Here is a 70,586-nt window from a genome sequence, read left to right as displayed (position 1 = left end):
CCCCTGAGGCTGAGGATCCATAATGGGAAGACGTCGTCCTGCCATCATGATAGTCCCAAATGGACTACCATGAAGATGCTCAATCTCCTTAAGTCTGCCCTGCGTGTCTGGTGCCAGATGATCTGCAATGACAACTCCACTGCGGGCACCTCCTCTCTCGGTGCGCTCTATGGCCTCAGCAACTGCTGCTGCTCTCGCTGTCTCTGCATCAGGGTACTTGTGCTTCTTTGATACAATCTGCTTTGTCGCCTTGCCTTTAGGTCCTACAGGCTAGTGAGGTGGGGGTCTCCGATCGTCATCTCCTAGACCACCACCAGTGTTCTTGGTGCGAGCCATCTGATCTGACTAGAACCACTGTCGCTAACAAGATCAACTGACCACTGACACTTTCGAGGCTTGGCCTCAATCCGTACTCGCGAGCTTGGCTCCGAGTTGACTGTCAACTGCCACTAACACCTCAACGACACCGACTCGCTGCACGATAGAATAGATGGATATACAAATAAATATGATATATCTAATAGATGTGAAATCCTATGAGAGCAAGCAATTGAGGTACAAAATTGAGACGACTGGCTTGCTACCTGACGAAATGGCGATCCGATGAAAAGAGAAGTGACACGCGGGGAACCACCAAATCTAGGGTTAGGGTTGGCGGTGAGCAGTAAATCGATGGCCCTGTGAAATTGGCGCAGTGATGAATAGCTAGGTCATGGGCGACTTGCAATGAGAATGCACGGGCATGAGCAAGACCTTATCAGCGCTGGACGGTAGAGGGTCGGCTATGGACCATGGCGGCGCAGGAACAGAGGCGCGCGGGTGGAGGCAACGTCGTGCACGCGAGCTGGCGACATCGTGCGCATGGGCTGGCGGCGGCGAGCGCGCTGGCTGGTGGCGGTGGGCGCGCTGGCTGGTGGCGGCGGGCACGCTAGCGACTAGAGATGGCGGCTACGGCAACTCATGGCAGCTAGGGCACGGCGGATGCGAGACTGGATAGACGGCGCACGGTTTAAATAGGTGGCCCTCATGAGTCAGAAACGTAAAACAGGAAAGAGACCTGATGCCGCACGATATCAACTGACCGGACGCTCTAATGGTAGCGACCGGACGCTACCAACCAGCGTCCGATCGATTCTAGAGAGGTCCAATTCCTCTAGAATCGTGACCGAACATGTCCGGTGGTCCATGACCAGACGTAGCCAGAGTTCGGTTAGTTGCCTTTAACGCCATGTAGATCGACCAGATGCTGGAACCCTTCCTGACCAGACGCTCAAATGCAGAGTCCGGTCACTCCTTCAGCTTCTGTTCACCTCCTATGAACTGACCGGACGCTGGACATCAGAGTCCGGTGCAGCGTCCGGTCACTCTTTTCTAGCAAATCTTCAATGTTCCTCCGCGCTGCCTGTTCCCAATCAAGTCCCAACTTGAATAAGATCCAAATAAACACCAATTGGGACTGATGTGAGTGACCTCTCTCAAACCCTCAAGTTTTTCAAAATATTTTGCCTTAGGCTATAATTCTTTTTAAGAAAATAGGCAATAAGAGGGCAAATGAAACAAAATGACAAAACAACATTCATGCATATGCAATACTTGTAAGTAAATCTAGTTGCTTGTCAAGTTTGATCCAAGGTTAAGCTTCTTCACATGCTTTTCGGCGGTTATCTTAACCATGTTAGACAAGCCCTATATGCATTACCAAAAATTAAACATGTTGTATATTACAATGAATGCAAGGGACAACACAAGCTCATCTTTTAGTGAAGTTACTAAAATCAAGTACATTGAGCTCATTTTGCAATCTACAAAATGTAGCCTCATCTAGTGGTTTAGTGAAGATATCCGCTAATTGATCTTTGGTTCTTACACCTTCTAGTGATATATCATTTTTAGCAACGTGATCTCTTAGAAAGTGATGATGGATATCTATGTGCTTGGTGCGAGAGTGTCGAACCAGATTATTTTGCAAGTTTTACCGCACTTTCATTGTCGCACAAAAGATGTACCTTTTCTAGAACTACACTATAGTCTAGCAAAGTTTGTTTCATGTATAATATTTGTGCACAATAAGCACCCGCGGTAATGTATTCCGCTTTGACGGTGGACAAAGCCACACTATTTTGCTTCTTGGAGGACCAAGACACAAGTGATCTACCAAGCAAATGGCACCCTCCGGATGTGCTTTTACTATCAACTTTGCAACCGACATAATCCGAATCGGAATAGCCAACTAATTCAAATATAGCTCCTTTGGGATACCAAAGGCCAATGCTTGGTGTGTGCTTAAGATAACTAAGGATTCTTTTTACGGCAATTAAATGTGTTTCCTTAGGATTAGCTTGAAATCTAGCACACATACACACACTAAACATGATATCGGGCCTAGATGCGGTTAAATATAACAAGCTACCAATCATGGAATGGTAGAGAGTTTGATCAACCGGGTTACCTCCCTCATCTAGGTCGAGATGTCCATTGGTAGGCATTGGTGTCTTGATTGGCTTACATTCATCCATCTTGAATCTCTTGAGAAGATCTTTTGTGTATTTCTCTTGAGAGATGAAGATGCCTTCTTTCATTTGCTTGACTTGAAAACCTAAGAAAGAATGTAAGCTCACCAATCATTGACATCTCGAACTCCTTCGACATCAATTCACCAAATTCTTTGCATGAGTCTTCATTTGATGATCCAAAGATGATATCATCAACATATACTTGACAAATGAAGATATGCCCATCAAGCTTCTTGGTGAATAGTGTGGTGTCGACCTTCCCAATGGTGAAGCCCTTCTCAATGAGGAAGTCCCGAAGGCGCTCATACCAAGCTCTTGGGGCTTGCTTAAGCCCATATAGTGCCTTGGACAACCTATAAACATGATTAGGATATCTAGGGTCTTCAAACCCGGGAGGTTGATCAACATAGACTAGTTCATTAATAAAGCCTATTTAAAAATGCACTTTTCACATCCATTTGATATAGTTTCATTTCATGATGTGATGCATATGCAAGTAGGATACAGGATGGCTTCTAATCTTGCAACCGGTGCAAAGGTCTCTCCAAAATCCAAACCTTCAACTTGGGAGAACCCCTTTGCAACTAGTCTTGCCTTGTTCCTCACAACAACACCTTGATCATCTTGCTTAGTTGCGGAACACCCACTTTGTTCCAATGACTCTTGCACCTTTTGGTCGCTCTTCAAGAGTCCAAACTTCATTGCGAGTGAAGTTGTTCAACTCTTCATGCATGGCATTGATCCAATCCGGATCTTTAAGAGCTTCTTCTACCTTGGTAGGCTCATAGCAAGAGACAAAAGAGTGATGAGCAATAAATGAAGTAAGTTTTTGAGATCGAGTCATTACACCCTTTGATGGACTCTCTATGATGAGATCTTGTGGATGATCTTGTAGGAGAGGTGTATTTCTTCTATTGACCACTTGAGGAGGTGGTTGTGGAGCATCAACATCTTGTGCTTGTACCACCATTTGCTCATGGGAGATATGAGTAGTCTTCATTTTCTACTCTCCATCTTTTTCACCATCTTGTGGCACACTTGATGAAGAAGGTTGATCAATGACTTGTACATCATCTTCATCATCTTTTGGCTTGATGTCTCCCACCGGGAATATTCTTCATAGCCTCCCTCAATGGTTCATCACCTTACATCATCAAGATTCTCATGTGCTCCTTGGGAGCCATTAGATTCATCAAATTCCACATCATATGTTTCTTCAACCAAGCCGAGTGGCATGATTAAATACTCTATATGCTTTGGACTTTGATGAGTAACCAACAAGAAAACCAATATCACAACGTCTTTGGAACTTCCCTAGGTGTTGCCGCTTCTTGTAGATGTAGCATTTGCAACCAAACACCCTAAAGAAGGAGACGTCCGGCTTCTTCCTATTGAGCAACTCATAAGGTGTCTTGTCAAGGAACTTTTGAAAGGAATAGCGGTTTGATGCATAGCATGCGGTGTTGATTGCTTCCGCCCATAGAGCTTTGGGGGTGTTGTACTCATCTAGCATTGTCCTTGCAAGAGTGATCAAAGTCCGGTTCTTCCTCTCAACTACACATTTTGTTGAGGAGTATAAGTTGCGAAGACTTCATGCTTGATCCCAACTTCATCATAATAAGCTTCAATGTTTGTATTGTCAAATTCTTTTCCATTGTCACTTCTTATCTTCTTGAGCTTCACTTCAAATTCATTTTGAGCTCTCTTGGCAAACTTCTTGAAGCAAGATGCAACTTTGGATTTGTCATGAAGGAAGAATACCCATGTATACCTTGAATAGTCATCAACAATCACAAGACAATAGATATTCCTCCCAAACTCTTATATAGTTGTTGGTCCAAATAAATCCATGTGTAGGAGTTCTAGCACTCTTGTGGTTGACATGAAAGCTTTGGTTGGATGAGTATTTGCAACTTGCTTGCCGGCTTGACATGCACTACAAAGCTTGTCCTTTTCAAACTTCACATCCTTCAACCCTCTCACCAAGTCATTCTTCATAAGCTTCTTGAGTGAGCTCATCCCAACATGAGCAAGTCTTCTATGCCATAGCCACCCAAGTGTTGTTTTGGTGAATAGGCAAGTTTTCAAATTTGCATCTTCGAGGTGAAGTCCACTAGATATAAGTTGTTGTATCTAAATCCATTGAATATCACTTGATTATCATCTACCTTGGATACAACAACCTCCTTCTCGGTGAACAAGCATTGGAAGCCAAGATCACACAATTGTCCAACGGATAGCAAGTTGAAACTCAATGAAGCAACATAAAGCACATTGGAGATGGAATGATCATTTGATATTGCCACTTTGCCCAATCCTTTAACCTTGCCTTTGAGTTATCTCCAAATGTTATTTTCTCTTGTCCATCTATCTCTTCATCTAGTGAGGTGAACATACGAGGATCACCGGTCATATGTTGAGTGCAACCACTATCAATAACCCAATGACTTCCACCGGTCTTGTAGTTCACCTACACACAAGAGATTCAAGCTTTAGGAACCCAAACTTGTTGAGGGACCCTTCACCTTCTCAGCAAGTGAGTTAGCCACCCAAATCTTCTTAGGCCTATTCTTGTTAGGGGGTCCTAAGAACATGACTTTCATCTTTCCACTAGAATCCTTTCTAAGCATGTAGTGAGCATTGAATGCAAAGGGTCTAGCATGCTTGGGCAAGGGTTGTGGCAGGTGGAGTTTGGCACTCATGAGCAAAGTGGCCTTCTTGTCCACACTCAAAACATCTCTTTGGCTTTGGCTTTGGCTTTGATTGTTGTTGTTGAACTTGAGCCTTCTTCTTCTCTACACTTGCCACATATCCAATGCCACTTCTATCCATCTTCATGACGGTGTTCATGAGTAGCTCACTTTGGAGGTGCTTGCCTCTAGCAAACTTGCTCAACCCAATCTTGAGATGCTCTTTCTCCAACTTGAGCTTCTTATTTTCTTCCTTTAGAGCATCATCTTTCTTCTCTTCCTTGAGCTTCTTGTTTTCTTCTTTGAGCTTCTCATTCTCAAGGATCAACTCTTCATGATGATCAAGAGTTTCTAGCACAATGGCGTTGTGGCTTTTGATCTCTTCAAGATCTTTCTTGAGCTTCTCATTATCACTCTTGAGCTTGACATACTCATCATAAGTCATTGCACTCAACCACTTGCTTGCCTTTGCCACTAGATCCTTGCTCAATGCTCTCATCAATTAAATCATCACATGATGTAGCTATATCAATCTTAACAACATGGTTAGTAGCATCATGTGGCTCATTTGGTAAAAATTCTTGAGCAATAACAAGAGTATCATGATTGATCTTAAGAGTAGTGTATTCATCTTTTAGCTTGTTGTGGCTAGTGATGAGCTCATTGTGCACCCACTCAAGTTTATCATGTTTATCTTTAAGCTCTTTCTTAGAAGATTTGAGCTCCTTGAGTTTGGATGATATAGTATCATTTGTTTCTTTAAGCTCAACATTAGCCTTTTCCAATGTATCACATTTAGCTAAGAGTGAATCATTTTTAGCATCAAGCTTTTCATTTTTAGCTCTACTCTTTCTAATGATCTTAGTGTATTTTCTTAGTATTTTGACAAGATCATCATATGAAGGTGAATCATCATCATCGCTATCGCTATCATCATCACTAGCTTGCTCATCATCACTACTATCATCATTATTAGTTATCCTTGCGTTCACCCTTGGCCATAAGGCATAGGTGTGTAGAGGATGATGGCGATGGTGGCGGTGAAGATGAAAGATCAATAGCAATGGCGGCCACCTTCTCATTGTCACTATCATCATCGGATGATCCACTAGATGAATCAATGTCCGTGAGCCAATCACCGACATTGTAGGCCTTTCCACTCTTCTTCTTCTTGTGGAAGTCTCTCTTCTTGCCATCTCTCTTCTTGTATGGCTTGTTCTTCTTCTTTTCATCTTCTTCTTCATTGCTTGAGTCATCTTTCTTGCCCTTGAACTTGTTCTTGAACTTGTTTTCTTGGGCTTGGTGCATTGGTGTGCTAGATGACCAAGTTCACCACAATTGAAGCAATCCATTTCGGAGATTGGCTTTCTCCTAGAGCTTGTGAAGAACTTCTTCTTGCCATCGAACTTGATGCCACTCTTGTTTAGCTTCTTTAGCATTTTGGCGGCTTTCTTCACCATGAGAGCAAGATCTTCATCTTCTTTCATCACTTGAGCTCTCATACTCAAGTCTTGCTTTGCCCTTATCTTGGCTAGCTTTGAATGCTATGTCTTCTCTTTCCTCTTGGTAGAGGATGAGCTATCTTGTGGCGTGATGTGCATGTACATCTCATAGCATTGATCTTTCCCAAGATTTGTGTTGGTGTAGCAGGTGGAAAGATCACCTTGGTGTAGCACGGTCACAATATGCCCATATTTGTCAATGGGGAGGACACTCAAGATCTTTCTCACAACGTCGGATGGTGATATTTGAGTAAGTCCAAGCCCATTGACTTCCTCTACAAGAACATTCAAACGTGAATACATCTCATTAGCACATTCTTTGGGAAGCATCTCAAATGAATTTAGCTTTTTAATCACAAGATGATAGCGTTCCTCACGCTCACTCTTGGTTCCCTCAAGGAGCGCACAAACATCCGACCATAGTGCATGGGCGTCTTTGTGGTTCCTTACGCGGTTGAACACATCTTTGCAAAGGCCTCTAAAGATGGTGTTTTGAGCCTTTGCATTCCACTTTTCATAATTTACCTCATCGCCTTGTAAGTGTGTAGCGTCCCGAGGTTTTGGGAAGCCTTGTGAGGCGGCTCTAAGAATACCAACATCTAGAGCTTCTAAGTACGTCCTCCATGCGGATTTTCCAATATGGAAAAGTCATCTCCCTCAAAGATAGGAGGAGGTCCATCTCCGTGAGACATCTTGCTCTAAGCGATTAAGCTTCAAAACATGAGCACGAGGCTCTGATACCAATTGAAAGGATCAAGATGCCCAAGAGGGGAGGTGAATTCGGCTAATTCTAAATTTTCTAGCAATAATTAAATCCTACGGTTAGCCCAATTAACCCCGTGTGCCTAGAAAAGTGTTTCTATCAATCTAACACACAAAGGACTTGCAACCTATGCTCCAAACTTACTCTAGCATGGCAATTCTATGAATGTAAAAACAAGTATTGAATTGCTCAACATAAATACTCAAAGTAATTGCTCAAAGTAAATGGAGAGAGAGGAAACGCGATGATGTTTTGCCGATGTATCGGAGAGTCGCCACTCCCCACTAGTCCTCGTTGGAGCACCCGTGCAAGGGTGTAGCTCCCCCTTGATCCGCGCAAGGATCAAGTGCTCTCTATGGGTTGATTCTTCGACACTCCGTCATGACGAATCACCCAAAACCGCTCACAACTTGAGTTGGGTCACCCACAAGCTCCGCCGGGTGATCACCAAGCTCCCAATCACCACCAAGCCGTCTAGGTGATGGCGATCACCAAGAGTAACAAGCACAAACTCTCACTTGACCACGCGAAGCCTAATGAGAATGGTGGATGCACACTTTTCTACTCTTGATTCACTAATGAGGCTACTCTCTTGGATTCTCACATCTTAATCACCTCACTAGGACCTTACTCTTCTTAGCACTCACAAACGTGTTTCTCAGCTGTTGGAATGAGCAAAAGTGACTACACACACACACGAGTGGAGCTTCTATTTATAAGGCAGCCTAAAAAACGAACCGTTATGAGCCACTGCGGGATGACCGGACGCTCCGGTCATGTTGACCAGACGCTCCGGTCAGTTCACAACCCGCACACCAGTGTTTAAGTGTTGACCGGACGCTGGCAGGGTCCGATCACCACTGACTGGACGTGTCTGGTTGCATTAAACCCTCACTAGAACCTTACTGTACTCGACCGGACGCTGAACCCCCAAGGTCCGGTCAGTATCGACCGGACACGTCTGGTCGCAAATATTCTCTTCTAGAACCTTACTGGAGTCGACCAGACGCGGGACCTCAGCGTCTGGTCACTTGACCACTCCAGTGTCCAATCGTGCCAGACGCAATCTCCTTGGTTAAATGAACTAACCGAACCCAGCGGCCAGCGTTCGGTCAGCATTTGACCCTCCATTCACTTCCAACTCTCGATCATATGTGAATGAAGTTTGCTCTATTGGATCTTAGGCATATGTAGGAGCTACCTAGTGCTAGTTTCTAACAAGTGTGCACCACACCTAACTCACTAGACTCATCTAGGTCAAGTTACCCGTCCATACCCCCCTTAATAGTACGGCCAAAGGAAAAACAAAGTCCTAAACTACTCTAAGTGTCACTCCAACTCCAATCGACACTTAGAACTAGTCATCCTTAACCTTGTCGTCCATCCTTTGAAAACCGAAATGATTTCCATCGTAGGGGCATGACCACCTCAATTGCCCAATTGATTCCCATTACCATGACCTAACTTAATTGCCTCTACAAAACACACGTTAGTCATAGTAATCTTGTATTGTCATTAATCACCGAAACCCAACTAGGGGCCTAGATGCTTTCATAGTGAACCCCACCGACCTTCCTTGGTAGTGGGTCAAGAGGCTGATCACCTCGGGCAAAAGGGTAAATCACGACTTACAGTGAAAGTGTACAACCTCTACAGAGTGTAAAACTGATATATCAGCCGTGCTCACGGTCACGAGCGGCCTTGGAACATTTACGAAATGGATGATGAACACAGATGATATTGATGATGAAGATGCTTACCAATGATATTGTTTATGCTATCATTATTCATGTTTACCTGATCATGCGTTTATATGGGCTTGTGAATAAACTTGTTGCCACCCAATTGCTAAAAGATGACTCAAAAGCTAATTGCAGTTAAACCAGTGTCAGCCTTTTGAGCCTCATGAACCCCATGTTATATTTGTTGAGTATGACATGTACTTACACTTGCTTTACTTTTTAAATCTTTGGAAAATCTCGGATGGGTACCAGATTGTTAGAGTTTGGAGGAATTAGGCTTGTGATCAACTAGTCAGTTGTCCCTATGGAATTGGAATCTTCACCCGAAGATCGGAGTTGTCTTTCCGCTGTTTGCTGTCTAAGGTTATATCATTTATACTAAGTATGTTATATATTAAGCATTTGTCTTTTGATATTACCCTTATTTATAGCTATATGTGATATTTGACTTCCTGGGCTCACATATGGTGTGTATCTGGTTTTGTTCTTAAAACCGGGTGCTACATCGACCCATTTGCACATTCAGTGTTATACCATTGTGAACATTTATTATCCACTATTCAGCAATTGTGAAACAAAATTTTAGGGTGGGAATATTTCATCCTCTCCACTAATAATCTCCTAAAAGAGACAGAGGGACTCATGATCATTGACCAACAAAATTTTGTGAAGGCCATGTGTTCTAAGTGGTGGATGTGGTTTAAATGGAAGCGCACGGCATTTGGCTTGGTTGGAAATAGTCAAATAGATGTACCCTATGACAATATCATGTACAAAGAAGGCCCCATTTGGTAGCACTTCTAGAGTCACTCCACAAGCAGTTTCATGACTGGCCACCAAACGGAGCAATGAAAACAACTTCTCCAAGGAATTCCCTAAAAATCACGTTGAGAGAGGCCCACGGGAGGTGGAGAAGCTGAAAATCTACTTCTATCGGCACTTTCGCTCGATGGACATCGATGCCCTTGGACCATGTGTCGCCCTTGTCCTCTTGCAGGCTCCACACGCTGTTGTTCTCCCACATCTTGTACTGGGCTCCACGCTGGCGTAGGCGAGGAGGTGAGGCCGCCGGTGGCACGAACCAAAAAGGGAACGCAGAGACGAGGGATGGCATAGGCAGAGAGGAGCAGTACAATACCACAGAAAGCGTGTGCGGTGGATGGTCGCCCTCGGCTTTGCGCTGGCACGGGGTGCACACTGCGTGTCATTCCCGCACGCTCCTGGCCGCGCTATAAAGCCCAGACGTCGTCGTTTGCTTTTCTTCCTTCCCTCTGTTTTCCCCGACGCCGCTGCCTCAACTCCGACAAGCTCCCCTCACCTCCTCAGCGCAAGATAGCCCCAAAAAAGTAGTGTTCCAGTTTCGCCTGCTCCTTGCGCCTCCAACCGACCTGTTGTTACCACTTGATTTCACCGGGAAACCGCCGCTAGCGACTCTTCTTCCTCGTGGCCGGTGACCTCGACTGAAACTCTGATTCAGCGTGGCCAGCATCATCCGATGAGCTGTTGCACTTGCTTGTTGTCTCCACAGCTTCGTCTCGATGCTATAGTGCTTAATCTACTCTTGCTTGGTTGTTTTTGCCCACTACAGTCGTCGGAACGCCGTCATCGATGAGGTCCGCTCTGCTGTGATCACTATCACCGTCGAAACGCGTCACCATAGCTTCTCCGGTCTCGCTCGTTGCTTCAACACATTTGAGGTGAGCCACTGATGCTTCCTGAACTCTTTGTTTCACCATTACCGGCTTTGTTTCGCCGGCGTAACGCTGTTGTGCCACCGCGTCCACCATGGCCGACGTCAGCCTTGTTCCGTGTCGTAATCAACCTCCGAAATGCCACAGATCGATGCGCCTAGTTCTTGTGAACGTTTTGGTACTTTGGCCGTCGCTGTTGGGCTCACCGTCGGCGAGTTAGCGCCGGTCAGCGCCGTCGTTGCCGCGGTCAAAGCCAGAGGTTAGGGATGACATGCGGGGACCGGCTGTCAGTGAGAGAGAGAGAGAGAATAGTGAGATTTGGTTATTTTTGAATTTTGAATAGTGCTGAAACTTTGGGAATTTATAGGAAAATAATTATAGCTCCAAAAATTCTAAAAATTTGTGTGTAGCTTCTGTACATGTTCTATTATGGTTTAAAAATATGAAACTTGAAATTTGAATAAATTTTTAATGTTCAAAAATTCAGTCAATTAATTGATAAATGCAATTTCCATGATTTTTGTAGGCCACTGTATAATCTAAAACTTCTGAAATTTATTTTGGTACACTAATTTGTCATGAGGAAGCTTACATAAAATTTTGGGGTCATTTGGAACAAGTTCATTTTTGGGCTTATTTCCAAATTAATTCAAAAATAAATAAAAGCAAACCCTAAGTGTTAGATTAGTGTTTGATCTTGTTTTGGTCATGTTTTGTGACCAGTAGGGTTTCAAGATCAGTTTGGTCAAGTCACATGTGTGTGGTCCTTGATGGTAGAATTTCAAGTTAATTTTGTTGGCTTGCAACTGTACCGTGAAGGAAAGTTGTATTCGAGGTGTTGTTATATTTCATGCACCATGAAAGCATCATGTTTACATTATCATCATGTTGAAGCATATGTTATCATTTCGTGTAGAATCCGAGAGTGAGCCGATCCTAGTTGAGCAAGTTGTTGAAGGATCCCCGGTTGCCTCGGGATTTGATATTTGTGGTACTGATCCGGAACCCGAGATCATCAACAAAGGCAAGCCTCAGTTTATGCATTAAACCCTTACCTTGTTTACTTTGAAAAGTTTATCACCTATGTTACCTATTGCATTAAGTTGATTTATTCAAATGTTACCTACTTGATGCATTGCCTACCTTATTACTTGTTTACCATCCTTGAAGTTGATTTCATTTACAAAGGCATAGAATGCTTAGCATGCTTTATGTTAGGCTTTCAAAGTAAAAGTTTCGATACAATCAAAGATGGCATACTGGCCAAAGAAAGAAAGAAGATAGAATGAACTAGAGACTAGTCGGGTGACTTATCTTGAATGTTGGGTAATGTTGTCGACTATGTCGCTTAAAGGCCACTCATTGTGGATCTTCTGAACAAGACACTTTGTAGTACTGGTCACATACTCTAGTAAGCCTACTTCGGCTAATCCAATCCTAAGACGAATGCCCACGCACTGGAGTGGAAAGATGGCGGGAGTAGCGTGTACCCTTGTGGCTGGAATGTGGCCAGATTGGAGGTGTGCTGTGCTCTCGGGTAGCGTGGAGATGGCTTAGTATAGGAGGATCCGGTAGCGAGGTTGATATATGCAAGATTAAGTTCTACATATGTCGTGTGATAAGGAATCCCCAGCTGAGACTTCAATCAATTCGAATTGCCGGTGCTCCACGGATATGGAGACTCGATTCATTATAGAAGCAATGCAGGACTGGTGAATTACTAAAACATGAGAAAAAGAATGGAATGAGAAGGATTGGAATATGGGAAATGTACATTTAGTTTGAGATAATGAACTAAAAGGACATAGGGGTAAAACTTGAAAATAGGATGAAGAATAGTAAGCTTTTGGTAAAGAACTTTTGAACCTTGCTACATCCTTACCTTGTCCCAACACCTACATCTTTAAAGTCTTTCACCCCCTGTTACGTCAGGTCAGTCTTGTTGAGTACTTTTGTACTCAGGGTTTGTTAACCCTTGTTGCAGATGAGTCCCATGCACAGGCTTGTTTTGGTCCCTGCTGCATGTCAGTGTTTGAAGTCAATGACGACGAGGAATGATGAATGGCCTTTGGACAAGGCACTAGTTTGTATGATAAATAATGTTACTGTAATATTATCCCGCTACTATGGTTGTATGACACTTATAGTATTGTAAGTTTGAAAACAACTGGTTTGTATACTATGTTATCTTAAGACTTCTGCTATCTTTTACTCTGATGTATATATTTGAATAAACTGTTGTAATCCATAATGTCTATGATTGGGATCCTATTCGAAAAAGAATCGTGGATGATTCGGGTTTCCCGAGGACACCCGACAGACCTGTTAAGTTGTTGGGAACTCATGTACGCTATCAAAGGTCTGTTGAGACAACGATAGATGCACGTGGGCCCGATTTCTCAAGAGGTTCTGCCATAGCTGGTATTAGAGAAGTTCCTATCTAAGATCATTGTAGGTTACTTTGGAAAACCTTCAAATTGATTTGGATCAAAGAAAGTAAACTTGATATTTTAAAGTTCAAATTTCTTTCTTCTTACCTTTGATCTAGCCTTAATCCTATATTCTTTGAAAGTTTGTGGCGGATAATATGATTAGGTTTGTCCTATGTATTAAAAATCTAGTACTTATGATTATATAAATCTTTTGTACCTAGATTCGTAAGATCGATTCATGCATCATGTTTGAGCACCTTGCATAATAATTCCCCTTAATAGTGGTTGGGTAAGAAATGTCAATCCCATTCTTGCTAACCTCCATTATCCTCAAGCTATTCTTATAGTCCTACCCTAAATTCTACAGGCTATGGCAAAGACTAAGGTAACCGCACGTAAGTCCACCAGACCTCATGGAGTCCCTCGTCACCAGTTGGCACCGCGAAACCATGAGCTTGGTGAAGGAAGTTCCAAGACCCTAGGAGATGAAGGATCTTCAAGCAATCCCGCCAACATCGAGAACCTTACCAAGGAGCTCAACACTCTTCGTCGAGCTCATGCCAAAGATCAAGAGGAGCTGGCGGAAATGCAAAGGGGCATCACCATGACCATGGAGCTGTGGAATGAAGAAGCCAAGAAAATTTTAGTAGTATATGAATTTATGGATGTCTTTCCCGATGATCTGCATGGTCTGCCACCAGACTGAGATGTAGAGTTTAGAATTGATCTGAAACCAGGAACAGCACCTATGTCCAGAAGAGCATATAGGATGCCACCCAAAGAACTAGCAGAATTAAAAATCCAACTACAAGAGTTGTTAGACAAGGGTTTCATTCAACCCAGTTCATCACCTTGGGGATGCCCTGCTATCTTCGTGAAGAAAAAGGACCAAACCTTAAGGTTATGTATTGACTATCGGCCGTTAAATGAAGTCACCATAAAGAACAAATATCCCTTACCCTGAATTGATTTGCTTTTTGATCAACTTGCGGGGGCTAAGGTGTTCTCAAAGATAGACTTGAGATCAGGCTATCACCAGATTAAGATCAGACGAGAAGATGTGCCAAAGATAGCGTTTACTACCCGATATGGTCTATATGAGTACCTAGTCATGTCTTTTGGGCTGACCAATGCCCCGGTTCATTTCATGTACCTAATGAACTCAGTTTTCATGCCCGAGTTGGATAAGTTTGTCGTGGTGTTCATTGATGACATTCTTATCTATTCTAAGAGCAAAGAGGAACATGCGGAACATCTCCGCATTGTTCTACAAAGATTAAGAGACCACCAATTATATGCCAAATTCAATAAATGTGCATTCTGGTTAGAGGAAGTACAATTTCTAGGTCATGTGTTGTCTGCTGAAGGTATAGCTATTGATCCGAGCAAGGTAGAAGAAGTCCTTAACTAGAAAGCACCTACCACTGTTCATCAAGTTCGTAGTTTTTTGGGGTTGGCAGGTTATTACCATCGGTTTATCCCTGACTTCTCTAGAATTGCAAAGCCAATTACTGCACTATTGAAAAATCAAACTAAGTTTGTATGGTCAACAGAATGTGAGAAGGCCTTTCAGACATTGAAGAAGTTGCTGACAACTGCACCAGTTTTAGCACAACCTGATACCGAGAGGCCATTTGATATCTATTGTGATGCATCTAGAATTGTTATTGACTGTGTTCTTATGCAAGAAGGCAGAGTCATAGCATATGCTTCCAGACAACTCAGGAAGCATGAAGAACATTATCCCACCCATGATCTTGAATTAGCCGCTGTTGTTCATGCACTCAAGGTTTGGCGACATTATTTATTGGGCAACATCTGTCATATCTATACGGATCACAAAAGTTTAAAATATATCTTCACTCAGTCAGAGTTGAATATGAGGCAAAGAAGATGGTTAGAACTTATCAAAGATTATGACTTAGAAGTGCATTATCATCCGGGCAAGGCTAATGTGGTTGCCGATGCCCTAAGTCGCAAGAGTCATTGCCATTGTCTGACTGTGAAACCTATGCAACGAACATTGTGTCAAGAGATGGAGCATTTGAATTTACAAATTATAGAACAAGGTTCCCTATCCAATATTACAGTCAAGTCTACTATCAAAGATCAAATCATTGCTGCTCAATGGAAAAGTAAGGGTATAGCCCATATCAAACATAAAGTCAGATCTGGAAAACCAACATATTTCAATATTGATGAATCTGATGTCGTATGGTTCAAAGATAGATTGGTAGTACCCAAAAGTCTAGAGCCACGAAAGCAGATTCTTGATGAAGCTCATTCTATAAGATACTCTATTTATTCAGGTAGCAACAAAATGTATCATGATCTGAGAAAGAGATATTGGTGGACCAAAATAAAAATAGAAATAGCTCAATATGTGGCCAAGTGTGATATTTGTCAGAGAGTCAAAGCGGTTCATATGAAGACTGCAGGTCCATTACATTCATTGCTAGTTCCATCTTGGAAGTGGGAAGATATCTATATGGACTTCATCGTGGGATTGCCTAGGACATTTGCAGGCTACAATTCAATATGGGTTATTGTTGATCGCCTAACCAAGATAGCTCACTTCCTACCAGTCAGAGATAAATATTGAGCGAAATAGTATGCAAAGCTTTATCTTGATAGAATCTTCAGTCTGCATGGGGCACCCAAGACCATTGTCTTTGACAGAGGGTCATTGTTCATATCCAAGTTTTGGAAAAGACTACATGAGTCTTTGGGAACTAAACTTGTCTATAGTTTTGCTTATCATCCGCAAATAGATGGACAGACTGAGAGGGTAAATCAAATTCTTGAAGATATGTTAAGAGCATGTGTCCTTTCCTATGGTGCTAAATGGGATGAATGCCTTCCCTTAGCTGAATTCTCATATAACAATAGCAATCAAGAGAGCATTAAAATAGCACCATTCGAAGCATTGTATGGCCGTAGATGCCAGACACCTTTAAATTGGTCAGAAGCTAGAAAACGTTGGTTCTTTGGGGCAGATGTGGTCAAGGAAGCTGAAGAGAAAGTTAAGCTCATACAAACTAATATGAAGGTAGCTCAATCCCGACAGAAAAGCTATGCTGATAAGAGGAGGCGACCGCTAGAATTCAAAGTGGGAGATCATGTCTACCTCAAGGTATCGTCGATGAAAGGAGTTCATCGTTTTGGGATTCGAGGAAAGTTGGCGCCCCGTTATGTCGGTCCTTTTCAAATCCAACAACGATGTGGACCAGTTGCCTATCGCGTCAAGCTACCAGATCACATGTCAGTTGTGCATGATATCTTCCATGTATCTCAGTTAAAGAAGTGTCTTCAAGTACCTGACCAAGTGATCGACTTTGGTGATGTAGAACTAGAACCTGATCTGACTTATGCTGAATACCCTATTAGAGTCTTAGATTAGAGAGATCGAGTCACTCGAAGACGTACAATCAAGTTCTACAAAATACAATGGAATCAGCACACTGAAGATGAAGCTACTTGGGAGTCCGAGGATTACTTAGAAAAAAACTTTCCTGACTTCTTCGCTTCTATCTAGTTGCAATACCTTGTCTATATTGTAACTTGTCTCGTTTGTCAATAGAATGGAAAACCCCCTCACTAGCCTTTTGAATAAAGTAATAATGTGTTAGCTTGACACATTTCCTTTTCCATTACTTAGCCTTAGGTTTTAAATCTTGGGACGAGATTTCTTTAAGGGGGAAGGGTTGTAACACCTCTGGTGTTTTTACCTAGCACTAAAACTTGACATGTCATCATGTGCATTGCAAAGCATTCATAAAGTAGAAAATTTTGAATGCATTCACTAAATAAGCTTTATTTCATGAGTTGTTATTTTATGTGATGTGATTCAAAACTTTAAATAAAGATCATGACCACAAGGGTCAAATTTCATGTGATCATGTGAGGCCATGTGTCATTTGACTTAAATAACCCTAATGGGCCATGTTACCGGTCAAAAATCAAAGTTAAAGTAAAAAGGTAAACAAATCAAATTTGAATTCAAATTCAAATCATAAAAGTCCTTTTTGCCCCTTTTGTCTAATTCAAAATCCATTTGGAATTTGGGGTTGTGACAAAAAGCAAAGTTGAAGCTTATTTTATAAGGATCAACTTTGGTATTCAAAGTTTTTCAAGTTTACATATAAAATTTGGAGTAATTTTGAAATGATTCGAATGCTCAAATGCACCCCAAATTCAAATTTCAAAATGGAGGCAGAATTTGAAAATATTCCTTGAAGCAAAGTTGTAGAGTTTGAAAAGTTGAGCAACTTTCATTTTTGGATATTTTCAACTTCTTTAGAAAAATTGTGAGTAATTTGCAAAATAAACGCAGTGGCAATTCTGTAAATATTTCAAAAATCAAGATTGGCAACAGGGCACCACCGCCCCACCGTCGGCGTCCATTCTCCGGTCTTCTAGGCCACCCGTGGCCGCCCTCAGCTTCGCGCTGGCATGGGGTGCACACTGCGTGTCGTTCCTGCGCGCTCCTGGCCACGCTATAAAGCCCAGACGTCGTCGTTTGCTTTTCTTCCTTCCCTCTGTTTTCCCGATGCCGCCGCCTCAACTCCGGTGAGCTCCCCTCGCCTCCTCAGCGCAAGATAGCCCTGGAAAAGTAGTGTTCCAGTTTCGCCTGCTCCTTGCGCCTCCAACCGACCTGTTGTTACCACTTGATTTCACCGGGAACCGCCGCTAGCGACTCTTCTTCCTTGCGGCCGGCGACCTCGACTGAAACTCCGATTCACCGTGGCCAGCATCATCCGGTGAGCTGTTGCCCTTGCTTGTTGTCTCTACAGCTTTGTCTCGATGCTGTAGTGCTTAATCTACTCTTGCTTGGTCGTTTTGCCCACTGCAGTCGCCGGAACGCCGTCATCGACGAGGTCCGCTCCGCTGTGATCACTGTCACCCGTCGAAACGCGTCACCATAGCTTCTCCGGTCTCGCTCGTTGCTTCAACACATTCGAGGTGAGCCACTGATGCTTCCTGAACTCTTTGTTTCACCATTACCGGCTTTGTTTCGCCGGCGTAACGCTGTTGTGCCACCGCGTCCACCATGGCCGACGTCAGCCTTGTTCCGTGTCGTAATCAACCTCCGAAATGCCACAGATCGATGCGCCTAGTTCTTGTGAACGTTTTGGTACTTTGGCCGTCGCTGTTGGGCTCACCGTCGGCGAGTTAGCGCCGGTCAGCGCCGTCGTTGCCGCGGTCAAAGCCAGAGGTTAGGGATGACATGCGGGGACCGGCTGTCAGTGAGAGAGAGAGAGAATAGTGAGATTTGGTTATTTTTGAATTTTGAATAGTGCTGAAACTTTGGGAATTTATAGGAAAATAATTATAGCTCCAAAAATTCTAAAAATTTGTGTGTAGCTTCTGTACATGTTCTATTATGGTTTAAAAATATGAAACTTGAAATTTGAATAAATTTTTAATGTTCAAAAATTCAGTCAATTAATTGATAAATGTAATTTCCATGATTTTTGTAGGCCACTGTATAATTCCAAAACTTATGAAATTTATTTTGGTACACTAATTTGTCATGAGGAAGCTTACATAAAATTTTGGGGTCATTTAAAACAAGTTCATTTTTGGGCTTATTTCCAAATTAATTCAAAAATAAATAAAAACAAACCCTAAGTGTTAGATTAGTGTTTGATCTTGTTTTGGTCATGTTTTGTGACCAGTAGGGTTTCAAGATCAGTTTTGTCAAGTCACATGTGTGTGGTCCTTGATGGTAGAATTTTAAGTTAATTTTGTTGGCTTGCAACTGTGCCGTGAAGGAAAGTTGTATTCGAGGTGTTGTTATATTTCTTGCACTATGAAAGCATCATGTTTACATTATCATCATGTTGAAGCATATGTTATCATTTCATGTAGAATCCGAGAGTGAGCCGATCCTAGTTGAGCAAGTTGTTGAAGGATCCCCGGTTGCCTCGGGATTTGATATTTGTGGTACTGATCCAGAACCCGAGATCGTCAACAAAGGCAAGCCCCGGTTTATGCATTAAACCCTTACCTTGTTTACTTTGAAAAGTTTATCACCTATGTTACCTATTGCATTAAGTTGATTTATTCAAATGTTACCTACTTGATGCATTGCCTACCTTGTTAATTGTTTACCATCCTTGAAGATGATTTCATTTACAAAGGCGTAGAATGCTTAGTATGATTTATGGTAGGTTTTCAAAGTAAAAGTTTCGATACAATCAAAGATGGCATACTGGCCAAAGAAAGAAAGAAGATAGAATGAACTAGAGACTAGTCGGGTGACTTATCTTGAATGTTGGGTAATGTTGCCGACTATGTCGCTTAAAGGCCACTCATTGTGGATCTTCTGAATAAGACACTTTGTAGTACTGGTCACATACTCTAGTAAGCCTACTTCGGCTAATCCGATCCTAAAACGAATGCCCACGCACTGGGAGTGGAGAGATTGCGGGAGTAGCGTGTACCCTCATGGCTGGAATGTGGCCGGATTGGAGGTGTGTTGTGCTCTCAGGTGGCGTGGAGATGGCTTAGTATAGGAGGATCCAGTAGCGAGGTTGATATATGCAAGATTAAGTTCTACATATGTCGTGTGATAAGAAATCCCTAGCTGGGACTTGAATCAATTCGAATTGCCGGTGCTCCGCGGATATGGAGACTCGATTCATTTTAGAAGCAATGTAGGACTGGTGAATTACTAAAACATGAGAAAAAGAATGGAATGAGAAGGATTGGAATATGAGAAATGTACATTTAGTTTGAGATAATGAACTAAAAAGACATAGGGGTAAAACTTGAAAATAGGATGAAGAATAATAAGCTTTTGGCAAAGAACTTTTGAATCTTTCTACATTCTTACCTTGTTCCAACACCTGCATCTTTAAAGTCTTTCACCCCCTGTTACGTCGGGTCAGTCTTGTTGAGTACTTTTGTACTCAGGGTTTGTTAACCCTTGTTGCAGGTGAGTCCCATGCGCAGGCTTGTTTTGGTCTCTGCTGCATGTTAGTGTTTGAAGTCAATGACGATGAGGAATGATGAATGGCCTTTGGACAAGGCACTAGTTTGTATAATAAATAATGTTACTGTAATATTATCCCGCTACTATGGTTGTATGACACTTATGGTATTGTAAGTTTGAAAACAACTGGTTTGTAAACTATGTTATCTTAAGACTTCTGCTATCTTTTACTCTGATGTATATATTTGAATAAACTGTTGTAATCCGCAATGTCTGTGATTGGAATCCTGTTTGAAAAAGAATCGTGGATGATTCGGGTTTCTCGAGGACACCCGACAGACCTGTTAAGTTGTTGGAAACTCGTGTACGCTATCAAAGATCTGTTGAGACAACGATAGATGCACGTGGGCCCGATTCCTCAGGAGGTTCTGCCACATATAGCCATTGCAAAATATGCAACATCTAAATAAAACACTTGAAACATACATCCGAAAACACCTAGAAACACGGCATCACCGGCGGGCACGACTCGTCGCGACAGGAAGCTCAAGTCGGTGGTGGCACGATCCCTAGTGTCTTTGGCCAATGACGACCTTCTCCTGGTGGCACTAGGGTGGTGGTGGCGCGGCGAACGCCGCCACCGCGACAGGCGAGGCGGAGTGGGGCATGGCTGTGGATGGCCGCGGCGGCATGAGCACGGAGACTTTTTGGGGAGAGATGGGGAGACGGGGAGGTGAGTAGGTATGTTGGGCCGGTCCGCTGTAGTCTTGGAAAGCCGCGTTCGGACGGACAAACGCCTACCTCTGAGCATTATCATTTTTAATAGCAAGCATAAGTTATTTTACTAAATTTTTTCAAATAAGTGAAGCTGAAATTTTTAAAACTTGTTTTATCAGAGCTGTTTTACCCCAAACTCCAGCAACTGCTCTGAAACATAATTTGGCTATATTGTAAGAGAAAAATACTATTTCATAGTAAAAAATAGTGGCGAATAAGCTCAAGCGAACATGCTAGTAATATAGTCGAAGTCAGCTGCAGCGTGCAGGAACCGTTTGCGAGCTTCTGCTCTCTGCACTTCTGCAGACCTTCATGGCCTCCGAGGCGGCAGTCGTCCACACCGGTGGTTGCCACTGCCGGCGCGTGCGGTGGCAGGTCGAGGCCCCCGCGAGCGTGGTGGCGTGGATCTGCAACTGCTCCAACTGCTCCATGCGCGGGAACACCCACTTCATCGTCCCCGCCGCCAAGTTCAAGCTGCAGGCCGGCGCCGACGAGTTCATCACCACCTACACCTTCGGCACGCACACGGCCAAGCACACCCTCTGCAAGGTCTGCGGCATCACCTCCTTCTACACCCCGCGGTCCAACCCGGACGGCGTGGCCGTCACCGTTGCCTGCGTCGACCCCGGCACCGTGAAGCACGTCGAGTACAGGAAGTTCGATGGGGGGAACTGGGAGAACTTTTTCAGGACCAGCGACATCGCCGGATTCTCCAAGGACAAGGCCGAGGCGGCGGAGTAGCGGGAAGTCTGTCCGTGTTCTTACCCTCACCAAGGTCAGTTTGGCTGGTGGGTGAATGAATAATTTCCTCTTCGTGTTTGTGAATTGCAAACTTGATTAGTGGTAGAAAGAATAAATAAGCAATTGTCAGTTGGAGCTGTGTGTGTCAGCTGTATTGCAATTGGGATCTCCAAAATGGATGGTTTCAAGTATTATAGTCCCCAATTCAACTGCTACGGCATAGGATTGAGCCTAATAGATTAGTAGCATGATGGGCGGTTGTTCAATTTGGGGAAAAATTAGAGAATAAACATGTAGAGAACCGAGATTTCAGGAATGTAGTTCACTGGTGTTTAATGCTCTAAACTAACCTCCATGAGCAGATAGTTCCTAAAAGATTATTAGATGGCGAGATTGCCAATATGGAATGGTCTCACAAGTCAGAAGTAAAGTTAACAGAGTTGCCACATCTTCTGGAATGCTTTTCGGGGTAGAGACATACTTATATCCTTTAAGTTTTCACAGCAGTATCAACGAAAAAACCAAAGTTTCAACAGACTAAAATTTGGTGTCAACAGACTAAAAAAAGTTAGCTTATCTCTAGTCAGTTGAAACTTTTGGGCTTTAAGCCCTCAACACCGTCTCTGATACAATCACACATAGGGACAAAACAATAATAGGCAATACAATGAGTCTCAAAGAAGTGATAATCTGTTCGCTATTACTTTTAATATAGAAGTTGACAGCAGTAGATGAACTCAGGACATGCTGCAGTATAACCCATAATAAATTCAAGGAGACATACAAGACTCTGCCAAAGTTTGCTAGGTTGCCCTCTGCGCTGTAGGCTTTCAGGCATGACCACCCTGCGATTGAAGATCATCCATGGCTGTGCCAGCAAGATGTGGCCACAGAATAGATTGACGGACAGCAGATGAAGAAGGCGGCCATGAGAAATGAGGCTGGCTCAGGTGGTGATACTGCAAAGATGTAATGGTCGATTAACATGGGTCTTTTTGTAGGCTCGCACTGGAAAGGGATCTACTTAGCATATTCGTTGAGCACAAACTTTGTTGGAAAGCCCTTTTATGGTTCTCTTCTTTATGCTTCACTAGCAAATGGGGATCTAGTGCAAAGCTTACTTGGTCTGTCACTTGGTGTGGAACCTGTTGGTGGTTGAGAAAAGGGAAGTGATAGACTTTTGTTTAAAAGATCTATAGCCCATCATTGATCAAAACTGGTTATAGAAAGGAAGGGAAGAGCTATAGCACTTGCTGATCTTACTGATACAAGGGGACTGTGCAGTTGTACCCTGTTGCAAAAGCATTGCATAGTTGTAGGGGGGCTATTAAGCATTTGAATGCTCATAGCAAAGTGATAATACATTAGGTTGAAGCATTTTAGTTGGTTCTTGCAATTATTAGTTTCTCACAATGGATGACCAGTGAAAAATCACCCATGACAACATAGTTTGTGAAATTGGCTATATGAATTACATAGGTTGCTGAACCTAACTATGAGAAATATGTTAAACCATAAGGCAGATATTATTTTCACTGTAACCAATCTTTGTGCACCATTGAACTAGGACATTCTTCTTTTTGCAATGCATTTCTCTTTACCCTGTGGCAATGAAGACACCATTTTCTTAAGCTGCTAGCCCCTCCCATCTTCATAATTGCACTTTCTGGGTCTCTCTGATGCCATTGCATTTCCTTGTTTATGACCAAAAAAATATGGCAAAGACCACACTATCTATCAAAAGCAAAGACATCCGCTCAATATGAAGTGGCTTTCTACAGTGCATTTCAAACTGTGAAGTATGAACACTTTTCTACAACTAATTACCCTGTTATATAAAAAAAAAACTGATTACCTGATGCGTCAAATCCTCTTGTGATAAAGCGCCGGTGACATTTGGCATCAGTGTTTCAATCGTGGGCAATAATGCAGCGGCAACTTTTCTAGAACCGGGCACTAGTGATTGGCCATGATTGATAGAATGCACACTGGTGAAGCAACAGCACTTAGCAAGTTCCTGAACCCTGCAGTTTCCAAGTTTGTGTGGCGTGTTGATCCAAACGCAGTACGGACACCAAAGCTATTAAAAGTGCCAGGTCATGCCCCTTACTGTTGACAAGGATTTTCAGGAGTGTGTAACCTAACCATACTAAACCCACTTGATGTTATAATAACAGTGAGCCATTACAGTGACGAACCTTTTACCATTTTGCAGTGACGAACCTTTTAGCAAAATATGTAGTGGAAACCAACTTGGATCAACACTGTAATGACTCAGTGGAAACCAACTTGGATTAATTGATTGATATAAAGCGACATAAATAGCATCTTTCACATGTATAAATTGTATCATTCAAATTGTAACACGATAACAAGCATTTAAAACGGGATTAAAAGCGAATATGAGAGACAAATGAGTCACAAGCCAGTCTCAGTGTAGATGAAGAGAGAGAAGATGAAAGTTTTGTGAGATGAAACTTGTTTACACTATTTTCAACATGATAAAACTGTTTAGAGCCGTTTTGTGCCAAACATGATAAAACTAAATAACTCCATCCAAGGAGCCCCTTAAAACCTGATGAGACAAAGAACTGGCCCTTGAAACCTGCCGAGACAAAGAACTAGTGGAAGGTGGAGCTAAAAATAGTAGCTTCACCTAGCTTCACCTCGCACAGAGGGTCCCAACTCGAGTTAAAGTTTGTCTTTTTTTTTTTGCCCCATCAACAGGTGTGAGGAGGGAGCAGCCATTGGGCCATGGCACGAGTGGGGCAAATAGGGCACGCCGCCGCCAAGTGCAGGCACGACCGCCATGGCGTGCACGATCACCGCCGGGTGCGCAGGCGTGGCTGCCGAGGCGTGGGCGTGGTCTGCCAGGGCGCGCAGGAGGACCGACCATGACTACGAGCACGCGGGTTCCGCCGCCGGGGCAGGCCAAGCATTGTTCGGGCGCAGCCGCCTGCGTGGAGAAGAAGCCCATGGCGATTAGGGAAGAAGAAAAAAAATAGAGAAGGAAAAATATAAAGAAAAGGACAATATAGTTATTTCATTTTTGTTCGCCACCATGATAAGCCGTTTTGTCAAACGGTATGAGAAAACATCTCTAGCTCCATCGCTTGAGTTGTTTGTGAAGCTGAAGCTAAAAAAGCTTCACCAAAATGAAGCCACATCAAACAGAGCCTTAGTTTTGGTATTATTTTGGAACCAAAGCTTTGATCGTTCCTAACATTTGCAAAGTCCTTAGTCTCCCAGAGCCTATAAAACTATGTGAGTTTGTCCATCGGCCATGTTTGAGAAGATCTTTTTTCGCTAAGTTATACTTGAATTTGACTATTTCATGCTTTAAGATGAGGTAGGGTCCGTCCTTAGTCTCCCAGAGCCTATAAAACAATCTGAGTTTGTCCATCAGGCCATGTTTGAAAAGATTTTTCTCGCTAAGTTATACATGAATTTGACTATTTTGTGCTTTAAGATGAGGTCGGGTCTTCATCGGACGATGGTAAAGTGCCATGGTCACATGGAGGTGGCTGTCACGTCCTTTGGACTAGCTTCGGCCCATGGGTTATGCTGTGTTCCCTACTTCCATCCTGCCTAGGAGTCTCGCTTTTAGTTGCTAGTTGTGTGTTTTTAGTTGCTACTTGTGTGTTTTGGTAGTCGTTTCTTTTGGTGGCGCTAAATTTGATTGGGTCACATATTGTTATTCAACTTGAGCTTTGTAGGTGACTAGCAAATATGGCCGTGCGTTGCAATGGGATGTACTGCTTATGAACTTTGCACACATAACCTATTATATGATAAGCTGGCGGTTTGAAGAAAAAGGAAGATGAAAAAAAGACACGTATAAAAATTAAAATGAACAGAAAAGCATGAACGAAAAAAACCACTGGAACATGAGAAAATTTTAAACAAATAGGAAAACAGAATTTGTTTTTGGAAAAATAAAACATTAGCTGCACTCTGCTGTTTTTATGTCATCTTCAAAAGGACACAACAACATTCTTGTGCGGGACATTCTTCACTGCGCAGCACAATGCAAATCTAATTACTTGGTGATCTTTGAGTAATTTACCCAAATCTTATGAAGTTACCTAACTAAAAATATCCCAAACATTTCATTACAACTACCAACCTGCACACACATCACACTCATCGATATATTGGGTCAAGTAGGAGCAGAAGCAAGCAAAGCATATTGAGGGGAGAAAGCGACAAACAGTCATAGTTGGGGATTGGCAAACGTTGGCGTCAACCAATTGTACATGGCAGGTGGTGCTAGGCTGGGACTGGTTGCCGAGGAAGAACCACCAGCACTGCTCATCGTCCTCATCTCACAGTCTCACCTCTTTTCCCTTGATGCACTGCTCCCTCCACCTCCTCGACTCTCATGGAAATCCCCTACATTATTAGGTGTACTGGGGCGACCGTGGTTGCCGACAGGAAGATGGATGGCAGTCGAAAGCATCCTCGTGCTTTTGAGGAATCTCTAGCCGCCTCCCTACAAAGCTCCCCTTATTCTCCAGGCACCAGGAATCCTACGAAGTCCGTCGCCTCCTTTAGCAGACGGCCATTCACCCCTTTACCACCATCAGATACCTTTGATTTCGCACCTCAGTGTCATGTATATGACCGAAACTTCCACATGTATTAGGTAGCATACTATACAATGAATCCAAGATGTAAATTAATTGACACAAAGAACAACAAAAATCATGTCCTTATGGTTTAATTAAGACTTTATTATTTACTTGATACTTTCCTTCAAAGCGTAAAATGGTTATTCCTTGAATTGATTAATACTACATCAAATGCTTTAACCATCTGAACCTCATAACACCCAGTAGTAGTTCACCACTAATTTCAGAAATTCTAGCAGTGCATCATCTGAACCACCTTGAGGAACACCACCTCCACAAGATGGGAACAAGTCTAGATAATTTGATTGTGATAAAAAAAACAAAATATTAAAATCATATAGCTAGAGGAAGCAAATCAATCACCAGGTATAACTGATCATAAAAGCGTAGTAATAAGAATCCTAGACTACAGAAACACTGTAGTCTGTAGTAGTTGGAGTAGTCTTAGTAGTCATAGTAACAATCCTAGTTTCAGGGGGACAATAGAATATTAAAAAAACATATAGTAGCTAGAGTCGCAGTAGTGGCCCGGTTCGCGTGCCCTTGAACCCGGCTTTGATCCGCTTCTTTTTTCATCCGGAACAGTGTTTTCCTCTCACAAATTCCTCCAGAATTCCTCCAAACCATCCAAATTCCTCCAGAACCATACCATCCGAACCATTGCAACGATGATTAAACAATAGATTGGCTCTCCTATCTAGCAGAAACAACCTCAATAGGGTAGGCAAACTACCAATATGACCTTGGTTTTTCTCTACCCATGCTTTTGATGGGCGATCCTTGCCTATTGTAAACACATGGAAAACTCAGTTAAAATGACTGGTATGTTTGTGCTGCACAAAGGCAGAAATTGAATAGTACAAACCTGTGGGGATTTCAATCCATAACAATTGCAGTGGGTCTGTAAATTTGCCAGTCTATGCACAGAGCTATCAGAGTGAATTAAAAATCAAATTGAATTGGAAGGAGGGAGTATGGTCTCAAACACCTTCCCAATGTCTTTCTACTAACTCTTGTGGCACTTGACATCCATCAGTGTCATAGAGTGCATAACTGAAAGGCAATAGAACAAGTTAGATCCTATCATTGCTTCCACGTCTCTCAAAGTACAAAATACCCTCATGCAAAATTTTACCTTTCCAGTTTTCAGATCATGAGCAAACAACACATAATCATCTCCACTCGTGGTGTCCAGTAGAAGTACAAGCCTTGCAATTATTGGTGGGATTTTCTTAACGGACCCATGAAACTGGATGAAAAAAAGGTGAAAAAACTTCCAATGAAATTCCTTCAAGAACTGAATACACCAAGATGATGAGTAGTCCGTGTGAACTCTAACAGGCTTGGAGGAGGCAGCTGGGTGCTCTCCCTCGCCTTGATCTCACCAAGGTGTGCCGGGCCAAGGTTGTCGCGCCCACCGTGGAGGAGCTGCAAAGGCAGCGGACTACTGCGGCGACTTGTGCCATTGTGCGGCGGCGCTGCACGGATTGAAGCGGGCAGCGTCAATAGGGCCAAGCACGACGCCGAGAGCTTTGGGGCGTGTTTGGTCGCCCGCATAAGGGCAAACCAGGCTCCTGGGATGCAGCCTGCTCATGTTTGGTTCCTTGGCCACCCTCCCGAGCTAGGCTCCGCTCGTGCAAAAGTCCTCTCCTGGCCTGGCTCACGAGGAACGCCCAAATCGGCCGTTTTTCTTCAGCCTGGCTCGCTCCGTCCTCCCGCGAGCTCGCGCGCCTGGCGATTCCGTGCGCGGGGAGATGGCGCGAAGATCCTAGGGTTACCTCCCCCGTTCCCGCCATTCACCGCCTCTATATCTTCCCTCCCGCCGCCTCCCTCTCTTCTTCTTCTTGTCGCTCCCCGTCTGCGCCGCCGGTAAGCTCCACCTCCTCTTCCTCCTCCCCCCAGTGTTCTTGATGGATTCGTGGCCTCCTAATGCCTACCCTCTCTCTCGATTTGTTGCAGGTGCCGTGGATTTGCGTCCTCTCGAAGCAAGTGAGTTTTTTCCCTTATCTTTCTCTATTTTTTCTGTGCGATTTGAAACCCTAGGTCACCATTGATTGTTGATCTCGCTGCAGGCACACCAGATCTGATTTCTTGGCTGTTATTGCGGTATGGATCCTTGTTCTTAGGTCTCATTTTTTTTCTTGTTTTTTCCAAGTAAAAATCCTATTTTCTGTATGCTAATCCTCTTTTCTTTGCTTGTGTGCTTGCAGATCTGAGCTCTCTCACCTGCTGGGTTGGGCTTTTGCTGGTGCTGCTGCTTGTTGACGTGGGTATTTTGTATTTCTACTCCCCCTCTCGCCTCTCCCCTAATCTGTACCGTGCGATAGTGAGTCCTGCGTTCTTGGATTTGGATGCATGTCCTACTTTGTGAGATTATGAGCAAGTATATGAAGTTGCCATTTTGTCTGAGCTATTGTCCAAGTCTGTGATGATTCCTTTTGTCCTGAGCTATTGCCTTAGTCTATGATGATGCCTTTTTCTGAGCTATTGCCCTAGTCTGTGATGATGAAAGTCTTATTTTTAGCATGTTCTAGTATATGATGAATCTTTTTTCTGAGCTTTTGTCCAAGTCCATGATGATGACATTGTCATTCTGAGCATTTGTCCTTAAATTCCATTCATTTTTTCTAGATGGACTTGGAAGAGAAGAGACACATTCTTTTTGCTCGTGCTGCTTGCTACACTTAGAATGCTTCAGAGTCAGCGGCCTCAGATCAGTTATGGTCCAATGAGCATTAGGGATGAGGAGCGCCAAAGGAACTTGAACTTAATTTACAACTACAATGATATAGAGTGTGTGAACATGCTTAGAATGAGAAGGGCACCCTTTTTCCTGTGATTCTTCACTTGATCTGAGACTTTGGGCAATAGCAATGATGTTTTTTTCTGTGATTCTTCACTTGATCTGAGACTTTGGGCAATAGCAATGATGTTTTTTTTCTGTGATACTACACTTGATCTGAGACTTTGGGCATGTGCAATGATGATAAATTTTCTGTGATACTACATTTATACTGAGGCTTTGGGCATGTGCAATGATGATAAATTTTCTGTGATACTACACTTATGCTGAGGCTTTGGACATGTATCCTGAGAGCCTGATTTGCCCTTATGCAATGGTGGTGGCCTATCCCTGTGTAGTGGTGGCATCTTTTGTGCATACCTAACTACAGCTGGTGGATGTGTAGTGGGTTGACCTTCTCTTTTGTGCAGTTGATCTGATCCTGCATAGCTTACTTACTAACACTAACATATAGTTAGTGTCTTAGATAACCCTGCACCTACAACCTAGATCAACCTAGTGGTGGCAATCTGACCATGAGTCCATTGCCAATGATGTGAACCTTGTGGTTCTGAACTTGATATGGGCACCAGCCTATGCCTATGATTTGCACAATTTTATTCTGAGCACTTGCCTTATTGCCTATGATGTTTGTTTTCTTATATCTGAACACATGTCCATTGCATGTGATGCTTTATGACTGAACTGAGCACTTGTCCATTGCCTGTGATGTTTTTGGATTGATCTGAGCACATGTTCATTGCCTGTGATGTTTTTTGATTGATCTGAGCACATGCCTATTGCCTGTGATGTTATTTTGATTAATCTGAGCACATATTCATTGCCTGTGATGTTTTTTTTATTGATCTGAGAACATGTTCAGCTATGGCTTGGTATGTTGTTCATATTGGGAAGGAGCCTGGGTCTATTCCAGCTGGGCCAAAGCACATGCTCAAGTAGTTGGTTTCAAGGGAAACTGCTACAAAAAATACGAAACAAGAAATGAAGCTTTGCTAGCTTTCTATGGTGATCAACCTGAAAATCCACCTCTCCTCCAACGTGTCAGTGCACCTCTACTAGAAAATGATGGAAATGACAACTTTCGCTTGTGCCACAGTTTATTTATACTTGTAATAGCAGTAGTTATTGCCTTGCTAGTAGGTTTTTTCATTTGGAAATTGATGTAATATTTGATGTCAACTAGTGGGTGGTAATGTTACCACTACATGTAAGAGGTGACTAGAACTTGTTGTATGCAGCCAACCAAACAATGATCCATGCATGGGCTTTTTAAATCTGCAAACACATGCATGCAACCAAACAATGTCTCAGCCCAGCCTGGTTCCACAGATGCATGCAACCAAACAACCCTTGTTGCATGCATCTGGCCTGGGCAAATGCAGCCTGGCTGCCTGGAGCTGGCCTGGTCGGGCTGGGAAGGGTACCAAACATGCCCTTGGTTCCTACATGGGAACGGGTCTATAGCAGTCCATCACGTGCACGCAGAGCAGCGACAGCGACGTATGGCACACGGTCTCTGGAGGCGAAGCAGATACGGAGAAGGAGCGGACTCGGGCGGTAAGACGCAAAGGACGGGGCATCCGCATCAGGGCCCTGTGCCGCTGCGCGGCCGTTGCGCCGGCCACGACAGCTTGGGACAGGGAGGGCCGGAGGGGGCCGACGGCCGAGGGAGAGGGCCGCACCCAGACCGTCGCGACGTTGCTGCCGTCGGCGGGTGCCGGCAGCTCGGGCTGGGCTGGGCGCAGCGCCGCAGCCGCGCACGCGCAGGGCCAAGGGCGACGGGGCCGTGCCGCTGTGCCCACGAGGCTCGCCGAGATGCCGAGGGAGAGGCTGTCGTGAGCCCGTGCCGCTGCGCCGCCGGCCGCCGCTTTCTCCCTTTCTTCCGCGCCACCGGCTCCTAGGCGTCGCGCGATGCGAACCGTCGGGCCTGATGCGCTCCGCTGCTGTGCGAGGAGCCGAGGAAACCGAATTCTTTTTGTTTTTTTAGACTTTTTTTAAAAAAAATCACAAATAGGTTCATGGAGTTATACTTTTAAAATCTGGACCCTTAACTCAGCGTCATCGTTGGTAGCGTCGAGTTTACACGTCTCGGCGCCATAAATTTTGACGTCTAGGTCTTGGGCTCGGCGCAGACGTGGCGGTGACTTGGCAGGCACCTTGGCGCTGTAGATCTTGACGTCGAACTCGCCGCCGTGGTTATTTGGCGTTGACAACGGTGTCAAGATCTATGGCGTCGAGGTGGTGTTTTAACCCGACACCTAACCTTTTTGTCCGAGCATTCTTCCTCTTTTTTCTCCTCACTCTTAGGGTTTTTTCTCTCTCCACTTCATCCTACCTCACAAATCGGCATATTAGACCTTGAAAACTTTGATTTGATCCGTGGATCTTCAAGAGCAAGGTATCACCGCTCCCTCCTAGTTTTTTTTTCAAATCGATTCAACCAACCAATGTTGCAAGGGATTCAACTTACAAATGCCATAAAAAACATGGATGTTGGTGAATTGGGGCCTAGGTAAGTGAATGATGATGAATATGATCAAGTGCAAGTGCTCTCTAGCACAAATGTGCAAGATGATATAAATCAAGCTAGTACAAATGACTCTCATGACAATGAACAAAATCAAGTGGCTAGTACATCATCTCAATCAAATGATCAAGCAAGTGCAAGCAATTAAGTTTCAATTCTTCAACCAACCAATGTTGCAATGGATCATCCATTGGACACTATCATTGGTGATATTTTAAGAGGTGTGCAAACTAGAACAAGATTAGCTTCACTTTGTGAGCATTTCTCATTTGTGTCATCTATTGAACCAAAGAAGATAGATGAAGCATTGAAGGATATTGATTGGGTGAATGCTATGCATGAAGAATTGAATAACTTCACAAGAAATCAAGTATGGGAATTGATAGAGAGACCAAAAGGACACAATGTGATCAAGACAAAATAGGTCTTTAGAAACAAGCAAGATCAAAATGGGATAGTAGTAAGGAATAAAGAAAGATTGATAGCACAAGGATATATACAAGTTAAAGGTCTTGACTTTGGAGAAACATATGCCACAGTTGCTAGATTGAAAGTAATTAGAATTTTATTAGCCTATGCTTGTGCCCACAACATCAAGCTCTATCAAATGGATGTCAAAAGTGCATTTTTCAATGGTTACATCAATGAAGAAGTATATGTTGAGCAACCTCCCGATTTTGAAGATGACAAAAAGTGCAACCATGTGTACAAGTTGAAGAATGCATTGTATGACTTGAAGAAAGCACCTAAAGCATGGTATGAGAGATTGAGACACTTTCTACTCTCTAAAGGGTTCATGATGGACAATGTTGATACCGCTCTTTTCACCAAAAAGATTGGCAAAGACTTATTTGTGTTGTAAATCTATGTTGATGACATCATATTTGGATCAACCAATCAATACTTTTGTGAAGAGTTTGAAAATATAATGGCTAATGAGTTTGAAATATCCATGATTAGAGAGTTAAGTTACTTTTTTGGTCTTCAAATCAAGCAATTGAAGAATGGTACATTTATGAGTCAAAGCAAGTACATCAAAGACATGCTCAAGAAGTTTGACATGAGTGATAGCAAAGTCATTAGTACACCAATGAAAACAAATGACAACTTGGATAGTGATGCAAGTGAAAATATGGTGGATCAAAAATTGTATCGATCTATGATTGGAAGCCTACTCTATGTGACTGCATCAAGACCGGATGCAATGTTTAGTGTATGCATGTGTGCAAGATTTTAAGCCTCACAAAGAGAAAGTCATTTGAACGCTACAAAGAGAATATTGAGGTACTTAAAGCATACACAAAATGTTGGTTTGTGGTATCCTAAAGGAGCAAAGTTTGAGCTAGTAGGTTACTCCGACTCGGATTATGTGGGATGCAAGGTTAAAAGGAAGAGCACCTCTGGCACATGTCAATTATTAGGAAGATCACTTGTTTTATGGTCATCCAAGAAGTAAAATAGTATTGCATTATCAACCACCGAAGCCGAATACATATCCGCTGGTAGTTGTTGTGCATAAATACTTTGGATAAAGGCCACCATGAATGACTTTGGAATTAAGTTCAAGAAAGTGTCATTGCTATGTGACAATGAGAGTGTAATCAAGTTAACCAACAATCTGGTTCAACATGCAAGATCAAAGCACATTAATGTCCGCCACCATTTTATAAGAGATCACCAACAAAAAGGAGACATTTATATTGAGAGTGTAGACACTGAAGATCAACTTACCGATATATTCACCAAGCCATTAGATGAGAAAAGGTTTTGCAAGCTAAGAAATGAGTTGAACATATTGGATTTCTCAAATATGTGTTGATGCATCTCCCCGCTTATATATACATCCCTCTCCTTCGAGCAATCCAAGATAAAAGTTGATTGGCATGGCATTCATCCTTACTAAGGACATGATTAGTGCATCTAGTTATCTTTCATATTTAATAGGCTCATTCATTTAAATCAAGTGAATTTGATGATTGTATGATACCACTATTTCTTCTATGCTTAATTTGGTCTAGCGGTAGCATATGACATGTTTGTGGCCGTGTAAACCTAGTGTTTGATCTAGACAATGAGCTCTAAGTATTTAACTCAACATGGTATAAGATAATCCTTATTTAGAGGTGTGAAGAAGCTTGTCATTAGATCAAATCGAGTTAAATCTCTTTGGCAAGTATTCTAGATTGAACCATATTTGAGAAAATGGTCCTCACCCCATTGATTGACATTGATAATCTCAATCTATCTATATTTTGAACCTTTGTGGTCATTGATGACAAAGGGGAAGAAATAGTGTACAAAGATAGTGAAAAGACAACAAGAGGAAGAGAAAAACAAAGATATAAGTGATACGGGGAGAATTTAACATAGAAAGAGAGATATGGGATCAATTAAACTTTTAAGCACACAAGTAGGGGAGCAAGCTCATAAACTTGTAAGGTGTATTTGAATGTGCATTTCATATGTTTGCTTGCATGGCATAAGTTTTAAATTTCAATATCCATACTTGTGTGGTGTATGCAAGTTGTAGGATTAATTGATGATATGAAAAACTAGCATGCATAGGTTAAGTAACTAGACTTATGCTCATTTTATGAAAACTAGACCCTTGCTTCTAATGTTGATCTCATGGGGTATTCTAGTTTTTGTGTATGTCTAGTTACTCATGGTGTTAAGAATGATATATTAGTGCACTCCGATTGGTATCACGCTTCAAAGATCCATCTCTTATATCTTAGCATCATTTGGTAGATATTGTCTCATATTTCCTATCTAAGCATATGTGCAAGCTATAATCCAAACTCTTAGCACATATGTAGGGGGAGCAATTGCTACCATTTGGGGTTCATAAAACTTGTCTATATCCTTTTACACATGATAAATATGCTTGGACAAGCAACATGGATTCAATTTAATTTCAATTCATATCTTTGTGAAAGGGTTGTCATCAATTACCAAAAAGGGGAGATTGAAAGCTCTAGTTTGGTTTTGATAAATTGATGAAACCCTAAGTGCTAACCTAGTTTATTAAAGTGATTATGAGATAGGTAGCACTACTCCAAGTGATGAAGCAATGGTGAAAATCATGATGATGGTGATGACATGGTGATGATCAAATGCTTGGACTTGGAAAAGAAGAAAGAGAAAACAAAAAGCTCAAGGCAAAGGTGAAACTTGATAGAAGCTTTTTTGTTTTGATGGTCAAGACACTTAGTGAGTGTGATCACATTTAGGATCGATAGTCATACTATTAAGAGGGGTGAAACTCATATCAAAATGTGGTTATCAAAGTGCCACTAGATGCTCTAACTCATTGCATATGCATTTAGAATCTAGTGGAGTGCTAACATCTTTAAAAACATTTATGAAAATATGCTAACACATGTGCACAAGGTGATATACTTGGTGGTTAGCATATTTGAGCAAGGGCAAAGAAGATAGAGTTAAAAAGGAGTTGATTGCGCTGGTCACAAGGTGACCGGATGCGTCGAACATGTGTACCGACACGTCCGGTACTGTCTCAGCGACAGTGTTCCTGATGTGACCGAACATGTCCGATATATATACTGGACGTGTCCGATATTCTGTCTAGGCGCGGGTAGAGTTCCCGAGGTGACCGGACTTTGGCTCACTGGAGTGACCGGATGCTGACGAGTTACTATTCAATGTTAGGTCAAAGTGATTTAGACCGAAGCTGGATTGCAGAGAGCGACCAGACGCGTCCGGTCATCATGTGAACCAGCAAGTCTTGGGTTTTAGCGCAAAATTGATCGGACACTGGGAGCGTCTGGTCTGGTGTGATCGGACGCGTCCGATCGGCCCAAAGCGACTCTAGGAGCTCTCTGGACTCGACCAGATGCTGCATCCCCTGCGTCCAGTCTAGTGTGACCGGACGCGTCTGGTCGGCCCAGAGCGGCTCTAGGAGCTCTCTAGACTCGACCGGACGCTGCGTCTCTCGTGTCTGGTCGCTTTCTAACAGCGCGTATGATCACATGGTATTAGCCGTTGGGCACGAATGGCTAAACAATTTGAAAGGGACATGTGGCGGTCAGGCTGCGATCGGATGCAGTGACCGAACGCGTCCGTTCACCACACTGGACGCGTCCGATGCACACGACCGACGCGTCCGATCGTTCCGCAGTCAGCCCAATAATTAAGCCAACGGCTCTATTGTTTGGGGTGTCTATAAATATTATTTGGCCAGCTCAAGCTCACTCTCTTAGCTATTTGTATTGACATAGCAACCTTATGAGCTTAGCCAAAGCCCTTCCACTCATCTCCATCATTGATTCATCATCTTTGTGAGATTGGGAGTGAATCCAAGTGCAATGCTTGAGTGTTTGCATCTAGAGACACTTGGTGTTCGTGTTTCACTGTAGGATTCGCTTGTTACTCTTGGTGATTGCTGCCACCTAGACGGCTTAGAGCATCGAGGATTGCCGAGCGGAGGTTGGTGATTGTCTCCGGTTCCGATCGTGGTGATTATGAGAGGTTCTTTACCTTTCCCCGGTGGAGAGCCAAAATGTACTCTAGTAAATTGCGCATGGCTTGTGTGATCCTCATTTTGTGTTGGTTGTGTAGCACTCTATTGAGAGTTTGGCGTGTGATGCCAATTAGCGCATGAACCTCCAAGTGAGTGAATCGCCACAATGAGTACTAGCTTGTCGGCAAGCAAGTGAATCTCTGTAAAAAATTATTGTGTCATTATTTGATTCTGAGGTGATTGGTCTTCATTGGTATTCATTCTTGTGATTGATTGGTTCATTCCTCGACTCGACAGTATAACCATCTTGCTCTCTCTCTTTATATTACCATAAACTAGTTGTCAAGCTCTTTAGTGTAGCTAGTCGTGAGAGCTTGTTAGTTTGGTTAGTGTGGCTCTTAGTTAGCCTTTGAGAGCACACTAACTTAGTGTAGTGACATAGCCATTGTGTGGATAGAGACTATAAAAATTAGAATTGTGGTAGATGGCTTGCATTTTTAGTAGGCTAGTGCAACACTCGCTTCGCCTCATATTTATCTAACCGGTTTGCTAAGTGTTGATGTAAAAATTTTTAATAGGATATTCACCCCCTTTAGCCATTAGGACCTTTTAGCCCCGACCTAGGCACCAAACCTTTTGGCGTCGAGACGTGTAATCTCGGCGCCACCAACGATGGCACCGAGCTTAGAGTCCAGATTTTGAAAGCATACCTCCAGGGGCATATTTGTGAAAAACTTTCAAAAAAAAAGTTAAAAAATAAAAAATTTGGCCGAGGAGAAGAAGAGGGAGCATAGGTCTGCGGGTGCGTGCGCTACAGAAGGCGAGCGGGACGCAAGCGAGGTGGATGGTTGGGCCAGACGAAAGCAAGCGATTGGGCTGGACCGTTAGGTCGGAATAGAATGGGCCAGACCAAAAACAGCCTAGATAAAAAAAAGCTAAAATTTTGTCTTTTTATTATTAGATATAGATATATAGATATATCCTTGTAAGGCTAATCTTACAAGAACCATGTTGATCTTGGTAAGTCTAGACTTATCACAACCTGGTGCAGTAACTTTCTCTCTCTACTACCAAATATTAAACAAAGAAATGATTCTTCTCTCAAAAAGAAAGAAAGAAAGAAAGGATTCTCTGTCCTTTATCACTCAGAACCGTCTGATGACGATTTGATGGATTTAATCTCTCTTGTGCCTGTATAAATTAGAGTAGTGTGTCCAAATGCCATGCAGGGCCTGATTCCAAAACAAATTGAAATGCAAAAGCATTTCCATGATCCGCCACCATCTCACATGCCCTTATGAGTTAAGTGTTTAGGCATGATTCAGAGTATAGTCCTAGAACAAACTAAAATGCATGACACGATGATTTATAAATCTCTAAACATCCGGTACGGTCGTATCCACATGAGTTAGAGTAGCATGCGTCCAAAGATAAATTGAAACGAAACGCATAACGTGTTGAAACGAAACGCATAACGTGATTGCTAATAAATCTTCAAACATAATCACGCAACAAGTTGTATAATGTATGGATATATTTAATAGTAATAAAAGTGTGCTAAGTACAAAAAAGCTACTATATTCCTTTTGGTAAAGGGTCTGTTTGAGTCGCCTGTGAGCTGCGGAAAAATTGTTGTGATCTATGATACATAAACAATATGAGCTATATGATGTAAAAAAAGTTGTAAGTTGTTTAGTTAAAACAACTATAAAACCTACTATCTTCCTTAAAACGACTAAAATATCTCCCTATTTCTACAAGTTTAAAAAAACTGAAAGTCAAAAGCAGAATTCTAAAGTGCTATTAAAATTATGCTACGTGAAATGAGCTACAAGTTCAGATTCTATTTGTTTAGTTGACTTTCTGTTTTTTTTTTTGGCAAATTGGCAGTAGAAATACTTTCTACAACAAAACTAAACACAGCCCAAGTCCATTGGCCAGAGTGTCACGACCGACGACGTGCTTGCATGTTGGCATGTTGCGAAGGGAAGAGACATTCCTTAGCCGAGGATTGAAGCCATCGCCCACCACACCGGACCGGGCGCACGACGCCTTGGACTCTACACCATAACGCGGGCCCCGCGACATCTCACCTGCCCCCTCCGGCCGCCGTCTCTCCTCCCCGGCCGGTTCCCCCTCCCTCCCCGCTCGCCTGCGCCTCGCCTTTCTCGCCCTCTTTCCGGCTTTCTCACACATGCCCGCCTTCTCCGCCCCTCTCCTCTCTCTCTCTCTCTCCGACCGCGCCCTCACCAGCGGCGGCGTCGACCGGCAGCGGCGTTCAACTGCGCCCCACGAGCAGGTGAGCCCGTGGAACGCTCTGCCTCACCACCCCGCAGGTTGAATTCTTCGTTCCAGCGATGAATTTGTAGCCTCGGATCTCATTTGTGTCGTTCGCGGCTCGGAGATTTCTCTGTCCTTTTAATCTTCCTGCTGTGTTATTTTTCGCGGTGGATCTCGCCCGCGAAGTACCCCACGTTGATGCTGAATACATTTCCATTGGGTGCCTTCATCTGGATTTTGGATCATTTGGCGTCGACCGACTATTAGCCTTGCCTGTGGCGGCGGGGATTTGAAAGCGAAATTCTGCAGCGATGCGAGTGCTAACTGACTCCTGCGATCGGGGTGTGTTTGCCGATTCGAGATTCTGACTGGTCCTGGAAGAGCCTGCTCCAAGTTTTGGTGTCACTGTCGCTCGGAATTGGAAGGAGATTGCCCCTTTCAGCTCAATGCTTTGCTTGTGACCTCTGTGCTCCCCCTGTTGTTTCCATGTATATTGCGTATTGTCAGTCGTGTACTGTTTGCTGGTTTCATATATGAATCTCGCACTTTGGTGTTAAAAATTCTGATTTACTTTTGTTAGAATTGAGAAGAGCAATGCAGCATTGCTTAAGTTATTAAGTTTGCTATCTTGAATTTTGATGCTAGTTTCATCTGTGACATAGCTCCTACAGTGACTGAGCATTTTCTGAATTTGGACCTGAACTGTGCAGGTTTCTTGTCCCCGTCGATTTCCAGTGACTTCAGTCTAGCTCTGTAAGCATCTGATCGACTTCGAGGTGCCAGACAGGGCCTATGCTGCCTTACTGGGATGAAAGGCGGCTGTCTGCATAGGCTCCTTGTCCACAAGCTATGCTTTGGCCTGGTGGTTCTCCTCACTGTGCTGATTGTTGTTCTGTTACTGGAAGGAGCCCCAGTCCTCACAATCTTCAGCACAACACCAGGGCAATTAAAAGTTATCTCTCAAGGTAGTCTGACATCTGAATGATACTTTTTTGGCTTGTTGCTTTATTTACCAATTCAAAATCTACACTCTGCTTGTTGGTTGACTTGTTGTTTGTATTCCCCTTGGCATCAGGTTTCCTACAGCAGCAGGAGCAGGAACATCTTGGAGATGATGGAGCAACCCTAGCTGGGTCTCCAGGTCCAGCTTCCATGTGCCGCTCGCACAAAAGGAAGGGCAAAGTGATGAACAGTAATTTCTTATGTATGTTGTGACATACTACTTTGTTTTTTGTTGTTTGCCCCACTTCTGCTTCATGCTTGCTGACTTACCTCTTGCCTCTGAAAGCATACTTCTCCTTGTGCTTGTTTGCAAACCAAACAATTTGTGGGTGCTCCATGTTTACACATTAAGCCCCATTTATCTGCCTTTGCATAATATAGGGTTGTTGTTACATCCTAGAATGTAACTATGCAGAGCGATGCCATTTTATTCTTGTTTATTCATCTCAACCATTGGAATTCACAACTTTTTACTGGTGATAGGTTGTTTTTGCAAATATGAAGCTTGAATCCGATATCAAATTCCTTTGCCTGATATAATGCTTCTGTTACTTCATAGATTGTAACTACGCAAAGGGGAAGTGGATAGAAGATGATAAGCGGCCATTGTACTCTGGTAACGAGTGCAAGCAATGGCTGTCAAAAATGTGGGCTTGTCGAATGATGCGGCGTGCACATTTCTCTTATGAGAATTATCGGTGGCAGCCACATGGCTGTGAGATGCCTGAGTTTACAGGGTCTAACATCTTAAAAAGGTATTTTACTTCATTTATCTGTGCACCTTATTGAGATCTGGATTATTCTAACATATTTTTGGGATTTCAGGATGAGGAACCGAACTCTTGCTTTTGTTGGTGATTCACTTGGCAGGCAACAATTTCAGTCAATAATGTGTATAGCAACTGGTGGCAAATACAGTCCTGAGGTCGAAGATGTTGGTTGGAAATATGGCCTTGTCAAAGCCCCAGGTGCTCTAAGACCTGATGGGTGGGCTTATAGATTTCCATCCACCAACACAACTATCCTTTTCTACTGGTCTGCTACTCTGTCTGAATTAGAACCTCTGAATACAGAAGACACAGTGACCAGATATGCATTGCATCTTGATCGACCAGTTACATTTTTGAAGAAGTATCTTAATTACTTTGATGTCCTAGTACTTAACACAGGCCATCACTGGAACAGAGGGAAATTCAATGGAAATCACTGGGAATTGCATGCTGATGGGAAGCCTGTAGGCAATGGTAGTAGACTTGCAGACCTAACCCGTGCAAAAAATCTTACATTGCATAGCATTGCTAGATGGATGGATTCAGAACTTGCACGGCATCCTAAGATGAAAGTATTCCTCAGGACAATTTCACCAAGGCACTTTGTAAATGGTGACTGGAACACAGGTGGGACATGTGGAAATACCATCCCCTTATCTAATGGAAGTGAGGTCTTGCAGGACCATTCAATTGATATACCCGCAGAAAATGCTGTGAAGGGAACTCGGGTTAAGCTTTTGGATATCACTGCTATCTCGAAACTACGAGATGAGGGGCATATCTCAAACTCTAGTTTCAAAAAAGCTTCCACCGGAATTAATGATTGCTTGCACTGGTGCTTACCTGGTATACCAGACATGTGGAATGAGCTTCTCTTTGTACAGATTTAGTATCACACTGTAGTTAAGCGGATCTTTTTCAGAGCCCCAAGGATCTCTTCTGTTCATATCATAGCAGTACAGTACATTTTTGGAATTTTGGATCACCCATTGGAGGTGTTCACAAGATGATACTACTGATTTCTATAGAAGTAATTTACAGTTTGGTCCAGATTCTTCCAACTTCCTTTCGGAGCAGAGTAGATGGAGCTGCTGCACAGCCCAATCTGACTACCGAGTATTCTTCAGGCACGTTGAACTTTGTTTCTACTTTTATCTTACTATAAATCCTACCACGGTAATACCATGTGCAGCATATATCCTTCAGAGAAATGTTCATACCAGTTGGCCGTAATTATATATGTTCATTCAGATAAAATTAAAAGTTCAACATTCGATTGATTTGTGTGACCTCAAAGGCTCCATTCTTGTATGTGTAACATTTTGAGTGCTAGATGACCTGATATACCATGCATCTTATGACCATAGCTGCCTGTGGATACCTTGTCATTTCGCAGCTCTGTGTTATTGCATTATAAATTTATCACGGCTACTGGAATACCCTTGTTTTTAAAGTGTTGTCTTTCACTTGGTGCTCACATATTTTGCTCTATATTTTTCTAAGAACTATAAGTACAACAGCATGAGCATATGAAAATATTTTAAATATGCATAATTTTGTCACTAGATCTGCTTCTTGTTCGATTAATTCCATGTCATCAAGGACTCAAAATTGCAAAGTTTGACTATCAATTTCGTGGACAACTTATAAAATCAACTGGAAGGGGTTTGGTATGTATGCCCTGTTGTTCTAGAAGAAATGGATACTGGTATATGCCAGAAGAATAAGCTTTTAAAATTTTTGTAATTTGTTTTCTCAAAGATCAAGTTGTTGTGGAACTGATATAAGCACTCCTAATAAAGAGCGTGCAACCTCAGATCTCCGATCTCTCTCACAAACCACTGTTACCGGCACAGTCAACTGCCGGATGCACAGTAACGGATTTTTTTATAAACAGTACAGGGTCCGCAGATAAACAGTAACGGGTTTTTAATAAACAGTAGCGGGTTTATGAACACTGCTTTACCGGATTTTATGAACAGTGACGGGTTACTATGAACAGTGTTTAGCCCATTAACGAAGACCAACAGCCTATTTCCTTTTTTTTTTACGCCTCAATACAAATCTTTTTTCTCCACTATTGCCCGCGCATAGCGCGGGGTTCCCTGCTAGTTATCAAGATAGCCGAACAATCATGAACCTGATAAGGATTAGACAAGGGTTGCGTTAAAATGCATAACCAATAATGTCCCTCTAGCACATCATCGATGTTGATGTATATTAAGCAATTATTGTCACAACAAACGCTCCCCTTCTGAAAGGCAACAACCATCTGTTCAGAAAAGAAAGGGTTAACTATCTGTGCTGGTGTCAGTTGATGAGTCAACTCGACGTAGGTACTGAACATACAGTTTTCCTCTCTTTTTCTTGGAACAGCTACCGACACATAGTTTTGGATGTTGAAGAGTTCATTTTGTTTTTTTTTTTCTGTTTCTTTTATTTTATTACTAAATCCGTTCCAAATTATAGTTCGTTTAATTTTTTTATCTCAAGTTTGACCACTCGTCTTATTCAAAAATTTGTACTAAATGTCATTTCTTTTGTTGTGGCTTACTTTATTAACAAAAGTTCTTCAAAATGACTTAAATTTAACTATGTTTGTACAAATTTTTTGAATAAGACGAGCTGTCAAACTTTAGATAAAAAAGTCAAATGAATTATAATTTGGAACTGAGAGAATCTATTTATTTATTTATTTTACCGGTGTGTGTGTGTGTGTGTATATATATATATATATATATATATATATATATATATATATATATATTTATTTATTTATACCACTCCAAAATAAGGCCTCTTCTGGAACATCGCTGATGATTACTCTAGTGAGGTGCCGTACTTCCCCAGGCAAAGTTGTGCGTAGAATAATGTTCATCTCCATCCATATCATCGAGCGGATCGGAGGCGATCGATCTCATCACCGGATAACCGCGACGCGACGCTGCCGTCCCCGGCCCTGCCCCACCAACGCGATCAGTTCCGCTGCGGGAGCCTTATCGCGACGATTATCCTGAGGACACTGCCTGGAGGCGGGACGTCGGCGCAACGACCCCGCAGCGGGCGCGGGCGACGTCGCCGCACCTCACACCTCCCCTCACCCGCGTGCGTGTTGACGCCACGGCGGACGTCATCGCCCACCCCTCGTCGGCGGCGTAGCGATGGGACGAGACAGGGAGACACCGCCAGCGCGATGCCGGACCAAGCCCTCTTTATAGTCGGCAAAACTAGCGTCTCGAACCGCAAAGGCACTAGCTCGCACTAGGAAAAAGATCACGGAGTTGTGGCCTGCACAGGCACGACACGATCACTGCCGCGTCGAGCTTCGGCTCAACGCAACCCGGGCATGTATTCAGTACAGGACGACTCGATCAAACAAATCAGATCAGCAGACACCACATCAGAGAACAGAGCACACAAGTGTCCGGATCAGGACGGCAACCGGCCACCCAAGGCCAAGACGAAACGCGCTGCTAATCCACCGAGACCACCCATCGGCGATTGAGGGCAAGAATCTCTTGTATCCTCGTTGCTAAACACGGCAGGCATGAGCGCCTTATCCCACCAAACATGATTAGGCCGGCAGAAGAACCTTTGCCCCGATAGGCAACAGGATAAGGCGGCGACTGTGCTGCTGTTGTTGGCTGTTGCTGTGCGGCGGGTCAGCAAGTGCAACCACCACCTCCACTCCTCTGCACCTGCACGGCGCTGTTGCTCGCCATCATTTGCTGCAGCGAGGATACGAGGGTGGCGACGGGAATTATTGACGCCTCCACCACCCGACCCGACCCACAGACAAAAGGAAGGAATGCAACGCGGCCCGCAACGACCTCTGGAGCTTCAGTCCAGAGCGACAGTAATCCGGCGACAAATCGACGTGACCGGCGGGCGACCTCGGCGAGTGGCTTATGTTTATGTACACGCCAGCCGAACACAGGGGCGGTGGCCACGGCGAGGAGGCAGCGCGAACAAGGGCCACAACATTCCTAGAGCATTTTGTACACCTGGGAACAGCAAGCGAGTCACGGTCTTCCCTTCCTCCAACAAAAGGTTTCATGCTGCCTGGAGCTAACTGCGGGGCGCCTGCCCGTGCCGCGGTTCACCTCGGTACGGTGTCCGTCGCTGCTGCGGCGGGGAGTGGGGGTGCGTGCGTCTGGTCGTCGTCGGAGACGTTGGCGAGGCCCTGGACGAGGCGCACGATGTCCGCGGGGTCATCCAGGTAGTACTTGGCCTTGCTGGGCTTGCGCCCCACGGTGCACGCGAACACCTCCGCCTCAGGCTGCAGGGCCACACCCCTCGCCGCTGTTGTGATCACCTCGAACATGTCCTCGTCGGACCGGTCGTCGCCCACGCACAGGACAAAGTCTGGAAGGTCGCCCCGCTCCTGCATCGTCGAAAGGATCCGCTTCGCCACCAGGCCCTTGCTTACGCCCTGCAAAATGGGAGTGTTCACGATTGGCATTTTCGTTACCATGATACAACATTGCTGACCGAGTTAACAGTAACCGTTGCTGTTGTGAGCAGGAGCAAGCAGGCTTACCTGTGGCTTCACCTCAACAAGGTTGGGTCCAGCTTTCACTGAGACCGGCTCGTTTGAAAGCACACTCTCAAGATGCTCGTGGAGCTCCTTGGCCTGGCACGATCCGAAATCTGGATCAGCATCCTCGTAGCACCAAACGATAGCAGTCTCCTTGTTCTCAATTGTTGACCCATCTGTCGTCTCAGTATAGGTCTTCATCACTGGTTCTGCGATTTGCTTCCAGCTGCAGTCTATCACCGGAACGCATGTCTCCCATTCTGTATCTCTTCTCAGCCTACAACCATTGACAGCATCAGTGATTAGTGTGCTCCAGTACGTAGTAGAAGGTCAATGGGCATTGGAATTTGCAAGATTAATTTATTATGAGGACGAACTGCATGGAAACCGCAGGAAGTAATAATACTTAAATTACCTGAGGAAGTAGCCGTGTTCAGCTGCTAGTCCAAGGCTCTCACATGGTAAGAACCACTCGTTTAAAGTCATCCGGCTCTTTGCACTCACAAGGAAGACCATGTTGTTCTTGTCACGGCAAAGGCTGTTCAACACGTCTATCGTCCTTAAGGTAGGACTCTTACCAAACGAAGTCTGAGGCATCAGCGTCCCGTCATAGTCTAAGAGAATGATGCGCTTCGTTGTCCTCCGGTAGGCTGAGACCAAGTGCTCAACTGCAAGTTTCTTGAAGTTTGGATCGAGGGCTACAACCCTGAACTTTAGCCCGAATCCTATGCCCCAGCAACGCCTCCTGTTATGGTCGAGGCAAATCCGCTCAAGATCTTGCAAGAAGCTGTTCGCCCAGTACCCAACATCATGTGTGCTCACATATCTGTGATGCTTCTCATGTCTCAACACCTTCTCCCCTGCGGGCATCTCCAATGCATAGTCCATTGCGTCAGCCACTGAATCAATGTTCCAAGGGTTCACACGGATAGCGCCGCTCAGGGAGGGCGAGCAGCCGATGAACTCTGACACAACAAGCATGCTCTTCTTCCTTGAAGCCAGACCAAGACCCAGGATACTATCTATCTTCTCATTCCCTTGTCGAGCAATTATGTACTCATATGGGATCAGATTCATGCCATCCCTCACTGCAGTAACTAAACAGCACTCCGCCACAACATAATAAGCCATCCTCTCATAGAACTGCAGAGGCTTATCAATCAGTATCACTGGCTGGTAATCTGGCTGCTCGAATGCATCGTTGATGCGCTTCACCATCGCATCACTCTCTTCCTGTACCTCCTTCACATCCTTTCCCCGCCCCCTTGCTGGATTGGCAATCTGAACAAGCACCACCCTTCCCCGCCATTCCGGATGCTGCATCAGGAGCTGCTCAAATGCCAAAAGCTTCAAGCTAATTCCTTTGAAGATATCCATATCATCAACACCAAGCAACAGCAGCCGGTTCTGATGATGGAACTGTTTCAGAAGCTCACCAACCTTGACCCCAAGCTCCGGGAGGTTGAGGACTGACTCTAACTGCTCCAAGTGAACTCCCACAGGCAAGATCTTGATAGTCACTGTCCGACCGTAGTACTCCAGAGCAATGTAGCCCCTCTGCGACTCATACTTCAACCCGAGCATCCTGCTGCAGCATGACAAGAAGTGTCTGGCATAATCAAAAGTGTGGAACCCAATCAGATCGGCATTCAGCAGCGACCGGAGCAGCTCCTCACGCACAGGTAGGGTCTTGTAGATCTCCGACGACGGGAACGGGCTATGAAGGAAGAACCCAAGCTTGACCCGGTTGAAGCGCTTGCGCAGGAACGTCGGGAGCACCATGAGATGGTAATCGTGCACCCACACGAAGTCTTCGTCGGGACTGATCACCTCTAGGATCTTGTCGGCGAAGATCTTGTTGACCGACACGTAGGCCTGCCACAGGAGTCGGTCGAATCGGCCACCTAGCTCCGGCGACAGTGGCAGCATGTAATGGAACAGTGGCCAGAGCTGCTGCTTGCAGAAGCCGTGGTAGAAGCGGGAGCGGAGGTCGGCGGGCAGGAAGGTGGGCACGCAGCCGAATCCCTCGAGGAGCTCGTGCGCGACCTCGTCGTGCTCGGCGGGGGGCACGTCGTCGCAGAGGCCGCCGACGTAGACGAACTCCATGTCCGCGCGGCCGTGGTGCGCGCGGAGGCTGTCCTTGACCTGCAGCAGGAGGCTGTCCTGGTCCCACGCGAAGTCCCAGCCGCCGCCGCCGGCGCGGCGGGAGGCGCGAACGGGGAGCTGGTTGGCGACGATGATGACGCGCTCCCGCGGCGCGTGGGAGGAGTGGTCGGACGCCGCGGAGGCGGCGTCGGCGTCGGCGTCGTCGTCGGAGACGTCGAGGTCCGGCACAATGCCGGAGGCCGTCACCACGCGCGGTATCCGGCGGCGCCCCAGCGGCGGCAGCGGGTCGCCGCCGCTGCCGCCGGCGGCGAGCTCCAGGAGGTTGGAGTAGGATCTCGACACCATCCCCGCACACCGAATCAGAGCAAGCTGATGATGAACCTCCCAACCAAGATTCGATCTTCACCACTCGCCTCGCCTCGCACACAAATCGCCACCGGAACCTGGACAATCTGTGATCCCGCCGGCGAACAGTTTGGAGGTCCGTGGAGAAAGCTGGTGAGCAAGAATGGCCGGCGGGGAAGGAAAAGGATCTATCTATCTATCCACCAGTCTCCGTCTCCGGCGGAGAAGAGATAAATCTCAGCAAGGAATCGAATCGGCGGAGCAAGTAGTAATCAGGAACCGAACGGAAAAAGGCGGCCCTCCCTTTCCGAAAAACACCAAGAGCTTTCGGCCAAAATCAATCCAGACGACCGAGGAGGAGCAACAGCGTCTCAGGTGCTCCAGCTGGGACGGCCTCTACTCCCTCCCTCCCTCGGCAAACCGGCAGGGGACAAGAGAATCCCGCGTGCTCGCCGACGACGACCGGTTCCTGGACCAGCATTTGCCCTCCCTCCACCTCGCTCTCTCTAGGCCAGCAGCACCCACCAGCTAAGCCGGCAGCTCGGCAGGGGAATGGCTGGCTGGAGAAAAGGATTTGACGGAGCAAGGAAAGCAAATCCCTTTCCAGGATGGAGGAGGAATCGAGCGAGAGGCGTGGGATGGCAACACCACTAGCACCACTCGCTGGTTGGGAGGCGGAACGGAGCGAAGCGATTCTTGGCCTCGGGTCGCGTGAAGGAGAGCGGTGGCTCTTGAGGGATCGCAAGAGCTGCGGCAGGGGGACACCGATCCGTTGTTTAATAAGTAGCACAGGAGCAGAGAGCGAGTTGGGATAAGCTTAGCAAGCTGCGGTTTTTTAAGCAGAGACGCCGAGCTGGGCAGGCAGCAGAGGCCAGAGGGGCTCGCGATGGGGGAGGGGGGGAGGGAGGGCAGGGACGACGCGCCGAATAAAATAATATAGTCCGGCGGTTTGCTGGAAACAACCCTGTGTTTTTCTTGTTTGTTGCTCAGTGACCCGGCTTGCCGTCTGTTCACCTGTCTTGTCTTGTAATCCTTATTTTTCAACTCGGTTTTTAGTTAAATAGTATTTTTTTCTCACATTTAATCAATCGAAACATTATTTTATTTTGTTTTTCGGCAAAGCAAACGGGCCCGATTATGGTATGCTGCGTCGAATTTATAGCTAGCACCGTGTGAGAGCGGAACGTTATCCCGTTTGTTGGTTTTAGATTAGATAGCGAGCACACGTTTTGGTTTGGTTTGCTCGTCAAATTGTGTGTCGAGAGTGGAATTCCGGGTGGGATCTATTCCTCCTCTATTATCAGCCAAGAAAAAAGCAGGACGGAAGCGTTCCTTGAGAAACATGGACTCTTATCTGTCCCCCGGCCGCTCCGTGTCGGATTTTCCTTTCGTTCCTGGCTGTACGCACATACAATCTTTTTGACTTCTCTTGTTTGCGAAGAAGAAAAGACTGGATAGGTAATGACGTACTCGCTTGCGTTGTTTGCTCTCCTGCCTGCAAACTCCTAAGCTCGTTCGTCGATCCCATCTGATCTGCCGCTGAACTAGTAGACAAGGAATCACCCCTAAACAAATCCCTGTGCCTGCAGGCCACAGTGTGTATTTGGTTCCGTATATACATAGCTCTGTTCGCTTGAACTACTTTAAACAGTGTTCAAAACGTTTCGGCATAAGTATCAGGATAAGCGTCTCCTCGATCAGCATGTGATTAACAGGAGCCTCAGGGACCACCTTGGAAAGAAAAAGTTTGGTTGCACCTCACACCTCACACGCAGAGAAGACGAGTCGAGACAGTGCAGTACAGAGGAGGTAGCTGGAAGCGTGAGTTGCCACGATCTTATCTGCCAAGCGCGAAAGGGACCACGCTGCCGCCCTGAGCCCTATCCACTTCCGGAGCCTCTCCAGCCGTCCGATCCCATCGGCCGGCCAGGGGAAAGCGTCCGCGTCGGGTGCGTGAGATCGGCGCTCGGCAGGGGCGGACGGGCTCCCGCGCACGTGCGACCGCCTACGTGTCGGCCGGTGAGGGTGCCGCGGCCCAGCTGTCGGGGCCCCATCGTCGGCCGCCGCCGGGAGCTTGGCCGGCCGGAGACGAGATGGGTTTCCACGCTACACAAAAAAAGAAACGACACTCCGTAGTTTTAGTTTTCTCTCTTCTGTGTTTTGAAATTTCATAGTTTTTTATTTTTATCGTACCTTATTTCTGTATTTTTTTTCTATTCCTGCGTTTTGGATTCCTTCCTTCGAAATAGGCCCTAATTTGGTGTTATCTTAGAGGGAGGCCATAATTTGACAAATCTCTTTTTTAAAACGTGAGGCAAGATTTGGTTATTCAAAGCGTTCTTAAATATAAATTTAATTTAATGTAACAATTTTGTTGCACAAAATTTTCCCAACACTAACTAAATTGTTGGTACAAAATTATTACAAATAGTCAAGCATCTTAGGACAGAGGGGTATTTTTGCACGTAAAACGTAATGCAAGTACGTTTAGCGTAAAACTACTAGCGTCTATATATATATATATATATATATATGTAAATATATGAGGTTTGAGGCGTCATCATGGTCTGTGATGTGCTAACACTGGCTAGTATTTTTGCATATAAATGTGGCAATGTTTCTTTTGTAAATTACTATATTACAAAACTACCTCTTCTTTTCATTTTAAGATACGCATGCGACCCAAGATTCAAACTGAGTACTATTCAAACTTAGTACTATTTGACTAACACTTACTCCCTTCGTTCCAAATTATAAGACGTTTGGCTTTTCTAAATATATTGCTTTTGCTTTATATCTAGACATACACTATATCTAAGTGCATAGTAAAACTATGTATATAGAAAAACCAAAATGCCTTATAATTTGGAACAGAGGAAGTATAACCTAAGAATCTGTAGATATACCATACAATTTTGATATTGTTGGATTCATATTTAAAAAAAGCTTTCGTTTCATGTGAAACCTATATTCATGGACATTACTATAGCATATGAGATATTAATTACCAAAATTTGAAGTTCGAAACTATATCGGGGTCGGGGCAAACCGTTCCTTAAGGGGAAAAAAAGAAAATGAGGTAGTATTTTGAATAACAAATCAAGTGATGCTCTTTTTATGTGAGGGAACCCATAGTTTTACTCCAATTAACGATAAAGACTTAATTATAGGGTGTTTGGTTGGTAGAACGATGCGATCCATTATCATCTCACTCTCTAGTTTTTTATTTGGTTTATACAAGAGAATGAGTTGATCCATGACCATCATATTTTTTTACTCTAATAATTAGTCCAAGCACGAGGAATGATATCATACTACTAAATTTGATTCATGAGGTACGTGCTCGCACATTGCAGGCGCGCGAATATGTCTGCCTCTGCGTTCACACACATGATTTGTCAAGCTCACGTTATTACACTCTTATATTAGCATCTCGTGTGCTCAAGTTGTGGCCTGGATCTTAGCAGACATATTCCCACAAGGGAATGGGAACGTGGAACGGGTACGAGAATGAGAATTTGAGGTGTTATTTTATAGCGTGGGAACGTAAATGTTCCCAAATCAGGACGTGGACGTTTCGAGAACGACGTTCCCGAAACATGGAACTTGGTCATATTCCACGTTTCCGACTGCTAAAGCCTGAACTGTGCATTACTTTCTCCGTAATCATAGTCAAACTAGCTTAAATTTGACTCAGTTATGTAAAATAGCATGAATATTCAGGACTTTGGATAAATATATATCCTACAAAAATGTATTCCAAAACAAATCTAATAATATATGATAAATATGGCCTTCAAAAATATATGATAAATATTGATATTTTATATAAATTTAGTTAAGCCCATGTTTAGTTGCCAGGCCAAATTCCAAAAAAAAAATGATACGGTACCTATCACATCGAATCTTGCGATACGTGCATGGAGCATTAAATGTAGGTAAAAAAAAAACTAATTGCACAATTTGATTGGAAATCGCGAGACGAACGTTTTGAGCCTAATTAGACCATGATTGAACACTAATTGCCAAATAAAAACGAAAGTGCTATAGTAACCCAAAATTCAAAATTCACCCAACTAAACACCCTTTAAATTCAAAATAGTTTAACAGAATACTCCCTCCGTTCCTTAATATAAGCCATATAGATTTCTAAAGAAAATTTCAAAATACAGGTACGTATCAGCTCCCACGTCGATTAATTTGGAAACCTTCCCACCGTACATAGCACATGCCCCAACCAATCCCTTAGATTTAGGAAGCAATCTGATTGGAAGAGAGAAGATGGCCTGATTTTTCTTTTTTCCTTCGGTCTCGCATCCTTCCCTAAGCTATGCATTAATATTGGTGCTAAAAACTATATGGCTTATATTAAGGAACGGAAGGAGTACTACTTAAATAGTATATAGTATGATAACAATCAATACTCTGCCTAGCTCGTGGGATGCCCACACTACAGTAGATAGCTAGGCTGCACGCATCGTGGGTATGCAGCAGGTGCATGCATGAGGCCTGGCCGCCTGGGACTGTGCCGTCGACTCGCCTGACAGCCGTAGCAGCCAGCGGACCCCGCTTAGATGCCATTCAAATTCTAAGTTTTTTCACTCTCTCTCCATCACATCAATTTTTAGCCGCTTATATGGAGTATTAAATGTAGATAAAAAAAATAACTAATTGCACAGTTTAGTTTGAAATCACGAGATGAATCTTTTGAGTCTAGTTGGTCCACAATTAGATAATATTTATCAAATAAGACGAAAATACTACTATTCATCAAGTTGAAATTTTTTTCACAATCTAAACGAGGCCCCAGCTTAAAATATCCAAGAGTCCATACTCCTATTCCTATCTGCTGCGCGCTGGCGCTACACAGAGTTCTACCAGATTAGAGGCGCGTTCGGTTCTGTATCACATAGAACATTAAATATAGATTAATTATAAAATCAATTATATAGATGGAAATTAATTTACGAGATATTTTTTTAAGTCTAATTAATCTATCATTAACATATATTTACTGTAGCACCACTTTATCAAATCATGAACTAATTAGACTTAAAAGATTCGTTTCGCAAATTAGTCGTAAGTTGTATAATTAATTTTATAATTAATCTATATTTAATACTCTATATTTATGCACATTCCATGATCTCCGTAGGAGGAGCAGGATGGGGGTATCGTTGGTCTTTCGGCCATCTCTCGAACATTAAATATAGATTAATTATAAAATCAATTATATAGATGGAAACTAATTTACGAGATGTTTTTTTAAACCTAATTAATCTGTCATTAACATATCTACCCTACTAATGCACCAAGTTTTCTTCGTTTGGTCCACCCAGAAAAGCGTCCCCCACTGAGATGACCATCCTAAATGCACACCAATAATTATACACACAAAACCAACCACATCCGAATCAACCGCCCAGATCTATCCTCAATATTCTCTCTCATTACTCACGCACGATCCAACGATCAGCATATTTTGTATGGTATTCCTCCTCCCCCTCCATGCGTCGCGGAAAAAGGAATATTGACGCGAGAAAAATTGACGCACGAGAAATCCGCGGCTCTTTCCACGCGGAGTCCGCCTTTGCTCGATCTCCTGCCTCCGCACCTACGAAGCCTCGCCGCAGCACGTCCGCGCCGCTGTGGCCGTTCCGGTGTTCTCAAGCCTCGCCGCAGCACGTCCGTGCCGCTGTGGCCGTTCCGGTGTTCTCAATTCCTGTAAGGCGTAAGCCGTAATCCCGTGATCGTGATCCCCAGCGGGCAGCCACAAACGTAGCGGCGTTGCGGTCTCTCTCCGTCCCTGAAGGCCTGACTCCCTGCCGCCCCGGTGGTAAGTGATTTGAGTTCATCAATATTCAGTTATAGGGCTCGGCGGTGTTTGTTTGATCTCATCTGACAACTTCAATTTTCTATTCGACCTTGCAATCCAATCCATACAGTACAGGCATCAAGCGACCGATCCATTAATTTAATTATTTAATTCATCAAGCCACATAGGAACAGGCCGTAGGCTACAGGTAATTTTTTCTAAACTCCATATTACCGTGATAGACTGATAGGGTTCTAATTTTCTATTTTTCTATTTTTCAGTACTCCTCATCAGCGGAACCAGCGACAAACCCCAACCAAGAGGACTAACCTGGCAGCTGGCGTACCTCCGCGTGCGACGCCGCTGCTACGGCTTCTGCATCCTCATCGCCAGCAACGCGCGCATCTACCACCTGTCGCTCAGCACAGTCCCCGGGCGACCCCGGCGACAAGGCTTTGTCCACCGCCGTGATGAAGAACGTGATCGAGGTCGGCAACACCACGGAGACGGACACCTCGACCGTGCCGGCGATTTGTACAGGTTATTAGTATTTCCCTCTGATCTTCGCCTTATCATTTCCTGCAGCCTAAATACCCGATTAGATTGCCATTTGCAACCTGAATGCACGATTCAGGTGAATTCCTCTAAATCTTTGTACTTGCCAATTTAAACTATGTTTGGTTCCTACCTTTATTAAATTTAATCTATGTTTAATTATGCTAATCTTTTAAATTTAAGTACATTATTTAATATATTGCTTTGATCATATTAAGATAATGTCGAAATAGTAGAGGGTGAGGCAACAATCGAAGCCTCTAGCCAAGAAAGGCAGAACAAAGAGAATGCCGAAATAATAGTTCCGCCATCCTCGCCCAAAGCTGAAAAGTTTCCGACACCAGATAACTCAGGTGAATTACTCTAAATACTTTTACTTGTAATAAATTTATAAGCTATGTTCGATTACTACTTTTAGTAAATTTATTTAAGCTATGTATGATTAATCATCATTGCAATCTCATAGATTTGGCTCCCAAATTATTATTAAATAATACTTTGCTCATCTGTAGAGATTAAAAAGTATATAGAGAGTGAGTCAAGAATTGTAGCCTCTAGCCAAGAAACGTTGGACAACAAAAACACCGAAATAATAGTTCAGCCATCCTCACCCAAAGGTCAGAAATATCCGAGCCTTTAATAATAATTTCACCCATTTCCTCGTTTATGATGAACCTCACTGATCACTCCGTACAACTCACAGATTGGCTACACAGAAATGATGCATATATTTCCATGTGTACTGGTCAAACGTACGGTCCGTATTGATGCATTTCCTACTTCTGGTGAGCCAAATTAGCACAACATCATCATGCTACTTTTCAATATGAAATAAGGCATTTATTTAGATGCTAATGTACTAAAGTGGAGCTATATTGATGTAGATGTCGATCAAGAAAGATGCGAAGACAAGAAGCAGAAGCGTGCTCATGAGGATGACGTACACAACGAACTCTTAAGCAACACAAATCTCCTCTCATATTTTGTCCGAGTGGGCCATTGCGTACAAAATGTACAAATATGGAATCTCAAACTGATATTATATATTGCATCTGCAGATCATTATTAGGAAGGAAGCGAGAGAAGTACAGGTCAACGACGATGCCGTACAAACGCCAGTACTACAAAAGGCACAACATATGATGCGTGCTGACGATGATGTGACGGCGTTGCCTCGGTATAATAAGCCAAAGAAATCAAACAATGCACAAATCATGACTCAAGGTGAGCCATCATTAATTGAAACTTACTTCTTTAATTTAAATAATTAATTACTTATTACTAATAATAATATAAAATGATACCTCTACAGATTATGTGTCTACGAAACAAGATGATGAGGTCACTGAATACATGAAAGGAAAAAGTATAGATCATAAACTCGTCAGAATCAATGATGCTTGGGGATGCAGGGATGACCTAGATTGCCTTTTTAAGTCGAATGACCAAGTCAATGGCGCGGTAAGCATGTTTAACACAGGTTCTGCATTACATAGTGTCCATACAAACTATCTGCCAATCTTTTAATGACAAATTAAAAACTTGTAGGTCATAAGTTTGTATATCGAATTGATGCGGCATGAAGAACACCTACTTCATAGAGATGGTGGAGATGTATATTTGGAAAATTCAATGGTTTCTCAAATGCTACGAATTGACGGGAAGAAAGATGAGAGGGATTTGAGCTATAATAGAGATGAAGTGGTTGAAACAAGGGCACACAATTATTTAAATGCTGATATGGTAAGCTTTACCATAATACTTGACATATGCTAATTTTTTACCCTTTCAAATCTAGAGAAATAATTTAGATAACTCTCTAATACTGCAGGTGTTCCTTCCAATCAATATTGAAAAGTTTCACTGGTACTGGGTGTTGTGAACGCTTCTTTAGGCCAGATACATGTTTTGGACTCTTTTGGAGATAATATGACAAACTTTGAAGATCTCTGGTATATGGTACGTCTAAATAATTGGTATACATATTTATTTATTCAAAATTCTTTAGTACCTGTTCTGTTTCTTAATTAGCCTTGGTGTTTTGATCATACCAGCTCTTAGGAATGGAAAGACTAATAAAATATGCAACGGGGCTTACAAAACTGGACCAAAGTAAATGGAAACACGGTACCAATATGACATCTTGGCCAATGAAACATAAGATCAAGGTCCCAATGCAAACAGATGGGTAAAATATCTTTATGTTTTGTGTATATGTCATTGCCTAACCATTATATGTATGCCTCATATTTGATTGTTTGGAATATTGCCCAGCTATAGTTGTGGTTTATGGCTTCTTAATTATATGGAGTATTGGACCGGAAGTACTTTATCTGACCATGTAACCCAGGTACTTACTTAAGAATCTACTTCTAATACATATCAGTTATTTTTTAATTGGTTAGCATATAAGCAATTACTGTTTGCAGGAAGATATAAGTAACTTCAGGTTCAAGCTACCTGCGATCTTATATAACTCGCTGTTAAATGAAATAAGAGGGTTACCGGATAAAGAGCAAAAGACTAAGACCGGCGATGACCTAGATGAACTTGTCGAAGAGCTCGATGACCTCGATATTTTGATAGTCGGGTAACACGAAGTTGACAAGGACGCTAAAGTGGACAAACAGAGAAGACCTATTGATGACAATTTGCGGGTTGTTCCACTTGATCGCCGATGATGAGACTTTAGAGTAAGTCATGCATTCTAAAGTACAACGTACTGTTCTAATATAGATATTGCCTTTGTCCATTCTAGATTGCTACAAGCAAGTAATTTGTTCCTTGTCCTTGTTTTCAGGAAAGAGTGGATACGAAGTACACGACCATATCCAATTTCTTTAAGTCTTAGACAAATTATAAATATTTTAGATGATGATAGACAGCTGGAACATGAAACCTTTAATATGGCTATTCGGATGGTCGCGTGCAACCAAGACATAGCGCAGAAGAAACAAATATTCCACTACATGGATCTCAAATTTGCTGTAAGTTGATATATATAAATCATTCTAAAAGATTGTTTATACATGTCATACTTAAATTATGTAATTGTATAATTATCAGGAAATAACTCATTTTGGACGAGATCCACGATGTTGTCCCAAGATTGACAAGGCATACCAAGATCAATTAAAAAAAGTATTTGAGTGCTGGCCGGAAAAGCAGTACGACATTAAAGAATGTAGCAATGTAAGTTGTGTTTTGTGTATTACTTTAAAACCTTTTAAATTATTTACCACTTACAGTCTATGTGTTTGTTTATAGATTCTACTACCATATTATCAAGATGGTCTATACACTTTATTCATAATCGACATGCAAAAAATAATCGTCCATATTATGGATCCACTTCAAGATCATGTATGCTTGAAGGGTTATGATCACAGAGATTCATATATACCTACATTACACACTATTGCTAGAAGGTTCAATCTTGCCATGGGATTGTTAAATTTTAAGATGAACAACAATATTTATCACTGGAAGCGAGAATACCCTATGTGTGTAACAAAGGTTACACATAATAAACACTGGTAATCACTTGTAATATATTTCAACTTTCATATCAAAGAAATAGTTATTTGATCTATGTACATCAAATAAACAATTGATCTTCTGCAGGAATTTGGGAGGCTTTCTTGTATACAGTTTCATGAAGTCATGGGATGGCATAAGATTGCCACCGATCAACAATGTAAGCATGTATAGTACATAACTAAGTTTCATAAACTACATTGAAAAATAATAACTTATTTATTGTTATCTGCCATGCACAGCTACCAACTTCGCTGAGGAGGGAGTTCTTGGCCGATATTTTGACGAGTAATGCAAAAGAATGTAGCGACAACATCCCTGATAATCTGCAATACATGATTAAGGAGTTAGGTAGAATCTAACTTTACAATGTGCACTTATATGAAAAGTGTTCCCAAATTATATATAGACTCAAATACAATTGTTGTGTAATAGTAATATTATGAAGATTAAATTGGTTATAATTATGAGCATCACAAGATTAAAACCGTAGCGTTAGCACGGGCATTATACTAGTATTTACTGTAGTACCACTTTATCAAATCATGAACTAATTAGACTTAAAAGATTCGTTTCGCAAATTAGTCACAAGTTGTGTAATTAATTTTATAATTAATCTATATTTAATACTCTATATTTATGCACATTCCATGATCTCCGTAGGAGGAGCAGGATGGGGTATCGTTGGTCTTTCGGCCATCTCTCCAGGAGCAGTAGTAGCTAGTCTTTACCTGTGTAGCGAAACTGTTCATCGTCCGGCGACGACCAGTGTGACATATGACATTTTGAACTTTAATAATTCCTTATATTTCAGAACGGACGGAGTACAATAATATGTACAGCCCATACAATATAAGTGATTAGGATATAAGAGGCTGTTCGGTTGGCTTATTGCCAGCTGGCTGGCTGGATTTCTCTCTCACGAAATCACTATTCACGTCCTGCCAGAACAGTATTTTCCTCTCACAACAATCAGCCGGAACAGTATTTTTCAGTCCTGCCGAACAGGCCCTAAACCTGTCTTATCTTCCGGTGGGTACTCCCAAGGTTAATTGCAAGCATGATAAGCATCAGTTACGAGGGTTAACGTTAATTACTGGTACATATGTACGTACGCGGAGAAACTACATGGAAAAGGACATACAACAACCTGGGTAAATTAAACAAGACCGTCAAGATAGATGCCTGTTGATTCTTATCCAACTAAGGAGGAGATTACCTCTAAACATTTACTATTATATACTTTATATCTTACAACAGAGTTATGTAGGAGCAATAATTGTATAGCCGATGCGGTAATAGTAGGACGGAGTAACCGTTATCTTCACTCTCTTTTTTAACTCGCAGGATGGATCTTGTTAATAGTAATTTTTAGTCACTAAGCGACCAATAGTCGTCTATGTCGATGCATAATAAATAAATTATATTAATAACCCACGTCCGGTCAAAGTGGATATAGCAATCATAGCTAGCAGCGTGTGGACGCAGCTCTGCAAACTGTCTCTTCTGTATCATCGTTTATAAGCTAATAACCTGTGTGTGCGTGTGAGTAAAATCGTAGTTTTTGGACTTTAGTTTCTGGAGATTAATTAATTGGGGGAACAAGAACAATCGAGCATATCATTCGTCTCAATATTGACGCCGCCGGTTCTTAGCTTCTTTCATTGCTTTGAACTCTTTATTTTAGTTAGCTAGGCTTCATTGCTTTGAACTCTTTATTTTAGTTAGCTAGGCGACACATATTGATTCTATTTTACATGGCGTCATCATCAACATTTTCCTTTTGGAATAGGTGTTGCTGTATTATCCAACTGTTACGAGTTTGTTATCTTATGCGGCGATTGATGAGGCTGGCATTGTATTTGACATGAGCTAGCTAGCAGATGGATTTGATCCCGATGCGCGGACATATCTTAATATCCGAGCTGATAGGATCGTCCAGAGCGACGATGATTACAAACTCAAAGTTGACACTACCGGGGAGACAGTTTCTTTGTCGAGTGTCTCAGGCACTTGGCAAAGATCGATATATCCTTTGTCGAGTGTTACACTCGACAAAGGACACTCGGTAAATAGTTTATCGGCAAAGACCTCTTTGTCGAGTGCACTTTATCGGGTACTCGGCAAAGGCTTTGTCGAGTGCCAATCCGACACTCGGCAAAGAAAAGTGGTCGTGACGGCGAGCGCCACTATGACGGCGGCTTTACCGAGTGCTAAGGTCAAGCACTCGGCAAAGGTCCTCGCTTTGCCGAGTGTCGTTGACTTAGACACTCGGCAAAGGTGGTCACTTTGCCGAGTGCCTGACCCGTAGCAGTCGGCAAATCTCTGATGTTCGCCGAGTACAACGGCCTTTGCACTCGGCAAAGCATGTTCCCAGATAGTTCCTAGTTTGTCACTTTACCGAGTGTCATGGCCATTGCACTCGGTAAAGTGACTGAAAATAACTTTTTTATTAGTTTTTACATCTGATCCAAACAAACAGAAGATATATATAACAAACATCACCAACATCATATATATATCATCAACAACACATATATATCACCAACACCACATATATATCACAAACGTCACATATATATCACAAACGTCTCATGTCTCACAATATATCATAAATAAGTTCACAAGTAATCCAAGTGCTCTATCATCTTCAACCACAATTGCAAATAGAAGTATCATTAACAACCACAAGTATCATCACTGATTTGGTGACGGATTCACTGAAGCATGAGGATCGTTCGATGCCGCCGATTGATTCTGCACAAAGGAGAAGAGATTGCATGTATGAGACAAGATAAATATATACCATACATGAATAAAACTTTCATACTCCACTAGGTTTGACCGTAAGCATGAACATACAAACTAAAATATGTATACTCACAGGAGTAGAATAGTGAGGAGGTGGAGATGGAGATGCCTCTTTGCCGAGTGTCAGGAGAAGGCACTTGGCAAAGGATTAACGGCGGCTGCCGGCTGTTAACGGCGGCGGCCCTTTGCCGAGTGTTATTGTTTGACACTCAGCAAACCTGGTCTTTGCCGAGTGTTCGGCACTCGGCAAACCACCTTTTTGTCGAGTGCGAGTTGTTTGCCGAGTGCTTTATATCTGACACTCGTCAAACAACATCTTTACCGAGTGCCCGATAAAAAGCACTCGGTAAAGTCTGGGACACTTGGCAAAGAAGCCGTCTCCGGTAGTGTGATACCATCTTATCTGCTTTGCACTATTAATTATAGTTAAGTAAGATAACCGTGTCATGTAATTTTTTGTCATATATCTTATACTATATCCTGAATTGTTACTAATATGATCTTGGCGATCGAAATAAATTAATAATTATGATTACAAGAACATAACTTATTAGATAGCAATTTAGCAGTATACCATTGTCAGCATAGTACAAAGGATGCTTTTTACGGGAGCAAGGACGTTGATCTTGTCGCTGAGTACTAATAACATAAATGTTCATAAACTATGCTAAAAATATATATGCATTAATAATTGAGTATTGTGTAATATAAGGCATGTTTGAGACTGCTCCACCAACTCTAATCCACAAACTCTACAGTGGAGTAGCTCAAAAAAAATCTGGATTCCTTGAGCAAAGTTGTGGAGCTGCATTTGTTTGACTGAGAAACGTGGAGCAAAACTAAAAAAACATACAACAGAGCATTCTCAAACATGCCCATAATCTTACTCCTAACTAGAGGCTTAAAGAAGCATCACGTTAACCCTCCCATGCTGTGATAAGATAAAAAAATACTATAAATTCTTAAAAAATAAAAAAAAAATCGGTAGACTCTAATCATTATGAACAATAAGAGATATTAGATTTGTTTTGTTTTCTATAAATTTATCCACTTTTGTCATTAGAGCAATAGTCTAAAGAACCCCTAAAATCTTATCTAAATTGCCTATCATACCACAAAATCGATTTTAGGAAATAAGACATTTTATTTATAGAGACGGTCACAAATTATTGGTACTACACCCAAAACAGCCAGTAAAGTTTAGACGCAGTTGGTTTATTTAAGGAGACAATTTGATAAATAATCAATCATCTAAAATTAATTAACAGAATAGACCCACCTTTGTTAAAAGGCCAAGGTCCATTCTAAAGCCCATCTCCAGACCTAGAATATAATGCATCCACACGGTCAGCCCCTATGGGGTGTACGACCCCGGATACCTACGGCAGACCACATGGGCTGCGCCCCTAGGGATGGCCCAGCCCACAAGAAGAAGCCTTGCGGGGCACGACTCTGCTCGACGCCTTCCGCAAGACATCGGGAAGATATCTAGGAGGTACTACGAGATCTGTTAGGATATGTATAATCCCAAGATTCCTGTAATCAGTTATTACTTTTCGGTTATCTCTCATATCTAACCGACTTGTAACCCTGTCTCCCGGACTATATAAGGCGGGTAGAGACCCCCTCTAAAATCACGGCATATCATACGATAGCTAATACAAACCAACAGACCACAAGAGTAGGGTATTACGTCATATTGACGGCCTAAACCTGTCTAACTCGTGTGTCTCTGTTGCCTTCTTGTTCTTGATCTCGCGCTCCTCTGCCGATCAATCTACCTTCGTGGGATACCCCTCGGAGGACTGCCGACGATATTATATCGACAATTGGCGCGCCAGGTAGGGGTGTGCGTGCTGTTTCCTTGTCGAACAAGATGGCTTTTTCGTAGGCTCTTCGTCCCTTCCGTAGACTAGCCAGATCTTCACGGTCGGATCCATCTCGTGGGTCATCAACGCTAATGGAGTCAGAGACCTCCTCGAGCCGGGGCAGATCGGTTCTGCGCCGATCATCACCACACCCGCAACTACAGATCCGATCTCGGAGCCGATTCCGAGGTCTCCCTCGGCGACGACTCGACGTCCGCTTCCTCGCTACCAGAGGAGGCCAATCAACAACGACAATCTGATCGAATCTATCGATCGGGTCGGACTAAAGCTCGCCGATTGTCTCTCCGTCATCGAATCCGCACTGGACACTCTGGTTTAGCGCTGACCACCCTCCGATCCAGATCTATCGAAGGCTGCTCGGGAAACTACAGGGGCTATGGCCCTACCCTTCGGATTCTCCAATGCCGCTGCCGCTTACCAGCACGCCCTAAGGGGCAAACTCATCGACCAGGTCGCCGTCCAGCTTCCGCCAGCCGTCAACACGCTACACTTAGGCCAGAGCCCCAGGGCGCACCTCCAGACCATCCCGGAAGAAACTCCGGGCACCGAGTCTCAGGGCTCTATGGAGACCCTCGCCGAAACCTTCTCTGATCAATTTCTCCTTCCACCCTTCTGGGGTGGTGCGATCTTCAACGTCAGCATCGACAGCCCTCCTCGGAACGGTAAAACCGAGGAGGAGCGCGTTGCTCGGGAGAACCGAAACGTCAACCGCGCGCAGCGATGAGAAAACAAGGTAGCCATCGCGAGAGCCGAGGCTGCTTAGAATAATCGGCTTGACTCTCAAGGAAGACCGCTCTCGCTCTACCGTGACCTCGACAAAGAATTTCTCCACGTCGACGGCCACGATGTCTTCAAGACTCCAAGCGCCAATTTGGCAGTAGCCGCTAACAAGCTCGCTTGTTTCCCTTAAACGCTCGAGCTTGCTAAGATCGCCGCTATGCTTAAAGCAGCTCACTGTTAGGTCAATGAGATCCACGAGGATCAGAGACCTTCGTGCTCTACGAGCACGATTCACCGATCAGCTGCGCCAAGATCCAATCGCCACCCTAGTCAAAGCCATTTTGCCGACCAGTCGCTACCTCTCTAGGGGGGACCCAGGGGCTATCACGCCGAACACCATCGCCAGCATGATCAGGAGGTCAAACAGGATGCTAGAGAACATCTTAGCAACCTCTGGGATGCACGGCGGCGTATCGAGCAACGTTGCTTTGGTCGCCATGAAGACAAAGTGTGTCACCGCCAGCATTATGAAAAGGAGTATGGCAACCCGGACTCAGCCCTCGAGCCTATCCCCAACCACAACGCCACACACGACGGTGTCGACAACCCTGAAGGGACTTCGGCTTTCACAAGGGCACTCTGAACGCTTCGATGGCCCTGTGGTTTTAAGATCACCAGGGTTGAGCCCTACGAAGGAAGAATGAACCCAACTCAGTGGCTGTAGGCTTACGCCACTGCTGTCCGTGCCATGGGAGGAGACACCAGCATCATGGCAAATTATCTCCTCATCATGCTCACGCCACCTGCCATGAGCTGGTTCACTAGCCTTGCGCCAGACTCCAACGGCTCGTGGGAAGAGTTGAAGAAAGTTTTCACCGACAACTATATGGCCACATGTACTCGACCCGGCACAAAGCATGATCTCAGCCGCATCAACCAGAAGCCATTCGAGCTCCTCCACAGCTACATCCGGTGTTTCTCCGAGATGAGGAACTCTATCCCCAACATCACGGAAGCTGAAGTCATCACCGCCTTTATCCGAGGACTCCACCATCGCGAGCTTCGCTCCAAATTCAACCATAAGCCACCGATAGGTATCAGCACAATGATAATTACCGCCAACCAGTACGCCGATGCCGAGGAAGCCGAGGTGCATTTCAATGAGGATGCAGGCACTCAGCGACTGCCTCACCGCTACGACGATATCCCCGATGACCAACGTCACAGTGACCGCTGCCCCGACGACCGTAGCTATCATCGTGATAGCGGCCGTGATCGAACAGGAGGACACAGGCCTGGCCAAAATTGCCGCCGCCGGCTAGAACACATCTTCGCCGCCGTTAGTCAACCTCACGCAAAGCGTAACTACGATGAATAGTACCAAAAGATCCTCAACGGCCCATGCCCTCTTCACAAGAACGCCAAACACAAGATGAAGGACTGCATTGGTCTAGCTAGGGAGTTCTAGGACAAGAGGCTCGATGATGACACCAACGATGAAGCCAGAGGTCGCCGACCGCCTAGGAACAACAATAATGCCTTTTAGGACCACAATAAGGTAGTCGCCACCATCTTTGGGGGCCTCGCCTCCACTGAGAGTAGTTGGGAACGGAAGCTCACCGCCCGACGAGTGCTTGCCGTCGCTTCAGAAGAAACTACCATCGACCCCAACTATCGCCCATGGTCCGAGGTCCCCATCACCTTCAGCAGGGCCAACCAGTGGGCAGACATACCCTACATAGGGTGTTTCCCCCTCGTCCTTGATGCAACTATCTAGAAGGTGCTCTTCAGAAAAGTCCTTGTTGATGGTGGTAGTGCTTTGAACCTACTCTTCGCCGGGGCCCTAAGGGAGTTGGGCCTCGCGATATCAAATCTCACACCCTCGGACTCCTCCTTCCGGGGTGTGGTACCTGGAAGGGCATCCAGACCACTTGGAGAGATCACCCTACCAGTACAATTCGGCACGGCAAGCAACTACCGCGTCGAGCATATAAACTTCTACGTCGCCGACTTCGACACTGCCTACCACGCCATACTTGGTCGGTCAGCCCTGGCCAAATTCATGGCCATACCACACTATGCGTATCTAGTGTTGAAGATGCCTTCGCCCGCAGGAGTCCTAGCTTTGTGGGCCAACCTCTCTGTTGCCTACGCCTACGAGACAGAGAGTCTCGCTCTCGCCGAAGCCACCGACCTCTCCATCCAGATGGCTAGCATGGTCGCCGAAGCCAAGATAGCACCCACCGATGACATGGAGATTTCAGAGCTAGAGCTTCCCCGCGCGTCTGCTAAGTCCAAGGAAATCAAGGAGGTCAGCCTCGGCCTCGACGACGCCTCCAAGACCATGAAGATTGGGGCTCAACTTGACCCCAAATAGGAAAGCGCGCTCGTCTCCTTCCTACGTGCCAACGCCGATGTGTTTGCTTGGAAACCTATAGACATGCCGGGGTACCACGGGAGAAGATCGAGCACTCCTTGAATTTCTCGCCGACCACCAAACCGATCAAGCAGAAACTCCGCCGATTCACGCCAGACAAGAAGGAGGCTATTAGGGTAGAAATAAAATGGCTCTTAGCTACCGGGTTTATAAAAGAAGTGTATCATCCTGATTGGTTAGCAAACCCTATTCTCGTTCGAAAAAAATAAAGAATGGAGAATGTGCGTTGATTATACTGATCTTAACAAACACTGCCCTAAAGACCCCTTCGGCTTGCCTTGAATAGTGAGGTTGTAGACTCTACTATCGGCTGCAAACTACTATCCTTCCTTGACTGTTACTCTGGCTATCATCAGATCTCTCTCAAGGAAGAAGACCAGATAAAGACGTCATTCATTACACCTTTCGACGCATACTGCTACAAAACTATGTCCTTCGGACTCAAGAACACCGGGGCTACCTATCAAAGGGCCATTCAGATGTGCCTCGACCAATAGATTGGCCGCAACATCGAAGCCTACATCGATGATGTGGTCGTTAAGACCAAGACAATCGACAACCTTATCACCGACCTCGAAGAAATCTTCGCCAACCTAAACAAGTACCGATGGAAGCTGAACCCTTCAAAGTGCATCTTTGGAGTTCCATCAGGTATATTGTTGGGCTACATCATCAGCGCTCGAGGCATCGAGCCTAATCCTAACAAGGTCTCTGCCATCACTAATATGAAACGGCCAACATGTGTCAAAGATATACAGAAGCTTACAGGTTGCATGGCTGTTTTAAGCTGCTTCATATCATGCCTCGGTGAAAAAGGGCTACCTTTCTTCAAACTCCTCAAGGCCTCCGAGCGCTTTACCTGGTCGGAGGAGGCAGACTCAGCTTTTGAGTAGCTCAAGTTGTTCTTAACAAAGCCGTCGATCATGATAGCGCCAAGGCCAGATGAGATTCTGCTAATATACATCGTCGCCACTTCTCGTGTCGTGAGCACAGCTATCGTCATTGAATGCGAGGAAGCTGGGCACGCTTACAAGGTGCAATGTCCAGTCTACTTTATCAGTGAAGTACTTAATGAGCCAAAAACTCGTTATCCTCAGGTACAAAAGCTATTATATGCAATTTTGATTACGTCGCGCAAGCTCTGACACTACTTCGAATACTACAAGATCGCTGTGGTCACTGAGTTCCCTATGGGGGACATTCTTCGCAACAAAGAGGCCAATGGCCACATCATTAAATGGGTTGACTGACTTTGTCGCTGCTTGCCCCGAACACTGGGTGATGTAGACCTACCATTAAGTCACAGGCGCTCGCTGACTTTGTCGCTGAATGGGCTGAGATCCAAGAGCTCATCGCCGCTGCTTGCCCCAAACACTGGGTGATGTACTTCGACGGCACCCTTAACATTAATGGTGCTGGTGCGGGTATTCTGTTCATTACGCCAACCAAGAATAAGTTACGTTATGTTCTTCGGATACACTTCCTGGCCTCCAACAATGTTGCGGAATACGAAGCATGTCTCCATGGTCTTCGTATAGCCATCGAGCTCAGCGTCAAATGCCTAATGGTGTATGGGGACTCCGCACTGGTTATCAACCAGCTCAACAAAGACTGATCCTGTTCTAGTGAGAAGATGGATGCTTATTGCGCTGAAATCAGAAAGCTTGAAGGAAAATTCTATGGCATCGAGCATCACCACGTGGTACGTGACCAAAATCAACTCATCGACCACTTATCCAAGCTTGGTTCTTCTCGCACCACGATCCCACTGGGGGTTTTATTCAAGATCTCCCGATGCCATCCATCAAAGAAGATAAGGAAGTTGAAGAAGTTCCCCCTGCCGAGCAGTTGGTACTTGTGGTACCTTCGCCGATCACCGATTGGAGGGAGCAATTCATTAAGTACCTCACCAGTGTCGAGGTACCCACAGACAAGACTGAAACTGAATGCCTAGTTCATTGGAGCAAGCTTTACATGATGGTGGACGGTAGCTTGATGAGGAAAAGTGCCAAGGAAGGGATACTGTAGAAATATATCACCCAAGAGGAGGGAGCGAAGCTGCTTCTTCAAATTCACTCTGGTTCCTGCGATAACCATGTGGCCTCGAGAACATTGGCCGATAAGGCTTTCCCAACTGATTTTTATTGGCCCACAGCCATCACTGATGCAGAAGATCTCGTCCGACATTGTGAATGATGCCAATTCTTTGCTAAGCAAATACACGTGCCAGTGCAAGAGCTACAAACCATCCTAGCTTCCTAGCCCTTTGCATGCTAGGGACTAGACATGATCAGGCCTTTCAAGCCAGCACCAGGTGGTTTTCGATACATGTATGTCGCCATTGACAAGTTCTTCAAGTGGATTGAATATAAACCGCTCGTCTTGGCTACTGCAAAGAGGGCAGTTGAGCTCTTTGAAGATATCATCCACAGATTTGGTCTACCAAATAGCATCATCACCGATCTCGAAACTACGTTTACTGGACATCACTTCTGGGACTTCTGCGAAGACCGTTGCATCTCCGTCAAATATGTTTCTGTTGCCCATCCAAGAGCCAATGGTCAAGTCAAATGGGCGAACAGTATGATCCTTGATGCCCTAAAAATAACTGTATCAGAAAGAAGAAAAGCACCCAGGCAGATGGCTCAAGGAGCTTCCAGCTATAGTCTGGAGACTGTGTACTTAAGCTAGTCACAGCACCGGCATAACTCCATACTTTTTGGTCTATGGCTTAGAAGCCATACTACCAACGGACGTTACTTTCCGAGCACCTAGAGTGGAAAACTATGATGAAGAGCAGGCCGAGGCTGTTTGGTCTGAGGACGTCGAGAGAGCCGAGGAAGAGCGCCTAATCACCTGTGTCCATACAACTAAGTATCTGGAAGGCTTGCGGAGGTACTACAACTGAAACGTCAAAGGTCATTCATTTACTGTTGGCGATCTTGTTCTTCGAAGAAAACAAAAGACTAACAGTTTGCACAAGCTCTCTTCTCCCCTGGGAAGGGCCTTATATCGTCAAAGAGGTTACTCGACCAGGTTCTTATTGCCCAAGTAACTTAGAAGGAGTCGATGTTCCCAACTTGTGGCACATCGAACACCTTATACATTTATATCCTTGAAACACTACAGATATATACTCTACAAATTTATATTCAGAAATGTTTTTTGGTATCCATAACTTGTCTCTGTTTTGTCTCTATTGTGGATTAACAACCACTTATGGTCGCCGAGCTATATGCTACTTCATAACGAACTCCAGTATGTAATTGCCGTAACTACGCCGACCACATTTTCTCCATATTGCCGAACGCGTTTTGTCCAAATCGCCGAACTCGATTTCTCCAAAAACACCGAACACGATTTCTCCAAATCACCGAACGATTTCTCCAAATCGCCGAACATGATTTCTCCAAATCGCCAAACACAATTTCTCCAAATCATCGAACATGATTTCTCCAAATTGCCAAACACGATTTCTCCAAATCGCCAAACTCGATTTCTCCAAATCGCCGAGCATGTTTTCCATATAGCGAAAACATTCTTTGATCGGAGAGCAACATCTTCTCTTTTCTGTTCTCTTTGGAGACAACCTAGTCTCCGATTTCTCCCTACACGTGCTACGGGCTCCGCGCTCTGCGTTATGGGTGGTCAGTTGCGGTCCCTTGGTCACACCTGTTTTGCCTACATGTCTACGGGCTCCGCGCTCGACATTATGGATTATGGGTCAGCCAAGGCCAAGAGTTCAACATAGAATACATTGCTCGAACGCCGCTTGTGTTGCCTTTATCTCCAAGTTCGTATAACAACTACCAACCAGAACACGTTCAGCGCTGTTTTTTATGGAAAAGACTCAGCCACCAATTTTTCCCTACACGTGCCATAGGCTCTGCGCTCTACGTCATGGGTGGTCGGCTGCGGTTCCTAGGTCATGTCTGTTACTCCTACACGTGCATGGGCTTCGCGCTCGACGTTATGGACTATGGGCTGGCCAAGGCCATAGGGACTAGTAGCAGACCAACTGGTCAGATGTTAATTGAACTACGCATAACCGCGTCAGGTTTGAAACTTCGAAGATTATTTCATTGAACTACAAGCAAACTGCATATATTACATATACAAGCACCTTATGACAAATATTTGATAAGTACTTGTTTCTTGCGCTATCGCGTTTTCTAATACATAGTCAAGGTTTTACAGATGGTATTCTATAATCAGATTAATGAGCTCTGCCATCACCATCTGTCTCGCCAAACAGATCTACATCGCCGACCAGCATTTTTGCTGCATCCTCCACTTCATCCTCTAAGTGCTGGGTCTTCACGTCGCTTAGTCCTTCCACGAACCCACCCTCTATGGACTGAAGGTCGGTGGTCGGATAATGGGACCGAACAACCGCAAGGACATGAGTAGCGACGGTAGTAATGGCATCGCAGTTGAAGGTTTTGAAGTTTTCCCATGCTGCCTTGCACCTCTGAATGACGGTGTCAGGGTGTTGCCGCTTGCTGTCGTGCTGAGTGGCCGTTTTCAGGTTGATGCAGTCAAGCACCGGCTTAATTGTAGTGACTACAGTATCAAAGTTCTCCTTCTGGACCTTGGCCTCCTGCACCAGCACGTCGAATTATGCTTTGGCTTTATGACGATAACCTGCGAGAGTTACAATGATTCGTTATACGAGGAGCTACTACAACAATGATACCGACCAGAAGGAATTCACCTTTCAGCTCCTCAACAAGTTTGTCCGCCTGCTCTGCTTCCTTTGCTTTTTCCTAGCGAAGTTGATCGATGGTCTGACGCATCTGGCCGAGCTCAGCATCTTGCTCTACAAGCACACCAGTTGTTAACGGAAATGAGGCTGTTCAGCAATACTAAAGTACATTTGTTGATGTACCATACCTGCTTTCTGTTTGGATACACTATTGAGCTGTTCGCTTTTCCTCTCCAGCTTCTCGGAAGCACATTTTAGTTGGTCGGAGATAGCGGCTAGCTGCTTGGACTGGCTCCGCACTTGCTCGGACACAGCCGCCAGCTTTTCGGTAAGGACCCCTTTTGGTATTCTAGGTCCCATGTGTTGGACTCCGCAAGGTCTCGTTCGCGTTGGGCTCACTGGATATTCTTCTCTGAGAGGTTCCTGGCCTATTTGAGTTTTTCGTTCTCCACTGCAAGGGGCTCCATTCACTTTATTAGCTGACGGCGCTGCTCGGCAACTTGAGATATTTCCTGCAACAAATATGATGACATTATTGTTAACCAATTCCAATAAATGACTAGGACCTTTCCAGACAAAGTATTCACCTTGATCTATTTCATCACATCAGTAAGGGAAGTCTCCAGTCTCCTAAACTCCTTGGTGGTGTCCACCTCTTCAACAATAACTATTTCTTCACCGCGCTTTCGGAGGATCTGGACTGCTTGAGGTTGAGGTTCATCGCGCATGATCTCCTCCACCTCGTCCTCCTGCATCGTAGCCGGAGGGACCACCTTGGGGCTCGATGGTCGGATAGCAGTTCCAACCATGCCCTCTAAAGAATCGGGGACTGCCGTCTATTCATT

The 70,586-nt window shown here is 44.0% G+C and overlaps 5 protein-coding genes and 3 long non-coding RNA genes across 9 annotated transcripts; 6 read left to right on the top strand and 2 right to left on the bottom strand.

The window, feature by feature from the left end:
• The first annotated feature begins 21,290 nt into the window (after window positions 1-21,290).
• On the top strand, window positions 21,291-25,008 carry LOC136546183 (uncharacterized). Its single transcript, XM_066538153.1, has 2 exons — window positions 21,291-21,822; window positions 24,516-25,008. Exon 1 carries the CDS (start codon window positions 21,360-21,362, stop codon window positions 21,786-21,788), a length of 429 nt encoding a protein of 142 aa, XP_066394250.1. The 5' UTR covers window positions 21,291-21,359; the 3' UTR covers window positions 21,789-21,822; window positions 24,516-25,008.
• Window positions 25,009-27,102: 2,094 nt separating this feature from the next.
• LOC136546182 (uncharacterized) lies at window positions 27,103-27,691 on the bottom strand. Its single transcript, XR_010781293.1, has 3 exons — window positions 27,555-27,691; window positions 27,285-27,472; window positions 27,103-27,203 (listed from the first exon to the last, which is right to left on the bottom strand). It is a non-coding gene; the product is annotated as an uncharacterized lncRNA (long non-coding RNA).
• Window positions 27,586-29,487, top strand: LOC136546180 (uncharacterized). Of its 2 annotated transcripts, XR_010781292.1 has the most exons (5): window positions 27,586-28,288; window positions 28,379-28,408; window positions 28,492-28,525; window positions 28,630-28,685; window positions 29,051-29,487. XR_010781292.1 is itself a non-coding variant. In XM_066538152.1 (4 exons), exons 1-4 carry the CDS (start codon window positions 27,999-28,001, stop codon window positions 28,633-28,635), a joined length of 360 nt encoding a protein of 119 aa, XP_066394249.1. In that variant the 3' UTR covers window positions 28,636-28,913. The 2 variants fall into 2 exon arrangements, 1 of the variants encoding a protein (XP_066394249.1); XM_066538152.1 differs by lacking the exon at window positions 29,051-29,487 and having other exon boundaries at window positions 27,999-28,288; window positions 28,630-28,913.
• Window positions 29,488-38,164: 8,677 nt separating this feature from the next.
• LOC136546179 (protein trichome birefringence-like 14) lies at window positions 38,165-41,801 on the top strand. The gene is made up of 5 exons (XM_066538151.1): window positions 38,165-38,531; window positions 39,223-39,477; window positions 39,588-39,716; window positions 40,074-40,269; window positions 40,340-41,801. The coding sequence occupies exons 2-5, from the start codon at window positions 39,321-39,323 to the stop codon at window positions 41,172-41,174; spliced, it is 1,317 nt and encodes a 438-aa protein (XP_066394248.1). The 5' UTR covers window positions 38,165-38,531; window positions 39,223-39,320; the 3' UTR covers window positions 41,175-41,801.
• A 1,794-nt stretch (window positions 41,802-43,595) lies between these two features.
• On the bottom strand, window positions 43,596-48,157 carry LOC136541925 (alpha,alpha-trehalose-phosphate synthase [UDP-forming] 6-like). The gene is made up of 3 exons (XM_066534113.1): window positions 45,237-48,157; window positions 44,825-45,098; window positions 43,596-44,716 (listed from the first exon to the last, which is right to left on the bottom strand). The coding sequence occupies exons 1-3, from the start codon at window positions 47,270-47,272 to the stop codon at window positions 44,384-44,386; spliced, it is 2,643 nt and encodes an 880-aa protein (XP_066390210.1). The 5' UTR covers window positions 47,273-48,157; the 3' UTR covers window positions 43,596-44,383.
• Window positions 48,158-54,988: 6,831 nt separating this feature from the next.
• On the top strand, window positions 54,989-55,512 carry LOC136546194 (uncharacterized). Its single transcript, XR_010781297.1, has 3 exons — window positions 54,989-55,103; window positions 55,191-55,385; window positions 55,474-55,512. It is a non-coding gene; the product is annotated as an uncharacterized lncRNA (long non-coding RNA).
• Window positions 55,513-55,993, top strand: LOC136546193 (uncharacterized). Its single transcript, XR_010781296.1, has 3 exons — window positions 55,513-55,594; window positions 55,697-55,830; window positions 55,917-55,993. It is a non-coding gene; the product is annotated as an uncharacterized lncRNA (long non-coding RNA).
• Window positions 55,994-56,242: 249 nt separating this feature from the next.
• Window positions 56,243-57,612, top strand: LOC136546192 (uncharacterized). Its single transcript, XM_066538158.1, has 6 exons — window positions 56,243-56,335; window positions 56,443-56,629; window positions 56,709-56,834; window positions 56,910-57,178; window positions 57,267-57,339; window positions 57,422-57,612. The coding sequence occupies exons 1-6, from the start codon at window positions 56,286-56,288 to the stop codon at window positions 57,539-57,541; spliced, it is 825 nt and encodes a 274-aa protein (XP_066394255.1). The 5' UTR covers window positions 56,243-56,285; the 3' UTR covers window positions 57,542-57,612.
• Window positions 57,613-70,586: the final 12,974 nt, after the last annotated feature.

This window comes from Miscanthus floridulus, chromosome 3, assembly GCF_019320115.1.
Source record: "Miscanthus floridulus cultivar M001 chromosome 3, ASM1932011v1, whole genome shotgun sequence".
Classification (NCBI taxonomy): Eukaryota; Viridiplantae; Streptophyta; class Magnoliopsida; order Poales; family Poaceae; genus Miscanthus; species Miscanthus floridulus.
This window is presented reverse-complemented; position numbering and strand designations above follow the sequence as displayed.

Excerpts from the sequence above, each read along its gene's own strand:
- LOC136546180 (XM_066538152.1), top strand. The coding sequence starts at position 27,999 with ATGCAGCCTGCTCATGTTTGGTTCCTTGGCCACCCTCCCGAGCTAGGC. Across the intron at positions 28,289-28,378 it reads GCTCCCCGTCTGCGCCGCCG|GTGCCGTGGATTTGCGTCCT; the intron begins GTAAGCTCCACC and ends GATTTGTTGCAG. Across the intron at positions 28,409-28,491 it reads TTTGCGTCCTCTCGAAGCAA|GCACACCAGATCTGATTTCT; the intron begins GTGAGTTTTTTC and ends ATCTCGCTGCAG.
- LOC136546179 (XM_066538151.1), top strand. The coding sequence starts at position 39,321 with ATGAAAGGCGGCTGTCTGCATAGGCTCCTTGTCCACAAGCTATGCTTT. Across the intron at positions 39,717-40,073 it reads GATGAACAGTAATTTCTTAT|ATTGTAACTACGCAAAGGGG; the intron begins GTATGTTGTGAC and ends GTTACTTCATAG. Across the intron at positions 40,270-40,339 it reads GGGTCTAACATCTTAAAAAG|GATGAGGAACCGAACTCTTG; the intron begins GTATTTTACTTC and ends TTGGGATTTCAG.
- LOC136546183 (XM_066538153.1), top strand. The coding sequence starts at position 21,360 with ATGGCCTCCGAGGCGGCAGTCGTCCACACCGGTGGTTGCCACTGCCGG.
- LOC136541925 (XM_066534113.1), bottom strand. The coding sequence starts at position 47,272 with ATGGTGTCGAGATCCTACTCCAACCTCCTGGAGCTCGCCGCCGGCGGC. Across the intron at positions 45,099-45,236 it reads GAACACGGCTACTTCCTCAG|GCTGAGAAGAGATACAGAAT; the intron begins GTAATTTAAGTA and ends CAATGGTTGTAG. Across the intron at positions 44,717-44,824 it reads TTGTTGAGGTGAAGCCACAG|GGCGTAAGCAAGGGCCTGGT; the intron begins GTAAGCCTGCTT and ends CCCATTTTGCAG.
- LOC136546192 (XM_066538158.1), top strand. The coding sequence starts at position 56,286 with ATGACAATTTGCGGGTTGTTCCACTTGATCGCCGATGATGAGACTTTA. Across the intron at positions 56,336-56,442 it reads GCCGATGATGAGACTTTAGA|GAAAGAGTGGATACGAAGTA; the intron begins GTAAGTCATGCA and ends CCTTGTTTTCAG. Across the intron at positions 57,340-57,421 it reads GATTGCCACCGATCAACAAT|CTACCAACTTCGCTGAGGAG; the intron begins GTAAGCATGTAT and ends TGCCATGCACAG.